The following is a 72,089-nucleotide window of genomic DNA, read 5'->3' on the forward strand; positions in this document are numbered from 1 at the left end:
AGCTCCAGAGTGACTGCATTGGTGGCATAATCCTGAGCATCTATCCAGTTTAATGAGGTCACTATGGGCTCCGTGTTCTTGTAGAGAGTGACGCCAGATCCCGCTGGTCTGCCGGTGCTGAAGGCAGTGAATATGAAGCAGTAGACTCCTTTCACCGGCACAGTGAAGATCCCTTTAGCACAGGGAAAAAACAAGCATGAACACAAACGCACACACACATGCACACACACACAATACAAACACAAGCACACATACACACACACGCACAAACACGCACATACACACACGCTCAAACACACAATACAAACACAAGTGCACATACACACACAAGCACACACACACACAAACACACAATACAAACACAGGCACACACACACACAATACAAACACAGGCAGACATACACATACACACGCACGTACACACAACACAAACACAAGCACATATACACAATACAAACAATCACACACGCACACACACACAATACAAACACAAGCACACACACATAGCACAAGCACACATACACATACATATACACACACATGCACACACACACAATACAAACACAAGCACACGTACACACACATGCACACACACACAATACAAATGCAAGCACACACACACACGCACACAATACAAACACAGGAAAACATACACATACACACACGCATGCACACACAGTACAAACACAAGCACACATACATACACATACACACAATACACACACACACGCACACACACAATTCAAACACAAGCACACATACACACACACAATACAAACACAAGCATACACACACGCACACACACAATACAAGCACAAGCACACATGCTCACACGCTCACACACATGCACGCACACACAATACAAACAAAAGCACACACGCACACATACACTCACACGGACACACGCACACACACACACAATACAAACACGAGCACACATACACATAAACACAAGCACACACACACACACACACAGAGCTGTCAGTCAACCTTGAAATCGTTCCAATGTGTTACCTGTGTCATCCGCAGAAGTATGCATTTTGATGCAGCATCTGCCTGTGTGATTGTGATTGTACACCTTTACCCGTACCTGTGGCTGGGCTGTAGTGATTGCCAATGTTGGTAAAGACCTTTTTGTAGATCAAGGTGATTCCTATGTTCAGTGGCCCTCGATCTCCTCCTTCGGATAATGCAGCTGAGAACGCCACCCTGCTGTTCTCTGTGAATGCAGCATATTCACATTTAAAAGGTTATGTATTGTTTTTTTCAGGCCCTTAAGGAAACAAATAAATCAGTAAATAAATACGTACACTTCCATCTCAGGTCAAAAATCCACCTCTACTAACTAAACACTGAACAATTCTAGCCAAACCTGTATTTGTTCATCTTGTCTTCGCTCATCCGTGATGTTGATGCAGGTTAGCAGAGACAGAGGTTCTCTTGCACAATGAGGTCTTGCAGGATGAGATATTTCATTCTCAGATCACTAATGAACTCTGGAACATTGATAAACCTGTCTGAAAGAGGAGGTGAGTGCATCTTGCACCCACGCCCTTTGTTCAATTAATAAATTGGGTTTATATCATGTCACTATTCCCTGTTAGTAGTCCACTAAACAATAGCTCATGAACATGAGATGACCATTGCAGTATAATCACAACATTAGCTGGGCGACGGTTGTAGATTTGATTCGCAGAGTTACTTGCTTAACCTGGATTGCTTCTGTAATTCAATATCCAGCTGTATAAATATATTTTATCTAAAATAATATAAATCTGTGTAAATCGCTATGGATATGAGCATCTACTAAATATTATGCATTTATTGGGGTTAATCGACACATGAACTAATGATATACACTGATTTAACATCATGTGCTAATGGTTAATGAATCGCAAGCTTAAAATGAAGGGTCATATCGTGACCGTATTTCCACCCTTCTGCTCAGCGATGTGAGATTCACAGAGCAGCAGTCTCGCCTCCACGGCCTGCAGCTCCGTCTTTGCGGTGGCCAGCCCCTCCTTCATCTCCTTCAGCTCCTTCAGCTGCTCCAACAGCAGCAAACGGACAGTATCGCTGCCATTCTTTTCTTTCTCCATCAGAACCTGTGCCCCGGCCAGGCAGCAGCCCAGTGACAGCAGCAAATGTAGAGTGTGTCTCACTCTTCAGCAGGACCCCCGACCTTTCAGTTCTGTTACATTCAGAGTGTCCCTCTTTATATGTCCCTGATAAACACTGCACGTTTCCCTGGAAAACATTTCAAGGTTAATAAATAACTGCCTTGCAGTGTCCTTGATTTTTTTCAGTGCTGCTCTCAGTGATCAAATTGTGTAATGTTTATATACACAAAGGCATGTTTGTGTAGTGCTTTTGGGATTTTTGATGATGAGTATTTTATTCGTTCTCAGCCGATGAATTCTGCAGCTTTTTGAAGTGTACAGCAACATCTGCTTTTGGCCTGCCTCCAGCGGAAAATTAGCCGTTCAGCTATATTTCTGTGTAGTGCATAAGATTTCAAGCTTGAATCAATGCTTTATTATATGTGGTCCCTGTTACATAAACTTTTAAAATAATAGAATAAATTGAATACATCTTTTGTGTTTCCAAAAAATCAGCAAAGGTATTTCGGCAACATAAACTGAATAGGACTCCAGTGCTGTCCTTATGCAGTCACAGAGCAAACAAATTAATAATCAAACTGTATTATTCCTGGACATGTAGATAATCTGCTTTCCAGGTGAGCAAACACATCAACTGAATTTTGATCCATGACCATGAAAAGTAGACACTAATGTTATCACTCGCTGAAGGACTGAACGCAGCAGCGTGTGTAAATGGCTCACGGCTCAGACTGCAGCGCTTTGTGATCTGCATCTGCGTGTCCATTCTCTTGTCGTGTCTTGTGTTCTCATGTTCTCGTGTTCTCGTGTTCTCGTGTTCTCTCATCTCATTCTTCCGATTCTGGCTCCGTCTTTCGTGTTTTCTCGTCCCAGCATGTGGACACGTGGTCCTTCGATGTGTTTGCCCTGAATGAGTCCAGTGGCGAACATGCCCTCAAGTTCATATTCTACGAGCTCCTCACCAGATACGACCTCATCAGCCGATTCAAGGTCAGCCAACTTTTTAGACAGGACGTAAGGTTTTAACAGACATCAGAGCACTTTTCATACTGTGTGCTCACAAGTGATTTCTAAAATAAAACAAGTGAAGAGAAGTAATAAAACGGACAGAATAAAAAGCCAATTGAGGGTACAGATGAAGAGATTCAACATATTATACTAATATACTTATAGCATAAGAGAGTGGAGCAAAGTAACAGTACAGGGCTAATGTAATGGAAGTGGTGTAAAGTAGGTACACAGGGCTAAATTAAAATGGTGTAAAGTAGGTACACAGGGCTAAATTAAAATGGTGTAAAGTAGGTACACAGGGCTAATATGAAATGGTGTAAAGTAAGTGCACGGGGAATATAAGTGAAGTAATGACTGGGTATATAAATGTAAGCGTGCACAGGGCTAATATAATATGGTGTAAAGTAGGTACACAGGGCTAATATAAAATGGTGTAAAGTAAGTGCATGGGGCTAATATAAAATGGTGTAAAGTAAGTGCACAGGGCTAAATTAAAATGGTGTAAAGTAGGTACACAGGGCTAATATAAAATGGTGTAAAGTAAGTGCACAGGGCTAAATTAAAATGGTGTAAAGTAGGTACACAGGGCTAATATAAAATGGTGTAAAGTAAGTGCACAGGGCTAATATAAAATGGTGTAAAGTGCACAGGGCTAATATAAAATGGTGTAAAGTAAGTGCAGAGGGCTAATATAAAATGGTCTAAAGTGCACAGGGCTAATATAATATGGTGTAAAGTAGGTACACAGGGCTAATATAAAATGGTGTAAAGTAAGTGCATGGGGCTAATATAATATGGTGTAAAGTAAGTGCACAGGGCTAATATAAAATGGTGTAAAGTAAGTGCAGAGGGCTAATATAAAATGGTGTAAAGTAAGTGCACAGGGCTAATATAAAATGGTGTAAAGTAAGTGCACAGGGCTAATATAAAATGGTGTAAAGTAAGTGCACAGGGCTAATATAAAATGGTGTAAAGTAAGTGCATGGGGCTAATATAAAATGGTGTAAAGTAAGTGCATGGGGCTAATATAATATGGGGTAACGTACGACTAGAGGGCTAAAATAATGTAAGCCAGGGATACTGAAATCTGGCTCTCGAGGCTGGGGCCCCATTTAATGAAGCATAGTTACTGAGTTACCTGGATGACTGCGCTGAGTAAAACCCTGTATCACAGAGCAGGATTACTGATTTAGCTGGATAACTGCACTGAGTAAACCCCTGTATCACAGAGCAGGATTACTGAGTTAGCTGGATAACTGCACTGAGTAAAACCCTGTATCACAGAGCAGGATTACTGAGTTAGCTGGATAACTGTGCTGAGTAAAAGTTATCCAGCTAACTCCGTAATCCTGCTCTGTGATACAGGGTTTTACTCAGTGCAGTTATCCAGCTAACTCAGTAAGCCTGCTCTGTGATACAGGGTTTTACTCAGTGCAGTTATCCAGCTAACTCAGAAATCCTGCTTCATGATACAGACCCCTTTAGTACTGCTGGTTTTCATTCTTCCTCTCTAATCCTGACTGATTTCTACCTGGGACACCAGGTGAGTTAAATCGCTGGTCAATCGATGAATTAACTATCAGGTAACAGAGAAAGCCTGCAGCAGTGCTGGCCTGAAGGGCAAGATTATGGCATCCCTGCTGTAAGCTGTGCTTAGTGTCAGAGTCCAGGGCTAGACTGTGATGTGCATGCTGTGCAGTGTGCTCTGCTGTGTTTCAGCACAGTGAGTGAAGGGTGCTCTGTGCTGCTCTCTCCAGATCCCCATCTCAGCTGTGGTGTCCTTCATCGAGGCACTGGAGGTGGGCTACAGCAAGTATAAGAACCCTTATCACAACCTGATGCACGCGGCGGATGTGACCCAGACCGTACACTACCTCCTGCTGAAAACGGGGATGGTGGTGAGCGCTTATGACCCTGAACACACTCCCAAACACAACGCACGCACCCGCAAACACAACGCACGCACCCGCAAACACTCACACCCGCAAACACAACGCACGCACCCGCAAACACAACGCACGCACCCGCAAACACAACGCACGCACCCCCAAACACAATGCATACACCCCCAAACACAACGCACGCACCCCCAAACACCACCACCACCCACCCCACACACACACGCACACCCCAAACACAAGCGCACCCCCCAACACACGCACGCACCCCCAAACACAAGCAAACCCCACCCCCCCAAGACCACAACGCATGCACCCCACAACACAATCTCCCGACAGCATCCCCCAGACACAATGACTCTTCTGAACTCTCTCTCCTCACCTCATCTCCTGACTTGCTTCCTGTGTCTCTCCTCTCTCTCTATTCACTCCCTCCTCTCCCCACCCTCTCTCCTCTTCCTTTCCTCTCTTTCTTTTCTGTGCTTCAGCACTGGTTAACAGAGCTGGAGATTTTTGCCATGCTTTTCGCTGCTGCTGTTCATGATTATGAGCACACCGGCACGACAAACAACTTCCACATCCAGACCAGGTAATACCGCTCATCTGTACAACACAACTCCCACATCCAGACCAGGTAATACTGCTCACCTGTACAACACAACTCCCACTTCCAGACCAGGTAATACTGCTCACCTGTACAACACACAACTCCCACATCCAGAGCAGGTAATACTGCTCACCTGTACAACACACAACTCCCACATCCAGAGCAGTTAATACTGCTCACCTGTACAACACACAACTCCCACACCCAGACCAGGTAATACTGCTCACCTGTACAACACACAACTCCCACATCCAGAGCAGGTAATACTGCTCACCTGTACAACACACAACTCCCACATCTAGACCAGGTAATACTGCTCACCTATACAACACAACTCCCACATCCAGACCAGGTAATACTGCTCACCTGTACAACACAACTCCCACATCCAGACCAGGTAATACTGCTCACCTGTACAACACAACTCCCACATCCAGACCAGGTAATACTGCTCACCTGTACAACACAACTTCCACATCCAGACCAGGTAATACTGCTCACCTGTACAACACACACCATGCACATCCAGACCAGGTAATACTGCTCACCTGTACAACACACACCATGCACATCCAGAGCAGGTAATACTGCTCACCTGTACAACACACACCATGCACATCCAGACCAGGTAATGTCCCCGAACAGTTTGGATAATGAACCATACCACAAAGGGCAGGACCCATGCATATCTATCCACTTAAACTCATACGGTCTGCAATGATTGTAATGTATTATTCTTAATCTTATTCCTATTATCATTTATGTACCTAGTAATATAACGTGTACCTTCTACAAGTCACTTTGGCTGAGAGTGTCTGCTAAGAGTCTAAACTGTGAGTTGTGAATTGTGTGGTTTGTGTTGCAGGTCGGATACGGCCATCTTGTACAACGACCGGGCGGTTCTGGAGAACCATCACGTGAGCGCGGCGTACCGCCTCATGCAGGACGACGAGGAGATGAACATCCTCTCCAACCTGTCCAAGGACGACTGGAGGTGCGCACCTGCCACACCTGCCACGCCCCGTCTGCCACACCTCATCTGACTTTCTGTCTGATGACCCTCTCCCCCTCTCTCTCTTCCTCTCCCCCCTCTCCCTTCTCTCCTCTCTCTCTTCCTCTCCCCCCCTCTCTCCCCTCTCTCCTCCCTCTCTTCCTCTCCCCCTCTCCCTCTCTCTCTCACCCCTCTCTCTCTCCCTCCCTCCCTTCCTCTCTCTCTCTCTCTGTCTCCCTCCCTCTCTCCATCTCTCCCTCCCCCCTCTCTCTCTCTTCCTCTCCCCCCCTCCCCTCTCTCCTCCCTCTCTTCCTGTCCCCCTCTCCATCTCTCTCTCACACCCTCTCTCTCTCTCCCTCTCTCTGTCTCAGGGAGTTGCGGACCCTGGTGGTGGAGATGGTCTTGGCCACTGATATGTCCTGTCACTTCCAGCAGCTCAAAGCCATGAAGAACTTCCTACAGCAGCCTGAGGGGTGAGCATTCCAACCTCATCCATTAAAAACCCATAACCCTAACCCTGCCCATAGCACATCTCCCAACCTCATCCATTAAAAACCCATAACCCTAACCCTACCCATAGCACATCTCCCAACCTCATCCATTAAAAACCCATAACCCTAACCCTACCCATAGCACATCTCCCAGCCCCATCCATTAAAAACCCATAACCCTAACCCTACCCATAACACATCTCCCAACCTCATCCATTAAAAACCCATAACCCTACCCATAGCACATCTCCCAACCTCATCCATTAAAAACCCATAACCCTAACCCTACCCATAGCACATCTCCCAACCTCATCCATTAAAAACCCATAACCCTAACCCTACCCATAGCACATCTCCCAGCCCCATCCATTAAAACCCATAACCCTAACCCTATCCATAGCACATCTCCCAACCTCATCCATTAAAAACCCATAACCCTAACCCTACACATAGCACATCTCCCAACCTCATCCATTAAAAACCCATAACCCTAACCCTACCCATAGCACATCTCCCAGCCCCATCCATTAAAAACCCATAACCCTAACCCTACCCATAGCACATCTCCCAGCCCCATCCATTAAAAACCCATAACCCTAACCCTACCCATAGCACATCTCCCAGCCCCATCCATTAATAACCCATAACCCTAACCCTACCCATAGCACATATCCCAACCTCATCCATTAAAAACCCATAACCCTAACCCTACCCATAGCACATCTCCCAGCCCCATCCATTAAAAACCCATAACCCTAACCCTACCCATAACACATCTCCCAACCTCATCCATTAAAAACCCATAACCCTACCCATAGCACATCTCCCAACCTCATCCATTAAAAACCCATAACCCTAACCCTACCCATAGCACATCTCCCAACCTCATCCATTAAAAACCCATAACCCTAACCCTACCCATAGCACATCTCCCAGCCCCATCCATTAAAAACCCATAACCCTAACCCTATCCATAGCACATCTCCCAACCTCATCCATTTAAAACCCATAACCCTAACCCTACACATAGCACATCTCCCAACCTCATCCATTAAAAACCCATAACCCTAACCCTACCCATAGCACATCTCCCAGCCCCATCCATTAAAAACCCATAACCCTAACCCTACCCATAGCACATCTCCCAACCTCATCCATTAAAAACCCATAACCCTAACCCTACCCATAGCACATCTCCCAACCTCATCCATTAAAAACCCATAACCCTAACCCTACCCATAGCACATCTCCCAACCTCATCCATTAAAAACCCATAACCCTAACCCTACCCATAGCACATCTCCCAACCTCATCCATTAAAAACCCATAACCCTAACCCTACCCATAGCACATCTCCCAACCTCATCCATTAAAAACCCATAACCCTAACCCTACCCATAACACATCTCCCAACCTCATCCATTAAAAACCCATAACCCTAACCCTACCCATAGCACATCTCCCAGCCCCGTCCATTAAAAACCCATAACCCTAACCCTACCCATAGCACATCTCCCAACCTCATCCATTAAAAACCCATAACCCTATCCCTACCCATAGCACATCTCCCAGCCCCATACATTTAAAACTCATAACCCTAACCCTACCCATAGCACATCTCCCAACCTCATCCATTAAAAACCCATAACCCTAACCCTACCCATAGCACATCTCCCAACCTCATCCATTAAAAACCCATAACCCTAACCCTACCCATAGCACATCTCCCAGCCTCATCCATTAAAAACCCATAACCCTAACCCTACCCATAGCACATCTCCCCGCCCCATCCATTTAAAACCCATAACCCTAACCCTACCCATAGCACATCTCCCAACCTCATCCATTAAAAGCTCATAACCCTAACCCTACCCATAGCACATCTCCCAGCCCCATCCATTAAAAACCCATAACCCTAACCCTACCCATAGCACATCTCCCAACCTCATCCATTAAAAACCCATAACCCTAACCCTACCCATAGCACATCTCCCAACCCCCTCCATTTAAAACCCATAACCCTAAACCTACCCATAGCACATCTCCCAGCCCCATCCATTAAAAACCCATAACCCATAACCCTACCCATAACACATCTCCCAGCCCCATCCATTAAAAACCCATAACCCATAACCCTACCCATAGCACATCTCCCAGCCCCATCCATTAAAAACCCATAACCCTAAATCTACCCATAGCACATCTCCCAGCCCCATCCATTAAAAACACCCAGTCCTACCCACACACACACACACATGCTCAGTGTCAGATAAAACCAATGCATACACACACATATGTGCACACAGAAACATAAGCGTACACACACACACACACACACACACACACACGCACGCACACACACACTCGTATGTATCATGATTATTATATCCTGGTGACTCTCCTTCCCTGCATATCCTGCTGTCTTTCCTTCCCTGTATATCCTGCTGTCTCTCCTTCCCTGCATATCCTGCTGTCTCTACTTCCCTGCATATCCTGGTGACTCTCCTTCCCTGCATATCCTGCTGTCTCTCCTTCCCTGCATATCCTGGTGACTCTCCTTTCCTGTATGTCCTGCTGTCTCTCCTTCCCTGCATATCCTGCTGTCTCTCCTTCCCTGCATATCCTGCTGTCTCTCCTTCCCTGTATATCCTGCTGTCTCTCCTTCCCTGTATATCCTGCTGTCTCTCCTTCCCTGCATATCCTGCTGTCTCTCCTTCCCTGCATATCCTGCTGTCTCTCCTTCCTTGTATATCCTGCTGTCTCTCCTTCCCTGTTTATCCTGCTGTCTCTCCTTCCCTGCATATCCTGATGTCTCTCCTTTCCTGTATGTCCTGCTGTCTCTCCTTCCCTGTGTATCCTGCTGTCTCTCCTTCCCTGTGTATCCTGCTGTCTCTCCTTCCCTGCGTAGGCTGGACAAGCCCAAGGCCTTATCTCTCTTACTGCACACCGCTGACATCAGCCACCCAGCTAAGAAGTGGGATCTACACCACCAGTGGACCACCTCCCTGCTGGAGGAGTTCTTTAGACAGGTGAGCTACACCTGTGCTTACACAGAGCTCACCTGTGCTCACACTGAGAGCTCACATTTGTGCGTGTGTGCGTGTGTGTGTGGAGGACAGCTTATATTTGGTCACACAGTTCACCAGACGATCATCTCTCTCTTTCTGTGCCTGCAGGGGGATAAAGAGGCAGAGCTGGGTCTGCCGTTCTCCCCACTTTGTGACCGCAACTCAACCATGGTAGCGCAGTCCCAGATAGGTCAGTCCGTCCGTCTATTTCCTCCCCCCGTGCAAATGGGACTAACACCTGAGGTTCCTCCTAACATTTCAGCAGTTTACCCCCTCAAAAAGAACCAGCAGTGTAGAGACATCTTTCATATGATAAGTTAACTAGCAGCCTTCTGATATTGCAGAAAAATAATAATAATAAAAGACATTTAATAATCTTAAATGTGGGAATATGAGGTTAATGTGGCATGAGATAAAATGCAATTCTATTGTTTTTCTTTACCAAATGATTGTATATTCTGTGAAAGTGTATTAACTGTGTCTTACATTTAGCAGAAAGGTGGACTCAGTGGTAGTGCCTTGTATAGCCTGTGGAATTGTACAGACTGGTTTGTATTTTCCTCTGTTGCTTCAGGGTTCATCGATTTCATCGTCATCCCCACGTTCACGGTTCTGACGGACATGACGGAGCACATCGTCACGCCTCTCATCGACGAGGCCTCCCAGGCTGGCCTCACAGGTGTGCGACGCTCCAGGTCAGTCTCCTCCCCTTCCTCTTCCTGCGACCTCCACTTCCTGTCCAGCAGGACAGCAGTTCCTCCCCCTCCCCCTCCCCCGGAACTTCCACTTCCTGTCTCACAGGACTCCATAGCATATTCATGATATTTTCTGCAAATTCACAAGCTGTGCCCCTGTCTGAACAGAATCACTTCCTGTCCCTCACAGTCTGACCAGCGTCACTTCCTGTCCCCCTGCCTCAGTCTGAACAGCATCACTTCCTGTCTCTCTGCCCAGTCTGAACAGCATCACTTCCTGTCCCTCTGCCCCAGTCTGAATAGCATCACTTCCTGTCCACCTGCCCCAGTCTGAACAGCATCACTTCCTGTCCACCTGCCCCAGTCTGAACAGCATCACTTCCTGTCTCTCTGCCCAAGTCTGAACAGCATCACTTCCTGTCTCTCTGCCCAAGTCTGAACAGCATCACTTCCTGTCCACCTGCCCCAGTCTGAACAGTATCACTTCCTGTCCCTTGCAGTCTGAACAGCATCACTTCCTGTCTCTCTGCCCAAGTCTGAACAGCATCATTTCCTGTCCACCTGCCCCAGTCTGAACAGTATCACTTCCTGTCCCTCGCAGTCTGAACAGCATCACTTCCTGTCCACCTCCCCCAGTCTGTATAGCATCACTTCCTGTCCACCTGCCCCAGGCTGAACAGCATCACTTCCTGTCCCTCTGCCGCAGTTGGAATAGCATGACTTCCTGTCCCTCCCAATCTGAACAGCATCACTTCCTGTGCCTCCCAGTCTCAACAGCATCACTTCCTGTCCCTAGCAGTCTGAACAGCATCACTTCCTGTCCCTCCCAGTCTGAACAGCATCACTTCCTGTCCCTCCCAGTCTGAACAGTCTCACCTCTGAGGAGGCGAAGCATGCGAGTGAGAAAAGCAGCGGGTCCGAGGGAAGCACGTCCGTAAACTGCTCCCTCCTCTCCGTCGACCTGAAGAACTTCAAGGCTGTGTGGAACGAGGAGGTGCAGCGCAACCGGGAGCGCTGGAAGGCCCAGGCGACCGCAGGTGGGTCAGGGGTTCACTAGGGTCAGGGGTTCACTTGGGTTAGGGGTTCACTTGGGTTAGGGGTTCACTAGGGGTCAGGGGCTCACTAGTCGGGTTCACTAGGGTCAGGGGTTCACTTGGGTTAGGGGTTCACTAGGGGTCAGGGGTTCACTTGGGTCAGGGGTTCACTTGGGTTAGGGGTTCACTAGGGGTCAGGGGTTCACTAGGGTTAGGGGCTCACTAGGGGTCAGGGGTTCACTTGGGTCAGGGGTTCACTAGGGGTCAGGGGTTCACTAGGGGTCAGGGGTTCACTTGGGTTAGGGGTTCACTAGGGGTCAGGGGCTCACTAGGGGTCAGGGTTTCACTAGGGGTCAGGGGTTCACTTGGGTCAGGGGTTCACTAGGGGTCAGGGGTTCACTTGGGTCAGGGGTTCACTAGGGGTCAGGGGTTCACTTGGGTTAGGGGTTCACTAGGGGTTAGGGGTTCACTAGGGGTACGGGGTTCACTAGGGGTACGGGGTTCACTTGGGTTAGGGGTTCACTTGGGTTGGGGGTTCACTTGGGGTCAGGGGTTCACTTGGGTTAGGGGTTCACTTGGGTTGGGGGTTCATTTGGGGTAAGCACTTAGGGTTGTTAGGAGCTGAAGGTTTGGGTGCTGCGGAGTGCGTTTGCTGTTTGTTCGAGGCTGAGTGCTGTGGGACGGGCTTGTAATACATATAGTGCAGAACCTCAAGGGGGTCTGTGTGTCTCTGTAGTCCCAGAAAATGACCCTCTGCTAACCGTTGTGTCTTTTGGCGGTAATATTCTCCCGGGCTGTGTTTCCGCGCATGCCAGACGAGAACGCCAAGCGAGAGGCAGAGCGGAAAGGGGCCGGGACTGACCAATCAGAGCAGGCCAAACGGGAGCCTGGCTCATCACAGCCAATGGACGGACAGAAGGAAGGGGCGGAGGCGGAGCCTGAGGGTGGGGGCGGGGCTCAGAGCGTAAGTGAGCTGAGCCACACCCAGCCCCAGGCTGACGGACAGTCAGAGGTCGGTCCGCAGGCACAGAACGGTAAGTGTCCACCGCTCTCTCTGCGTTTCATGGAATGGTACAGGACTCTGTCATGATATTTTTCCACCTAATTATTCTCTTACCAGCGTTTGAATGTCTTTACTCACACAACTTTTCTCTGTATGTCCCCAAGTTTCATGGCGTGACCTTCGTCCAGATACTTCCAGCCAATAATTTTGTCCTACAGTTTGAATGTGGGAGTCCGTTTTCTTTTGTCAAAAGCCTGCGGACCGTCAAACGTCCAGCTCATTTACTTTGTACGTCAACATCCCAAAACACACGGTTTATCCTAGTTTATGGTAACAGCGCTCAGTAGTAAAGACCCCTAAATATGCAGCCGTGGAACATGTAATAATGGCGTTGTTAAATACATAATCCAAATTAAAGTTACATTGGGTTAAGCGTTCTTAGAGAAAATGGTATTGAACAAGTCTTTTCACACAGGTCCACTTGTTTGCAGTCTCATCATTTTCCTGTGGCCAGGAAAAATGTGACAAGAGCTCCCTCTATCTGTCACTCTCTGAATTACTTGCTTCACAATGTTTTTAGGTGGATCATTTACATGGGGGAATGAACATCCCCAGTGTAGGTAGGGTTTTAAAGACCACCACCATGCCATGAAATACTACTCATGATCAGACGTTTGCCTCTTTTATATGTCAGTTATGTACATACATGTTATAGATTCATTTATAAATAATCTGTAACTAATTTGTAATGTTATAAATGAGCACAGGCAGCAACAGTAAAGTTTTACAGGGTTCTGCGTTTGTAAATAAATGTATTTTATGTATAATAATGCTGCGTAAGACACTGTCTAAGAGCATCTGCTAAGGCTGACCTTACTCTAGACGCTAAGGTGATTCCTCATTCTTACAAGTTGGAGTAAAATCGCGCTAGTCCTAGCTCAGGTGGTGGGCTCCCCGTCACGACACACAATTAGGGAGCAATGCAGTCTTTCTCTCTTCTTGACCGTTCCAACAAAATCAGCCATGTTTAATATTACCATAAGATTTTACCCCTGGCTCAGAAAGTTTTTGATAGTCAACGACTCAACATATAGTTCTACACTGTCAACAGCCAATAGGTGCGCTCGGTTAGCCTGACATCAACATGCCGGCAGTGACAGGATCCTGGCCTGTAATTACCAGTCCTGCCATTCATTGGTTGCAGTTATCTGTGAAGGGATGCTTTGCCACTGTCTCCTACTTTTACTGAATTCCAGGAGAAGTGCTTGAAAATTCGGACTCTCCTGGGAATGAAGAGGGTGAGAAACAGAATGCTGATGGTGAGCAGATAGAACACAAACCAACATACATGCACACTCTCTGTCCCTCTCCCTATCTCTCTCTCTTTCAATTGCTATCTCTCTCACACACATAAACACGCAGACACAAACACACACACAGCAAATTTGTATATTTGTATACATTGTCGTAAAGTGCTAATTATAAACAATGTGACATGTAATGTTTCCCCACAGAAAAAGAAGGGGATTAAGAAGATCCAGAAATGCACTGCAAGAACTAGCTGCCACTGACACCACCACATCCCATCACTCGCAACCCCCCCCCCCCCCAACTCCCCCGCCGCCCCCCGACACCTCCAGCAAAGACCAGCATAGCATAATGGGCTGGTGGGCACACTGTATATGACTTTCAATTTTGCTTTTCATTTTTTCTCCCCCCCCACCCCACCATATCCTGATGCACTATGCCAGCTGTCTGAAGGAGACTGTTGACCCTACACTGCCCCCTGTCAGCCAGGACTGGAAAGACAGGTGCAGAGTGTGTTGTTTGTGTGCCCTGCCTAGCTGACCTTTGACCCCATGATGCTGTGGAGAAACCTGGGGAACTTTCCCCGTTTTCTTTAAACACCAGCTTGCAGGCGACTGGAAGCAATGCATCCTCCCTCTGCTACCACCAGGGGGTGCCAGAGTAATCCGCTTATTCTCATAATGCCTGGGAAATGTACTCTATACATAAAAATGACCTTGAAGTTTTCATTTAACTAATAATTATTACAATTATTACTATGTTTTCTTGTTAATGTGTTTATTACTTTTTATTCACTAGCTAAAATATGTTGAATGAGACTTATTGTTGTGTGTCCGATGTGTATGAATGGTGTTTGAAAGCAGAATTAGTTTCTTCTACAAACCTTTTGGAACAGGGCCTGTTTTAGAGATAAAAACTGTGTAAAGAAACTAGCCGCTGCCCATAGTATGTTTCCTTTATATATCAGAAACTGGATGAGTATGTAAAGCAAGCAACCCCATATTTACATCTGGTTTTTGCTATTACTTGATCCCAGGGTCAGCCCTCACGAAAATTCAATATACTGAAAATATACTGAAAAACGTGTTTTATGAAGATATTGCAACACTTGGACAATACTATGGACAGATATAAAATTAACTTCCCTTTCAGGTATTGCAATACAGTATATTGTAGCTGCTTGCCATTACAACAAACAAAAAAAAAGATCTGAAAACATGTTGCACATATTATGGTAATGAAGCAAGTAGTGCTCTGTGATTTTCAGAACTCATAAATTGTATAATATAGCTGCACAGAAAAATATTTGTTAATTTTACTCTAACAGAGTGCGGAATGAGGACTGTATGAGTCCAACAGTGACCATATGCACTCTGTAAGAGTTGATTTAACACCGAACATTTTACTGTGTAGGTGAGGAGTGAGCAATAGTCTGGTGAAACCTCACCTAGGACTGCAGGCTAGCTTATAGCTGCCATTAGCCAGCAACTGCAGGCTAGCTTACAGCTGCCATTAGCCAGCAACTGCAGGCTAGCTTACAGCTGCCATTAGCCAGCAACTGCAGGCTAGCTTACAGCTGCCATTAGCCAGCGACTGCAGGCTAGCTTATAGCTGCCATTAGCCAGCCACTGCAGGCGAGTTAATAGCTCAATTAGCTAGCGATTGCAGGTTAGCTTACAGCTGCCATTAGCCAGTGACTGCAGGCTAGCTTACAGCTGCCATTAGCCAGCGACTGCAGGCTAGCTTACAGCTGCCATTAGCCAGCGACTGCAGACTAGCTTATAGCTGCCATTAGCCAGCGACTGCAGGCTAGCATATAGCTGCCATTAGCCAGCGACTGCAGGCTAGCTTATAGCTGCCATTAGCCAGCACTGCAGCATAATGCCATTAGCAGCGATGCAGTAGTTAAAGCTCAATTAGCTAGCGATTGCAGGTAGCTTAAGCTGCCTTAGCCACGACTGCAGCTAGCTTAAGCTGCCGTACCAGCGACTGCAGCTAGCTTATAGCTGCCATTAGCCAGCGACTGCAGGCTAGCTATAGCTGCCATTAGCCAGCGACTGCAGGCTAGTTAATAGCTCAATTAGCTAGCGATTGCAGTTAGCTTATAGCTGCGTTAGCCACGACTGCAAGCTAGCTTATAGCTGCCGTTACCCAGCGCTGCAGGCTAGCTTATAGCTGCCATTAGCCAGCGACTGCAGGCTAGCATATAGCTGCCATTAGCCAGCGACTGCAGGCTAGTTAATAGCTCAATTAGCTAGCGATTGCAGGTTAGCTTATAGCTGCCGTTAGCCAACGACTGCAAGCTAGCTTATAGCTGCCGTTACCCAGCGACTGCAGGCTAGCTTATAGCTGCCATTAGCCAGCGACTGCAGGCTAGCTTATAGCTGCCATTAGCCAGCGACTGCAGGCTAGTTAATAGCTCAATTAGCTAGCGATTGCAGGTTAGCTTATAGCTGGCGTTAGCCAGCGACTGCAAGCTAGCTTATAGCTGCCGTTACCCAGCGGCTGCAGGCTAGCTTAGAGCTGCCATTAGCCAGCGACTGCAGGCTAGCTTATAGCTGCCATTAGCCAGCGACTGCAGGCTAGCTTATAGCTGCCATTAGCCAGCGACTGGGGGGAGGGAGAAACAAAGACCTTGGGCCTGGTTTATAAAAATGTTCTTGGATTCAAATTTCAGCACAATCTTAAGATTGTTTACCGAGTTGTCCTTACACCTGGTTTATAAAAATAACTGAGGCCGAATAAACGAAAGCTGTTTGTTCTGGATTACAGTGTGGCGTCTGCGTCTCGTGCGCCCGCGGTGTATAAATCTCAAATGAACTTCGATCTGAACCCGCGGGAGCATGCTTCACAGCCGTCCCGTCTCGTGGATGTGTCCAGTAACCGCCGTTTTCCTCTGCATAAGGTTGCGTTTCCACGTTTCTTCCACTCCTCCCGTCTGACATTGACTGTTGACTTAATGTCATTCCTTAAGAGCGCAAACACAGCACATTTCAGGAACACACAGCCCTCGAGCGCGCCGTACCTCCACACACCCAGCAGATGCGTGACTTACGTCTGGTGTGCACGCTACTGTATGTAGAGATACCATCATATCCACGTCAGAGTGGGATTTTATGAATAAGTGCATAATTGTGGTTTTCTACGTAAGCCACTATTTATGATACAATTTGATGGTAAGGCCCTTTTACAAGCGAGGCTCCTTGTGCTTGGCAGTATTTGTGTTTCCAGTATCTTGGTGTGTTCTGTGTGTTCGTCACAAATGCAATATCTACGCAGTTTGATAGTCTGTCACATTCTCCCGTCCTGCGTCTGTTTTCTGTAGAGATCCATTCTTGTTCTTATTCTGGTCATCATGACCCAAACGGCCTTTTACTGCTTATGAGAATCTCCCATGAGGAGAGCTGACTCAAAGTGTTACGAGGACAAATATTTATAGTGAACAAAATTGTGGAAATGCCTGGGAAACTGAGCACTGACAAGTAAAATTAAAAGCATGGACTACAACACAGGTGTGGCTCGTCCATGATTTAGATAACATCCCATCATGCACAGGGGTATTGTAAAAAAAAAAAAACTGGACAGGTTAAATGACCAGCACATCAATACACAGCTAATGTGTCATGTGTAACAGTGTCCCAGGCACGGATGCCAAATCTGGCCCTGGAGGCCAGCAGTGCTGCTGGTTTTCATTCTTCCCCTCTAATCAGGACTGATTTACACCTGGGACACCAGGTGAGCTAAACCTCTGGCCAATCGATCAATTAACCATCAGGTAACAGAGAGAGCCTGCAGTACTTACTGCTGGTCTCAAGGGCAAGATTAGAGCATCCGTGATGTAAGCTGTGCTTATGAGTATGAGTCCAGGGCTAATGTGTAAACTGTAATGTGGGTCTTGTAGTTTTCTCTCTTGCGTGTTCCTGCTGAGTGAGTGCAGTGTGTAAGCAGTAGTACTGCTGCTCCAGAGCCAGATCTGCGTATGCCCTGATCTTTAGGTAACGTGAGCACGAGAACCTGAGAGAGAGAGAGCGAAAGGTAGCGGTGGGCCGAGGCGCATACTCCAGGACCGGGGCAGCCTGACTGGAACTTTAAAATGGGGGCCAAACGGGGGGAGGGACCGCAAAACAGTGACACGCACATTTCAGCACCTGTGGCCCGACGCCCTGTGCGGCGACTTTAGACTTTAGTGTTCACATTTTCCCATCACTTTCTGTAACTGCACTTCTGCTAGGCTACTCCTAGGACGATTTTCAGCACTGTGATATATCTCTTTTCTGTCAAAGGCTTTGGGCGCATTTCAAATAACCGCGCAGTACCTACAATACAGGGGCTAGCATTACACATTAACTACAATACAGGCGCTATCATTACACATTAACTACAATACAGGAGCTATCATTGCATAGTAACTACAATACAGGAGCTATCATTACACATTAACTACAATACAGGAGCTAGCATTACCCAGTAACTACAATACAGGGGCTATCATTACATAGTAACTACAGTACAGGGGCTACAATTACTCAGTAACTACAATGCAGGAGCTAGCATTACACAGTAACTACAATACAGAGGCTACCATTACTTTTTTTTGTTTCTTTAAAGCTTTTTACAGGTGAAAATGTTTGAAAAACAAACCTACAGCGAATGCACTGAGACAAACTCTTAACAATCATTGTATGACATTGTTACATAATCCAATCTAATTCTTAATACTTGGTTGAAAATGTGTGGAAAATGACTGCTCCATTTACAGACTGAATACAATAATAATCATATATTTGGAATCCAAGCCCAAAAAAGTGTAGGTAATAATAAATGTTTCCATGTTTTAAATAATTAGAATGAAAGAACGGGACAATGGCTGGGCGCTCCTGACCGGAGTGGAACGCACATCTGGATGGAGTTGTAGTTAGTCACAGCAAACACAAAATCAGCTACACTTCTACTGAAGGATAATATTTGCGACTATATATGCCCATTTTCACAGAAGGCATATATAGTTTTATGAAACGCCTTTGTGGTGTTTTGTCAAATTCCAAATTATAAAATCTGTACATGGCACTACACAAATAATAGTTCAAGCATTTGATATATTTGCATTGATGCAATATATGCAGTATATTTGGATATTTTATTGTAAGCCAGCATATATTACTTTTTGAAAAAGATAGTATGGTGTGATAAGATATTTTAGGTGTACTATACATGTTAATATTGTCTTAAACATCTGACTGTTTGCTTTTTTGTTTTTATATTATTTCTGTATTTCTTCATTAATATGTGAGATGATAACTGCTGCAAATATAGAACTGTTTGTAAATGTAAAATGTATGTTATTTTGATTTGTCTGAGACCGTTCATTGTGCACATTTCTGATAACCGATCTGTAGCACTTCCCACCAACCCGTAAAAGTTCTTACAACACTGAAAGGAATTAGCGCTAATGCTTCAGCTCACAGCCAGCTTCAAGGTGACCTGTAAAAAATGTTCATCTTAACTGTGGTACGACTCCTTATTATATTCTCTTATTTGCTTTCTTGTTTCAGGTGGAAACTGTTGATCACAAAAGCTGTGCTATGTTAAACATGCCGCATGACCACAGATATTATAAGCTGACCAGACACTCAACTTTGTAATCTTAGCATTGTAAATTGTGTCTCCCTGTTGTTGAAACCAAAACATTCCAATTATATTAATCTTCTGGAAAATAGTAACCTGAGAGTGGAGTATCTGGTGAGTCTGTTCCATCTGTGGCATTGCTGCGCAGTCACGACATTAAACCTGATGGTGAAGGGCTCAGAAAGCGCGTGTGTGTCCTTACTTGAGCGCAGTCAAAATGGTGGTCTAGGCACAAACCATACTACACGATGCACACAACCTGCATCTGGTGAACAGAGCCACAGCTAAGGCTTCTCAGGCCCGGCACAAAATATATTAGGACCCACCCCACCCCACCCCTGCCCCCGCCCCAAATATATTTAGTCACAAATGAAAAATGGTTATACCCCATATCATGGGTGTTTTTTTTATTTTGGACGAGCCAAAAAATTGTCTCTAGTAGCATGGGTGCCTATGATCATAAAAAAGATGTGGAATATATGCATATTTTTTCAGGGAAACTTTTTTTTTTTTTTTTTTAAATAACTCATCAATAAACATATTATTTTGCATTTGTATTATTTTATTCATGATTTAGATTTTTTTGTTTTTCATCAATTTTATATCAGTAATCAGATGTTTTCAAAAGGTTTCAATTAGGTTTTAGGGCTCAAATTAGGGTTCGAGTATGGGTTAGTGCTATGGTGAAGTTTAGGGTTAGGATGCAAGATTAAGGATGTTCTTAGCCACTCACTTCATTGAACAGGATTCAGGTCAGATCTCCATGACCTATTCTCTTGCTTTTTACAGTATTTTAAAATATTTTAATTTCTAGTTTTTTTACTTAGATCCATCTTCCAAACATGATATTTCAGATGATTATTTTCTCTTGCATGATATTTGTCACGATATACTGTGTTTGAGCATTTTTATCTTCTGTTTTTTTTTAATTTTTTTTATTTACCTTTATGTATAACAATTTACCACAGCCTACTCTGAATGATCACGATTTACCCCAATTCGCTCTTATTCACTACGATTATCACAATGAAATCTAACTTGATGTGAATCTAAAGATGTGACAAGACTGGACACGACAACAAATCTGAATTCAAAAAGGGTCTTTATGTTTTTCTTTAAAAGGAACACAAGACGTAGCTGGACGTCCAGTAACTGAGTCCGAAGCTGAAGGGGTTTCTAGCACTTTGCTTCTTTGTCTTTGTCTTCCAGATGAATCAGACGACAGTCGTCCTTCATCACTTTCATGCCTGTTGAAATCAAACACAGCAAAACCCAATCAGATTCACTCCTGGTGAAATCAAAAACTCAATGAGACCCAATCAGATTCACTCCCAAAGAAAGTAAACACAACGTGGCCCAATCACTTAATTCTTTTGAATTCAGACACATTGAGACACAATCAGTTTCCATCCAGGTGAAATCAAGTACCGTTTAGCCCACTCATTTTGCTGATTGGATCTTACTTAGTGAGTGAACCTGTTTGGGTCACACTGTTTTTGAGTTCATTGGGAGTAAAACTGATTGGTTCTTGCTGTACATGATTTCATTGGGAGTAAAACTGATTGGTTCTTGCTGTACATTATTTCATTGGGAGTAAAACTGATTGGTTCGTGCTGTACATGATTTCATTGGGAGTAAAACTGATTGGTTCTTGCTTGAATTGTTCACCTGGAATTGGAGGGGGGGCGGTGAGCACGGGAGTATCTTTCCTTCGCGGTTTTTTCTGTCCTTGCTCTTCCAGACTGTCACTCTCTGCAAGCTTCAAGCCCGCCTCCTTCTCCGCCTCCTCCATCCCCAGCCACGCCCACTATCAATACACCAGCCACGCCCTCGAAGTCCGGCCTAATTCACAAAGACACACACCGGGCTTAGATAATGCTCCTTTAAATAAAATGAAAAATGTACCATGCTCAAATAGGCAATAACACCACATTACTGGTAAAATATTTTGGCAAAAATAAATAAATAAAAACATCAAATGATGCAAAAAAAAAAAAAAAAAAAGTTGCTAAAAAAGGTTCCAAGGCATTCTGCACTTTACCATGGTGGTGTGTTGTGATGGAAAAAAAACCGTTATTCATTCTTTATTAAACTTAAAACGACACTTTGAAGAATAGGTTTCTTGGAATGTTTTTTCTAAATTCTAAGTCTGTGTTCTAGAACATTGATTACAATTACCAGTAGGGATTGCTGCACCAACATTAGAATGTTCAGTTAAGAACATTCTAATCACATATTTCTGATCTTACACTTTGAAGGGTTAATATCACAGAAAGGAAATGGGACGACTGTCCATTTGGAATGCCTTCTTACAGCCTTCTACAGGGCAATCACAAAATTCCTCCCTTTGATATTTTTTCTTTTCCAGTTCTCAAATATATTTCAAGGACCTTAACATTTTTAAACACCAGTAATATGATAACTGACCATTTTAAAAAGAAAACTCTATTTCATTAATCAGCAATAAGAAAATTATTTTCCTGTGCGATTTGACAATTGTTTGTTGATATTCTAGTTAGTGACACTTCTAAATATAAGTAATGTGGTAATGTTCTGCAAGTTCAGTGGTTCCCAACCCTGTTTTTGGAGATCTACCGTCCTGTAGGTTTTCATTTCAACACTAACAAAGCACACCTCATTCAGCAGCTAGAGCAGGGCTGCCCAACCCTGTTCCTGGAGATCTACCATCTTGTAGGTTTTCATTTCAACACTAAAGAAAGCACACCTCATTCAGCAGCAAGAGCAGGGCTGCCCAATGCTGTTCCTGGAGATCTATCATTCTGTAGGTTTTCATTTCAACCCTAATTTGGTACACACAATTTCTACAAATTACACAAAAATACAAATCTCAGGCTGTTGAATTTGTTAGGGTTGAAGTGAAAACCTTCTAGGACGGTAGACGAGCCTTGTACAAAGACCTTATGGCTGAACACATTTTATACATACATATATATGGGAGAATTATGCATAGGAAGGATGGTATACATTTAAAATATAGAATAGTTAAATAAATTGACCATGTGACCAGTGACAGTAAAGCTGGTCCCTTCGTGGGCTCTCCTGGCTGCTCAGAGGTCCCCAGGAGGAAGGTCTGAGTCGTTTAATGCAGAAAGAAGCTGAAATAGTTTAACGAGCCTTGTAAAACTGAGCCATTAATACACTGTATAATTTGATTACCACAATAAATATAGAAATATCACGGGACATACAGAATTATGAATTATACACACACAAACTCGCACACACACACAAACACACACACACACATGCAAAGACATGCACACACACACAGACACACACACTTGCACAGACACACACACACGCACGCACACACAAACACACAGACACACATGCAAAGACATGCACACACACACAGACACACACACTTGCACAGACACACACACACGCACGCACACACAAACACACAGACACACATCCAAAGACATGCACACACACACAGACACACACACTTGCACATGCGCACACACTTGCACATGCACACACACACGCACACACACACAGACACACACACACGCTCATCGGTCACTTTCATAAATCACAATCAGTGATGTCCATAAATATCTTAAGTACCAAAGCACCTCAAAAGCTCACAGACCGCTTCCCTTCAGCCCTGGAGTTTCAGGCTCTTTCCATGAACAGAAATGTGAATTTTGGCATTTTGTGAATGTTTAAAAGCGGGAGTTTCCAACTCCAGAGAACAGCAGGGTGTAACGGTTTTCACCATTAATTAGCGCTTAATTAATCAATTAAACAGTCAATTAATTCACCAAAGCAGGTTTTCTTGGATCTGAATTCATTGCTGACTATCAAATGAAAACAAACCCCAGCAGACCCTACAGCTCTCCGACCAGGCGACCAGCAGACCTGGCTCTCCAGGACCAGGCTGGGACCAGCAGACCTCATCTCTCCGGACCAGTGGAGCCAGCGCCTGCGCTCTCGGGACCAAGGGGGGCCCCAGCGGACCCTACAGCTCTCCAGGACCAGGGCTGGGGGCCCCAGCGGACCCTACAGCTCTCCAGGACCAGGGGTGGGGAGCCCAGCAGACCCTGCATCTCTCCAGGACCAGGGGTGGGGAGCCCAGCAGACCCTGCAGCTCTCCGGGACAAGGTTAGCAGAATGCCTGTTTAAAGGGAAAGACACACTTACCTTGAGCGGAGATGGAGAGAGTGATACAGGGGGGCAGACGGATGAATACGTGGCTTTTGTATCTCCCAAGAGGAGGCGGGGCTGGGTCACCTCAAGTCCCTGTTGTCATGACAATGCTCTTACATACCCTTCAGAGGGTGTTAGGGACCTGAGGGGAGTCGGGTGGGGGGGGGGGGGTTATTTCAATATTTCAGCAAATTTATTTTAATAAGCACCTATTGCTGTTCCGTGCATGGAGAGACATGTCTTTTGTCCTCTGAGTGAGTGAGTCTGTGTGTGTGTGTGTGTGTGTGTGTGTGAGAGAGAGTGTGAGAGAGAGAGTGTGTGTGAGTGTGTGTGTGACAGTGTGAGAGTGTGTGTGAGAGAGTGTGAGTGTGTGTGTGTGTGAGAGAGAGAGAGTGTGTGTGTGTGTGTGTGAGTCCATGGTTCTGTGACCATATGTGTGTGTGTGTGTGTGCACACGTGTCTGTGACCATATGTGTGTGAGTGTGAGTCCATGTGTGAGCTTGTGTGTGTGTGTGTGTGTGAGCGCATGTGTGATTGTGTGTGGGTGTGTGTGAGTGCGTGTTTGTGTGTGTGAGCATGTGTGTGTGAGCGAGCGCGTGTGTGTGGGTGTTTTTTGAGTGAGTGAGTAAGCAAGTGAGTGTATTCTTATTCATGTGTTCAGAGGTGAATATTGATCGAGAGAGAGAGACAGCCAGAGAGAGAAAAAAGATGAGAAAGAGAGAGGGAGGAAGAGAAGGATATAAAATGAAAGAGTCCCACCACTGCAAACACAAGCTCTGTCTCTGACAACTTCTTAAAGAGCCTAAACCCCCTGGTAGCTGCATTTCCATTTGAATATTACAGCTCATTCATTCCTGGAGGGACATAAACCTCTTTTACCAGCACAACAGCCATTTCAGCCACTGCTGCAGCAGAACTGAACCTGTGTACAAAGAGCTTTAACTACCAGCTGCATGCTGAGCCACAGCTGTGTTCACTGTGAGGAGAAACAGCCTCAGCTGTGTTCACTGTGAGGAGAAACAGCCTCAGCTGTGCTCACTGTGAGGAGAGACAGCCTCAGCTGTGCTCACTGTGAGGAGAAACGGCCTCAGCTCTGTTCACTGTGAGGAGAAACAGCCTCAGCTGTGTTCACTGTGAGGAGAAACAGCCTCAGCTCTGTTCACTGTGAGGAGATACAGCCTCAGCTGTGCTCACTCTTAGGAGAAACAGCCTCAGCTGTGTTAGGAGACAAAGCCTCATCCCTGTTAGGAGAGACAGCCTCAGCTGTGTTAGGAGACGGAGACAAAGCCTCATCCCTGTTAGGAGAGACAGCCTCAGCTGTGTTAGGAGACAAAGCCTCATCCCTGTTAGGAGAGACAGCCTCAGCTGTGTTAGGAGACGGAGACAAAGCCTCATCCCTGTTAGGAGATACAGCCTCAGCTGTGTTAGGAGACAAAGCCTCAGCTGTGTTAGGAGACAAAGCCTCATCCCTGTTAGGAGATACAGCCTCAGCTGTGTTAGGAGACAATGCCTCATCCCTGTTAGGAGATACAGCCTCAGCTGTGTTAGGAGACAAAGCCTCATCCCTGTTAGGAGATACGGCCTCAGCTGTGTTCACTGTGAGGAGAAACAGCCTCAGCTGTTTTGAAGAAATGTCAGTGAATATATTTATATTTACACAACTGTATTGTGCTATACCCCCCCCCCCCCCCCCCCCCCCCCCCCCCCCCCCCCCCCCCCCCCCCCCCCCCCCCCCCCCCCCCCCCCTTCATTAGCAATTATGAATAAGTGGTTAAAGAAAAGATATGATGAAAGAATACAGCCTATTTTGAATAATTATAAAAGAAAATGACTATTATTATTTTTTTATTCCTTCATTTACTCATTTAAATGCTGCTACTGTTTTTGTTGGGTATCCATAGCCAGATCTACCTTTACAGAAATTGAATGTATTTCAAATAATATTTAAATGATAGACAATGCTCAAGATATGCTCAAAACTTCACAATATATTGGCAAATTTATAAATTATGGCTGCTTTAAGCTTACTATACATTGCCCTGCTGCTTAATATATTTTCCAAAAAGGTCCACATATTGCGATATATTTCATACACACACAACGGCACACACACAAACACATACACAGGCACAAACACACACACACACACACTCCCAAATACACACACACTGTACACACTAAGCCAAGAAAGGATGTTTTGTCATTGATTTTTGTGTGTTCATGTGCTGTGTGCTAATCATACAAAGGTGATAAACCAACAGTGAATCTGTTAAAATGAGACTCACACCAGATAATGTTGTTGTGTCAAAATACCAAAGCTTATAACATGTTTGTGCTCCATTGCAGAGAGCAAAGACCTCTTTAGAGACTGAGAGAAGGTGGGAGGGAGGGAGAGAAAGGGAGATGGATGGAGAAAAGAGAGGCACTCTCCTCATCCATGTCATAGTTGCAAATGAAGTATTCAAATGCTAATGTACTTTGAAGAGAATGAGACCTACAGCACCTTTTGCTGATATAAAAATCATATCATAACCTGGGAGCCATAACTGCAAAACTAAAGCACACCGGGGAGAGGCTAGGAACTGGAGACACAAAATATTACAAATGTCACATTCATATCATATCACCTTCAAACACTGTTTACTCTGAGCAACCTGGCATAAACGCAGCTTTTTGTTTAACTTTTTTTATTCACAGTGTGGGTGCCTCTGCAGCAGAGGGGATGTGGGCTAGAAAACCAGTCTTTTAAAAAAAATAGTATTTATTTTCCCATTTAATTAAGATCTGGAAAATGCCACAAATTACTATTTTTATCGTACGAACAGCATTCATTTTAGAATAAACATTTAAACACTTCCTGATTGAACACTCAGTGTAACGAACTTTGCTGTGTGATCCATGACACACAAATAGGCTTACAAACAAATAAAACGAAGTAAAAACTAGAAACTGTAACCGAAGATTAGGGACGCACCATCACTGCCAGCCTTAGGTGAATGGAGAGCAAGGTTTTTTAAAGAGACTCAAATTTACCATCAATCCTGGCCTTTTGATTGATCTACCTTCACCTATAGTTGCTCCTCGAGCACTTAGTTATGGGTTTAATAGAACAGTTCAATTCAGTAAAACATCATCTTACTCTTTTAAATTGCATTAAGATTTCACACTGAATTTATTTATTACATATGCATAATAGGGTGATCTAGTCTATGTTGATAAGATCAGCTATTTTGCACTACTAAAATGAAGCTGGGATAGTGACTATGTTATCTCATTATCATTAAAATCGCTCAAAGTCTATGTCTACCTAGACAGATTTTATTACCTTATCAACATTAATGTTTTAAAAATATCTCCATGACTCCACATTGACAAGATATGCTCTAAATTCACATAATTGGCATTTTAAATTATGTCTACCTTTGTAATATCGACATATCCCGTTTGGTATCAACCAAATGATGCGCTACTATTTCGTCGATTAAATCTTCAAAATAAACCACTTCTCCATATGACGAGCTTTAGTTTTAATAGGACCCAAACAATTTGCCACCAAGCAACCACACACACTCCAATACACTAACACTGTGATCGACTTTACACGAACATCAGGTTTTTATGAGCTGTTTGTTAATATATATTTTGTCCCAGTGTGGCCTGCTCTATTAGAAGTTATGAACAACTCAGTGATCTGTATCACGATGAGCATGCGTACATCCGATTATGAGCTGTTTGTTGTCAAACTAGCCCTTATAGTGCTTTGTTTGTGTCCATTACAAGAGCAAGACCTTTAGAGACTGGAAAAAATAGACATACATGTGACATAGTTAAAATTATAACGGAATTGGATGGAGAAAGGTTGGAATCGCAGTCTCCCAAAAAGAAAAAAAAACGCTCGAAAAGACTTCTATCGGTCTGAATGACTTGTAATGAAATAACCTCGCACATGATTGTAAACACCGACCCTAATTAATAGCAACAGTGTCGCGCCTCAAAACTAGCACCCGGCCCGGCAGGAACTGGAGAAAACGTTATTAATAACAGTTTAGCATGTCCACAGGAAACAATTATATGATTACGTAGAATGAAGGAAAATTCCCAATCTTAGCACCAACACATATAATTAAAGCCGCGTTCCTGAGCTCAGTTAACAACCTCGGAAGCCATTTAACGTTACTTTATATTTAACTCCTTCTCTCTCCACAATAGTTTGAGATCGAACGAAACGTTTTTGAATTTATTTCAAGGAGGGAAACATGTGGGAGAAAACCAGTCTTTTATAGATCTCAGTAGTATTTATTTTCCCATTTAATTAAGATCTGGAAAATGCCACAAAAAAAAAAAAAAAAAAACTTACGTGTAGTGCCCATCACTGCAACCTCAATTTGGGAGAATAGAGACATTTCAGAAACAAACCTCCAGAACCCTTACACTGCCTTAACAGATACCAGACTATGCGGCCCATCCACACACTGAAATAGAGCCTTAACAGATACCAGACTATGGGGCCCATCCACACACTGGAACACAGCCTTAACAGATAACAGACTATGGGACCCATCCACACACTGGAACACAGCCTCATAAGGATGAGCCACCCAGCCCCCTAGTTTTAGTCTTTCCAATATTTCCATTCAATCCTGGTCCTGAAGAACACGGAAGAATGTGTATGTTTGCATTCCTACTGAAAAAGCGAACAGGTTTGGGGTCAATTCTATTCAGTTCAATTCAAGAAAAAAAAACTCAATTTTGAGCCATTTTTAAATTCCATGATTTAAATTTCAATTAATTTCCTGAATTTATGTTAATATACATATGCATAGTCCATATGGGTGTCTTTTAGTTTCTTGTTTTTATAGATGCTACGAAGTACACCCTCACTACAAAACTGAGCTGGGGAGTAAGGGGACTGAGGACCATAGAGGCGGAGTTACAATAAAGCATAAAACAGACACAAAAGACAAATCTACCTGAAGAATGTCGTTATTTTTAAAAATCTTTATCCTATATCAGCATTATGTTTATAGAGAAAAATCCTCCATCTCCATCACTTGAAACATATGTATATTTTCATTATGTGTTGATTGACATTGTTTTCTATTATGTTATCTCACCTTTGCGTAAATACGCACGAAATATACACCGTTTGGTGATGGTCACCACAAACTTAAATGACTCGACTATAACTCTTTCCGTCATTAGACGTCTTCAAAAAAAATTAAACCAGTTCGTTCTCTCGACTTGACGAGTTGCTTTTATGTTTTGAATGAGGACCGGCTTATAATTAATTTGCCACCAGATGTCAGCCTACGACCAGTTACGTTAAGTAAGCACTGTTGGATGTCGCACTTTTATCACGAACATTCAGGTTTTTAGAAAAGCGAAGGCTGTTTGTTAATAGCATATATTTCTGTCCCAGGTTGGCTACTGCTCTCGTTGTAGGTATATTTTGCGAACTAAGCTTCAGTTGTTCTATATCACGATGAGCCACTTGTCTGTACATCGATTCATGGAACGACTCTTTGTTTCGAACTAGGCGTCCTATTATATGTGCTGTTGTTCTCTGAGGTTGTAATACACAATGAGCAGTGAGTACCTTGGAGCATCTGCGAAATAAATAAACATACATGTGACATAAGCTTTTAATAATTATTAACAGTACATTGAATGTATCGGTAATGCTCGGTGTTGGAATACGCTAGTTCGCATTCCCTAAAAAAAAAAAGAAAAAAAAAACACGCTCTGCATAAACTCGTTTTGTCGGGTTTGATGGAATTCGTTAATGATTCAACCCATACTCTCGCGATGCGGCATGAATTTGTAAGCAGCCACCGACCGCTAATTTAATTATGCAACAGCTGTTACTCCGCGCCTCAAACGTGTTTCCTCCCCCCTCGCCCCCAGGAATCTTGAATAACGTTAGTCGTAATAAACCAGGTTTAGCATGGTTCTATGCACAGGAAACAAATGTATGGAATGACTTAACGGGGTAATGAATGAGAGGGGTAAAAAATTTCCCCAAATCTTCAGGGCGACCAGACCAATCATATCAACTAAAGCCCGTCGTTCCCATGAGCTACAGTTAACCAACCTCGGGAAAGTCCATTGTTCGCCGTTGTTACCTCTATCAATATTAATCCAGTGGCCTCCTCGCGCACGAATAGTTATGATGACATTCGAACGAAAACGTTATTTGAATTTTTACTTTCAAGGACGCAACACTATTGTGAGGAACCGGCTACATTTATTATTGACTGTCTGCAGGGAGGTTTGCAATACGTTTCTCAACTTTCGAAATCAAGAAACATTTTAAACACCCTCCACCCCGAAAGTATAAAAGAAGATATATTCTTTCAGGGGAGATAGATTTGTGTTATATTCTATAATTAATCTTGTGGAAAACCAAAGGATATTTCCCAGCACAGAGGAACGGAATATAACAGCTTTAAAAATATTAAATATTCAATCCAGTTAATCAGGTATGAAGACCATCTGTTTTTTCTCTGTGATTCCCCCCCCCCCCAACACACACCTTCAATTCCCACATTGCCCTCTTTCTGCTTCTCACTTCAGCGCCAACCTTAACCTCTTCGAAAATTATTTTTCTTTTTCCATTTTTTTTTGGTTTACATTCCTAGACATTTTATATGATTTCCCTGCAGAAGGCCAATGATAATAATTAATTCTTGTTTCAAACTGAGTTGCTGTTTGGTTGATAAATAAATAAATAGTTGTAGTAAAGTACATCCTGCTTCCTCTCAGGGTCAGGATTTGTGGAGTGTCCCTTCACCTTCAAAACAGGGGGGATTGTGGTCTCATTTATGATTGGTTGTCCAGAAGTGTGCAGCTGTACAATCTCAGTGACGATTGGCTGTCCAGAAACATGCGGTTGCGTGGCCACACCGGTGATTGGTTGTGCAGGAGCGCAGAGCTGACCAGTCCTGCTGATGATTGGTGGCCCAGGAGCATGCAGACGTGCAGGCTTACTGATGATTGATCCTGACGGCATAGCTCATATTAGAAATCATGGCATGGGTAAAACTAGGCCTGAGGTCTAACAAGGCCAATCTGTGGATTTAGTGTTTATGAATAGATGTGTATTAAGGTAGAGTGAAAGATTGGAAACTTTTCAGCAAATTATCTTTTTATTTTTTGTATATTCAAGCCTAGAAAACTGCTAGAATGCTACTAAAGTTATTCAATATGTATTTTGAATCCACAATTGGGCAGACATCTGGCAAATTAAATTTCAAATAGCAAAAGTAAAGTTCTAACAGGTGGCCAATAATTATAATGGCAGGAAAAAAACGAAAGTTGATTTTAAGGCAGGATTCTTCGATTGAAAAATAAATAACTCTTCACTGGAAAAAGACTTGTATTATTTCCTCCAGTCTAGCTAGATCAAGACATGTAGGAAATGGTGCTTTCTGGTGACAGTGTGGTGCTCTCTGCAATGTTGAATAAAGGTCAGAGGAGCGGGATTGCAACTCTGGGTTTTTAGTTTCATATCCCATGCAAGGCCATTGCAAGTATCAAACTATAAAAATAAAAGAGTAAAATACAAGCTGTGTAAATTGGATAGATAACTTACGAATACAACTCTTAATACGATAATAATACAACTCTTAACTCATAATGGAAGTTCTGTATTTTAGTCTTTCACCTGTCCAGGGGCCTGTATCACAGAACAAGATTACTGAGTTAGCTGGGTAACTGCATTGAATAAAACCCTGTATCACAGAGCAGGATTACTGAGTTATCTGGATAACTGCATTGAGTAAAACCCTGTATCGCAGAGCAGGTTTACTGAGTTGGCTGGATAACTGCATTGAGTAAAACCCTGTATCACAAAGCAGGATTACTGAGTTAGCTGGATAACTGCATTGAGTAAAACCCTCTATCACAGAGCAGGGTTACTGAGTTAGCTCGGTAACTGCGCTGAGTAAAACCCTGTATCACAGAGCAGGGTTACTGAGTTAGCTGGATAACTGCATTGAGTAAAACCCTCTATCACAGAGCAGGGTTACTGAGTTAGCTCAGTAACTGCGCTGAGTAAAACCCTGTATCACAGAGCAGGGTTACTGAGTTAGCTGGATAACTGCACTGAGTAAATCCCTGTATCACAGAGCAGAATTACCGAGTTAGCTGGATAACTACATTAACTGAATAATTTTTCACATGAACATTATTTTAATTTGAAACCTTTTAATGATGGAATCTTTGCAGCAATATCATTTCAATCTGTTTGCATTCTGTATGTTGTTTATTTGTTTGATACATTATTTTTACGAAAGTTATTAATCCTTTCCTTGTGTTATGTGGTTGGAACGAGTATTCAGACTCTTTCCTGATCAGAAGGGGTTTGGGGATAAAGGTACTGAGGAAATTCAGGTAATTCGCTCCAGAGGCTGTGACATCATCGGGTCACAGGGGTAAAGTGAAAATGATGTCATTTTGATGACAGAAAATCACTGAGCTCTCCCAGAGGATCTTACGCCAAACTACCCCTGGCCCTCCCCACACTGGTACAGTGTCATAATAATAATGCTCACAACTTTATTTATATAGAACCATTTGTTCAAAAAACCGTTTGTGCATCCAAAAGTGCTTCAATGACATGATAAATGTGTCCATGAAAGGCACTGAGTCTCCAAAAAATCTATTTGAACAGGTTGGGCTTCCCTTGTGGACCTAAAGAAAAACCTGGAGTATGTGTCTGCCGTGCTGGAGTCCGTGTACATTGAGGAGACACGGTATGTCCACTTAACCACAACCACTACGATAGCGATCCATCATCAATCTAGCGAATGTGCACACTGTACCTACAACTGGCTAGAGACGTGTGTGTGCTCTCACCTCTCTCTCCCTCACTCTATTCTCACCTCTCTCCCTCTCTCTCTGCCTTTAAGCCCCTGAACCCCCCTTCCCAGAAAAAGCCACATTTACATGTAAGTACCTAAAGGGGGCACTAGTGTGTGTATGTGTGTGTGTGAGAGAGCGTGTGAGTGAGTGAGTGAGTGCGTGCGTGGCATGTTTTGATGCTTGACCCCTGAGGACTGAGGACTTTTTCACCGTGACTCCAGGTAAAGCATCCTCTCTTCCTCATCCTCTTCATCTCTGCAACTCTGTTTCCCTCTTTCACATCCATCCTTTGTTCCTCATGAAGTGTTCTTCCTTCTTTCTTTTTCTCTCATTCTCTCTCTCGCTCTCTTGCTCATGAATAGTCAAAGCACATTTCGCCTCCATTCCAGTGATGAGATTTTTTTTGTTGTAGGATAGACCCCCCCCCCTCCTACCCACCCACCCATGTGGATAGATGGAGCAGTGCCAGTTCATTTGGGAGGGGGCCCACCTGGTGATGGGGCAAGCTTTGCCTAATCTGCGCTGGGAACATGGGGCGGGGGGGGGGGGGTGAGGGGTGTCTTTTTGGCAGGGCAGCTGCGTCCCTGTAGGGGTGGCGTGCCTGCCATATCCTCCCCCCCCCCCCCCCAAACTCCTTAATGGCCAACTGATAGAGACAGGACCTGGAGCACTGCCGTTAGCCCGCCGCTAACGCTCACCGCTGTCTCTGTAACGCTCATCGCTGTATCCATAGTGCTCATCGCTGTCTCTGTAACGCTCATCGCCGTCGCTGTAACGCTCATCGCCGTCGCTGTAAAGCTCATCGCCGTCTCTGTAAAGCTCATCTCTGTCTCTGTAAAGCTCACCGCTGTCTCTGTAAAGCTCATCGCTGTCTCTGTAACGCTCATCGCCGTCGCTGTAAAGCTCATCGCTGTATCCATAGTGCTCATCGCTGTCTCTGTAACGCTCATCGCCGTCGCTGTAACGCTCATCGCCGTCGCTGTAAAGCTCATCGCCGTCTCTGTAAAGCTCATCGCTGTCTCTGTAAAGCTCACCGCTGTCTCTGTAACGCTCACCGCTGTCTCTGTAACGCTCACCGCTGTCTCTGTAACGCTCATCGCTGTCTCTGTAACGCTCACCGCTGTCTCTGTAACGCTCACCGCTGTCTCTGTAACGCTCATCGCTGTCTCTGTAACGCTCACGCTGTCTCTGTAACGCTCACTCGCTGTCTCTGTAACGCTCATCGCTGTCTCTGTAACGCTCACTCGCTGTCTCTGTAACGCTCACGCTGTCTCGTAGCTCACCGCTGTCTCTGTAACGCTCACCGCTGTTCTGTAACCTCTCGCTGTCTCTGTAACGCTCACGCTGTCTCTGTAACGCTCATCATCGCTGTCTCTGTAACGCTCATCTCTGTCTCTGTAACGCTCATCGCTGTCTCTGTAACGCTCACCGCTGTCTCTGTAACGCTCACCGCTGTCTCTGTAACGCTCATCTCTGTCTCTGTAACGCTCATCTCTGTCTCTGTAACACTCATCGCTGTCTCTGTAACGCTCACCGCTGTCTCTGTAACGCTCATCTCTGTCTCTGTAACGCTCACCGCTGTCTCTGTAACGCTCACCGCTGTCTCTGTAACACTCACCGCTGTCTCTGTAATGTTCATCGCTGTCTCCGTAACGCTCATCGCTGAGGTCAACATGCTCAACACTGCATCAAAACTCCTCATCGGTGAGTTAAACATCATCGCTGCTAACCCTGTGGTGCTCGTTTGTGCCTCCGTTATACTCATCACAGAGGAAAACTAATTACTGAATTCATAGACCTGGTCTACGAGTCAAACTTCTTCATTACTGGGTTCAAAATGCTCATCGGTGAATCAATTCATAATTCCCCAAGGCTCATTACAGAGTCTGTTTCTCGTCAGTGTGATGCTCACTGGTGAGCCTGCATGGCTTATTGGTGAATCTCTGTGATTCATTTGTGTGCCTGTGATTCTCATTGGTGAGAATACTCAAGATGAGGATTCTCATTGGTGAGGGTTCTTATTGGAGAGGATACTCAAGGTGAGGATTCTTATTGGTGAGTCCATGATGCTTATTCATGAGCCCCTAGGCTAATCAGGTGTGCAAACTTCGCTCTGGCCGTTGGCCAATCCACATTATCATTCCTGGAAGTAGAGAAATAAACAGCAATGTGTGTGTGTGTGTGTGTGTGTGTGTGCAATGTGTGTGCATGTGTGTGTGATTGGGGAAGAGGGGGGGTCAGTGCGGTAGAGTCAAACCTCTCCATTTCCCTTTACAAGATCAAACTTTGTATTTTACTGAAGAGCTATTTATTATCCTATTAGCATAATTGGCAAGTGGTCTCATTGCAGTTGAGTTGCCAAAGAAGTCTGGGTTCTCTTAATGCTCAGAATAACAAAAACTCAATACATGGCAGAGTTCCTAAATGCTCCCAATCCCCCTTGTTACTGTGCCACAGTGCCCCCTGCAGGCTGGGAGGCTGGTTGCAGTTGTGTGTTTTCCAAACATTTCCCTCTACAGATTGATTGACAAGCCAAATTTCAATGTAAAAGAAATGTTACTTCCAGCCCCACAAGCATCATTCGAACTGATGCTTTTGTTCTATGATGCCTGTATATGCTGCATTGAGTGCATTTGAGTGTGCGTGTGTGTGTGTGTGCGTGTGTGTGTGTGAGAGAGAGTGTGTGTGTGTGCCTGTGTATGTGTGTGTGTGCGTGTGCGTGTGTGTGTGTGAGAGAGAGTGTGTGTGTGTGCCTGTGTATGTGCGTGCGTGCGTGCGTGTGCGTGTGTGTGTGTGCTTTGGTGTGTGAAGATGCAGGTCCCGCCTTGAGAAGCATCTTGGAGGTGTGACGTGTTAATGGGATGCGTCACTTGGGAGCCCATGCATCGCCAGTTTTTAACAAAAGAAAAAGTCGTGTAACCATATGACATTGTGTTAGGTTTTTAGCCTATTTTAGTCAGCCACCTGCAGGCCTTGTTATTACATCTACGGCTTGCCTGACTAGCTTCATCACTGTGAAAATAAAATCTACCCCATGAACTTAGATGTTTTTGTTTATGATATCAGCGTGTGATGACTAAACACGCATTTTTGTAACAGCTTGACAAAATCTTCCCCACGATCACTCTAAGCAAAATCCCAGAATTCACTGTTCTCTCCCCAGTGAATCCAAACACCAACAAATTTACATCATACATTTTTAAAAACATCTAAATAATTCATGATTCCATATTTAAAGATTATTAGCGTGACCTCAGCTTCCCCACTGGTTACAGGAATGCTTTTGTTAGCATGTGGCAGAATTGTGATTGTCATCAGGTTCACTGTGAAGAGTTTTTTATGAATTGTGTCAAGCCCCTGACAGATACAAACATTCCGTAGCTTGCTTTTCTCCTGTTTCCTGTTCGCTGTTCCCTGGCATTCCAGCGATAGACTCTGACATTCCAAACAGTCCCAGATCCAATAGCAGATGTTTTGCCTCTAGAAACTGCTGCGACAGGGGCAGGAGGAGGGGCGGGGGGGGGGGGTGTAGAGAGGGAGTAGAACTGTGTGTTCTACTGTTTTAATCCAATCCTGATTGAATCACTTTTTGGGGGGAGTCAAAGGGGTGCTGACCCCCCTGTTTTAATCAAAGAGGGAGAGACGGGGATGGAGAAGGTAAAGAATCATTGCAAATCCATCTGATTAACCTACAAACCCTTAATTACCCACACGCCTTTACAAACCCGTAAATGAGTGAGGAGTATGTCCGTACGGAGGGTTAGCTGAACTTAGTGGTTAAATATCTAAAAATCACACGGTGTCCTCTAACTCACCTCCAGACCTCAAGACGTGACGTCCTCCTATGCTCTGGCTGCTCAGGGAGGTCCCACACATGGCACAGCCGTGTTCTTCGGACACTGACTGCACACGATGATGCTCAGAGGGGGCGTGGCCACACTGCAGACGGGGGTGTGGCCACAGTGCAGCACAGATGGGGGCGTGGTCACAGCACAGATGGGGGCATGGCCACAGTGCAGCACAGATGGGGGCGTGGTCACAGCACAGATGGGGGCATGGCCACAGTGCAGCACAGATGGGGGCGTGGTCACAGCACAGATGGGGGCGTGGTCACAGTGCAGATGGAGGCGTGGCCACAGTGTATATAGTGGGCATGGCCACAGTGCAGACAGGGCGTGGCCACAGCACAGCACAGATGGGGGGCGTGGCCACAGCACAGCACAGATGGGGGGCGTGGCCACAGCACAGCACAGATGGGGGGCGTGGCCACAGTGCAGCACAGATGAGGGCGTGGTCACAGTGCAGATGGAGGCGTGGCCACAGTGTATATAGTGGGCATGGCCACAGTGCAGACAGGGCGTGGCCACAGCACAGCACAGATGGGGGCGTGGCCACAGCGCAGCACAGATGGGGGTAAGAGCTGTGTAGAGGCTGTTTGAAGGTTCCCTCGCCCTGGAAAGGCTGCATATGGCCGCTGTAATTGGGTAGAAAAGCACAGCTGCAGGGTTCAGCCCTCATTCTGCTGCAGGTCTAATCACTGCACAAACAACAGGCTCTGCTACACACAACCCTGCTCCTCCAGAAACTGGGAGGGCCGCAAGAATCACCATGCAGCACTGGTGGAGTAACAGTGTAGTACTGGTGGAGTAACAGTGCCATACTGGTGGAGTAACAGTGTAGTACTGCTGGAGTAACGGGGTAGTACTGATGGGGTAACAGTGTTGTACTGGTGGAGTAATGGTGTAGTACTGGGAGAGTAACAGTGTAGCACTGGTGGAGTAACAATGTAGTACTGATGGGGTAATGGTGTAGTATTGGGGGAGTAACAGTGTAGCACTGGTGAGAAACAGTGCCGTAATGGTGTAGTACAGGTTGAGTAACAGGGTAGTACTGACGGAGTAACAGTGTTGTACTGGTGGAGTAACAATGTAGTACTGGTGGAGTAATGGTGTAGTATTGGTGACGTAACAGTGTAGTACTGGTGGAGTAATGGTGTAGTACTGGTGGAGTAACAGTGTAGTACTGGTGGAGTAAGAGTGTTGAACTGGTGGAGTAACAGTGCCGCACTGGTGGAGTAATAGTGTAGTACTGGTGGAGTAATGGTGTTGTATTGGTGGAGTAACAGTGTAGTACTGGTGGAGTGATGGTGTAATACTAGTGGAGTAACAGGGTAGCACTGGTGGAGTAACAGTGAAGTACTAGTGGAGTAATAGTGTAGCACTGGTGGAGTAACGGTGTAGTACCAGTAAGCAGTGAAACCCTGAAAACAGTGACAGATCAAAGTAAAAATTACAACAAAAAAGTACCTCAAGTAGTAATAGTAACTCAAACTCTCATGAAGATCAACAACCTTCACACAGCATCCAAAGGAAGATCTAATTATGCTGTAAATCTATGTGTGCAACATAGTCACTCCTGAAGTTTCATTCCCCATTGATTACATTACAGGCATTTAGCAGGCACGCCTAGCCAGAGCAACGTTTACAGAGCATTTACATTGAAGAAATTCAGAATAAGTACTTTTTCCTGATGAAGAACTGAACCTACAACCTTTTTGTGACAAACTTAGATTTTTGTATAGACCAGTTAAACACTGGCTGTTACCTAGGACACCCCGTACACAGCATCCTGGTGCCAGTGGGTGTGGCTCCTATGATGAATAACCAATCATCTCTCGAATGTGCTCAGGCTGTGTATAGATCATAATGTCCATAATCAGTTTGACTGCAGCAGGATGTGAGCTGGCAGTTCATTCGAGATCCTCCTTCATTTTGACAGTTTTTGATATATATATATATATATATATATATATATATATATATATATATATATATATATGCATGTATATATCTAAAGGTTGTGGATGTCATAACATTTATATGAACTCAACCTCTGACCTTTGCAATTAAGGATAGCAAACAGTGTCACTCACAGTGTGCGATTTGCGTTATTACTACCGGTTATAGTTATCTGTGTGACTGAAAGCAGCCCTTTACTGCTCATTATCTGTGCATCGCTGCCACCGCCATGTGCTAACCCCCCCCCACTCACCCCCCACCAGACTAGCGGCGGTACCAATGAGCGCATTTTCAGCTTGACGCGCGAGCGCCGACACCTCAGATCACAGCCCCCCCCCCCGCCCCCCCCGGCCCCCACCGCCCGCCTTCTTTAAGAGCTGATAATGCGATAATTAAAATCACTAGTAGACAAGCTCAAAGAAGCAGGGGATGCTGAGCCAGCTGTCCCTGTATTAGTCTTCTTTCTTTCTTTCTTTCTTTCTTCTCTACTTCTATTTCTTCGTTGTGGGAGTGGGGGAGGGGTGAGGGTGAGGGTGTGGGGGAGTTGCTGGTTCGATGTTAGCTCCTGGAATGGGTGTATGAATGCTTTTAAGAATCGACTAGAAGTTATTTCTGAGTCTGCGCATTAAATTTTTATGCAGAGTGAAATGGGACAGGTTCTCTCTCTCTCTCTCTCTCTCTCTCTCTCTCTCCTTTCTCCCTGCACAATGATTTATTACCCAAAAAGACCAGAGAACTAATTAGTGGAGTAATTAATTAATATAAATTTGCATATTTGCATTTGCAATTAGTGCAGTCAACTGATTAGAGTCTGAAATGGGACGTTTGACTCATCAGATGTTGCTTGGTGTGTGTGTGTGTGTGTGTGTGTGTGTGTGTGTGTGTGTGTGTGTGTGTGTGTGTGTACGTGTGTGTGTGTGTGTGTGTGTCTGCATGCTTGCATGCATGCATGTGCATGTGTGTGTGTCCGCATGCGTGTATGTGTGCGTGTGCTTGTGCATGTGTGTGTATGTGTGTGTGTTTGTGTGTACACGTGTGTCTTCCACATCCCTTTGTCTAGTTTCTCTGCCACCCTATTAAAAATATTTAAAAGTTAATCCTTTAATATGTCAGTGGAAATATAAGTATATGTGCTAGGAAAACACCTGTGTGTTTTTACAGCAGAAGGTCAAAGTATGTATGCATATAGTAATTAATAATGTGCAATGCACAATGCCTAAATCACTGTGGATCAGACCATCTTCGAAATATGCTGTAAATGCCTAAATGCAAAAGAGCTGCCTCTAGTGCCCACTTGCCTAAAATGTACAGTCACTGTGCTGTGTAATGGTACAGTCACTGTGCTGTGTAATGGTACTGTCACTGTGCTGTGTAATGGTACAGTCACTGTGCTGTGTAATGGTACTGTCACTGTGCTGTGTAATGGTACAGTCACTGTGCTGTGTAATGGTACTGTCCCTGTGCTGTGTAATGGTACTGTCCCTGTGCTGTGTAATGGTACAGTCACTGTGCTGTGTAATGGTACAGTCACTGTGCTGTGTAATGGTACTGTCACTATGCTGTGTAATGGTACAGTCACTGTGCTGTGTAATGGCACTCTGTGCTGTGTAATGGTACAGTCACTGTGCTGTGTAATGGTACTGTCACTGTGCTGTGTAATGATACACTCACTGCTGTGTAATGGTTAAAGGGATATGAATGCATCTCAGAATTCAAATGCTTAGATCAGACATTTTACTTTCACTCAACATACTCTACATCTAAAGTTTACAGGCCCTAAGGCTGAACCTCCGAGCAGGAGCATTCTGTCTCTGGAGCAGGGGTGTCCAATCAGAAAAGAGTGTGTGGATGCAGGTTTCTGTTTTAGTGCAACACTATGACACCTGATTATTCACTGCAGACCTTGATGAGTAGAATTGTCTTAGTGCTAGGATAAAACAAAAAATTGCACCCTCATTAAAATTCATTAGTGATAGCTATAGCTATAAAACTAGCCTTTTAAAAAAGGGAAATACGTTACATTTAAGCATTCAGAAAATTGGAATAAAACAATTTCAGGTACTGAATTGATTAAGATACTACTGTATCTTCTCCACTGATGAAATCTACAGGTACATGAGTGTCAGCAGAATATTGTGCTGGTCATGCTTATATTCTGTTAAAGAGAATATAGCTTTCTTTAATACGTCATAAAAACTAATCAAAGTAAATTACTGTACATGTTACATGAAAAATTTGAAAAAGCTTCATAAATTAAAGTGATTTGTTAGCAAGCACTGATGTGGCCTTTGTGAAGATAAGAATTTCGTTTAATTTGGGGCCTATATTGTAAGAAGCATTTCCGGAAATATTAATTTTGCGTCGTAAACTTTTCGAAGATCAGTCTGGTAATGTAAAACACGAGTTTTTTTTTCAGTCAGTCTTTTTGACGATAAATGAATTCTGCTTGGTGCCCACTTACGGGCAGCGCCAGATGATCGCTGTGGAATGGATGTCCCTCGAGACTAGACCACGTGACCATCACTGCCACGCGACGTCAGTGGCAGATGGCATGGATACCAGCTCTCGCAGTTGGCATCGGTGTCATTTCTCAAACGAGGGAAAGAAGTGAAGAGGGGGAGAAAGAGAACGGGAGAGAAAACAGAAAGGGTGGGAAAGGAGAGGACTGGAAAACCCGGCAGACATTTCCGCTGTAAAAAAGGTGCTATCGCCGAAACGGAGCTGGAACATGAAAACTGCATGTTAACACAGAATCCAGGTAGGCAAATCAGTTTGATGATTGTATAGGAAGCTATAAATGATGTGAACGGATTCATCTACAACATCCGAAGGCATGCTATAATTTCACGACTATTATGTTCGTGGTCATGTGGTGTGAAGGAGTCAATTGTTTGAAAAGGTTATAATGGCGCGTGAATATTGTGTTGCTATATGGCTACATTATATATCTTTAATCGCATTTAGAATGCTTAGCATTCCTTTACAGAAAACCATGTAGGCTTTTTTCAATTCATGGCAATGCCCGTACGCGCGCTTGGACTAGCCTACTTCCTCCAGAAAGCCAATTTACATTTTATCATGAAGCTCGTGACAGTGTTTGATATCAAAATGCAAAACAATTCTCAATCAACGCACAAGGTTTTGCACTGCTAGTCTAATCAAACAAAAACAATAAAAACAATAAAAATAAATAAAAACATGAAACATAGAGAGAGTTCAAATTAACTTCTCCGAACTTAAATATAACTCTAATAGAGTTCCGTTTACTTTGCTGTAGCAGGTGGATAACCATCACATAGGGGCTGTAGCTATTGACATAAACTTTACTGCTGTCTGCAGGAGAATGTTAACCTTACCCTTCGAAGAACCCGCTACGATGCCCGAGCCGCGGTTTGCTGCCAACTTTCCTCCAGAATGCGTCGCTGAAAACAAAAGCAGAAGGCGCGAGTCGAGTCACAGAAAACTCGACGCAAGCCCGATCTCAAAGGCTAAGGAGGCGCACGAGGAAACCTCGGAGAAGGAAGAGGACGACAGAGAGGACGACCCGGACGAGAACGGGCTGCCAAGACGAAAGGGTTCTCGGAAAAAGAAGGCGGGCACGGGACGGCAGGAAAGGGTCAAAGTGCGGCGCCAGGAAGCCAACGCTCGGGAGCGCTCGCGCATGCACGGACTCAACGACGCGCTGGAGAGTCTCAGGAAAGTGGTACCCTGTTACTCCAAAACGCAGAAACTGTCGAAAATCGAGACGCTGCGGCTGGCGAAGAACTACATCTGGGCTCTGTCTGAAACCCTGAGCGTCGGCAAAAGGCCCGATCTGCTCGCCTTCGTGCAGACATTGTGCAAAGGGCTCTCGCAGCCCACCACCAATTTAGTGGCGGGATGCCTGCAGCTCAACGCCAGAAATTTCCTCACAGATCACAACGGGGAGGCCTCGTTCACTGGCAGGCCCGCGTACGACGCCGTTTACGCTCCTTATTCCGGCTCCGAGACGGGCACACCCACAGGTCACGGCGGCGGCGGGACCATGGACAGCGCCAAGCCGTTCAGACCGTACAGCTACTGCAGTTCCTACGAGTCCTTTTACGAGAACCCGTCCCCCGAGTGCACGAGCCCTCCGTTCGAGGGGGGTCCTCTCAGCCCCCCAATTAACTTTAATGGGATATTTTCCCTTAAGCACGAGGACCCCGCTGACTATGGTAAGAGCTGCCACTACGGCATGCGTTACTGCACGGTGCCAGCCAGGGGCTCGCTCGGCCAGAACTCCATGTTTACCGTGTCCGCCGACAGCCATTTCCCGTATGACTTGCACGTGCGCGGCCAATCTTATGCGGTGCAGGACGAGTTAAACGCAGCTTTTCATAATTAACGAGAGAAAGTGAAAAGGTTGTCTCCCCTCTGCCAGCTAATTACTGAAAACAGATTTCTCCGCTTGACACGGACGTGAATTATTTAGAATGTGTGGCGTATTTTGTATTTTTTTTTTTATGTAGGAGTTTCGTCGCACTTGAAATGGTGTTCGATTTGTTCGTTCGTTTATGATAGCTACATTTTAAAGGGGATACTGGTCTCTTGGCTACATCTCTCGGTGAACCCATAGAAAGGGAAATTCACAATGCAGGCCTTTATTGTTCGGTAATCATTGAGAATATTTGTATAAATACGAATATTGCTTGTATTTGTGAAATGAATAGCTATGGACGTGTACATTTAATCAGTTTAATATTTGTGCTTTATTAAATATTAGAAAGGCAAACTATTTCAAGGTCTAAACGTCCTTATTGTTACACAAAACATTTTACAGTCGATTCAGAACGCTTAAATCACAAAGCAATAAAAGGCCAAGACTAACTATGCAATAAACAACGACCTTGCCCATCTTACCATTTCCCATCAGATCAGACTTAATGGAATACGACCAGTGAAAATAATGATTGATCCTCCCAATTGCACTACCAATTCTTGCCCTGTGGCACGCGCCCGTAGGTTAGCCATATAAATCGTTTAACCCGGCAGGCGAACAATTCGTTGTTTTATGTATAATTGGTGTGTGTGTGGGAGGGGGGGGGGCATGTCGTGACACAAAGAACATTTTAACAACATTGGACAATTATGTTTTCTGAACACGGCAAACATAATCGGGTTGCTGGATTACTGTTGTACCTGTATGAATTTTATGTGTAGTAGGCTGTTTGAAGAGTAAACGCGTGCAGGTTATGTCGTTCTTCAGTCAGAATGACTGAACTGCTATCACATAGGCCTGAAAGTAAACAATAAAACAACGAATGTGTAACGACGAAAACGCTGCATTTGTGTTCATAATTATGTCATAAACTTGTGAAAATTAAAGAGATGAGAAGGGGGAGGTCGAGTTATTGTCACCCCTGACTCCTCAGGAAGCGAAATGCACGAGCACGGGTGCACGAGCCCACATATTCCACGAGGCTATCGATCGTGAGTCTTTGCACATTTAGTGACGTCAGAAGGCTGCGTTGGTATCTTTTTAAAATTTTATTCTTCATTCATTTTATCGTACAGATTTGTTTTGTTTTTTTTCTCTCCCTCACAGAGGGCTATAGTTTACATGTACACAGGAATAAATGTATCGCAGTTGTAAGCTTTGTAGCAATATGCAACTTAATTGTATCCCCCCATTTTTAATTTATGAATGTTCAAATCTCACCACATATTTCCTATGTAGTCTATCTTTTATGTGTAAAATTACGTTTACAGTGTTACATGTGAATCCGAGCAATGAAAACTGCAGAAAAAATCGCAATGCAACTTTAGTCAGAATTTTAGCGCGTCTCATAATTTTATCACTGTTAAAAGTGCTCGCATTAATAATTAGACTTTACCATTTGGCGCGTATCGGTTATGTAATGGCATGAATGTTTTTTTTTTTTTCATTGTGGCTTCAGGCTTTGTACATTTATGCAATTCTTTTCATTGATCTTTGATGAAGAAAAAGTTGTAGATGAGAAGAAATTCCCGGATGCACTAAGCTAAACTTTTCCTCCGCGCATTTGTATTGAACAGTTACTTTGTTTTGTATTGCCAAACGAATAATAAAACGCTTATTAAAGACACGTCTCACGGTCCTCTGGCGTATTATTATTTTTTGCTTGCTTGTAAATTTATTTGCATTTTCACTTTACAAAATATTCGCAGAAATAATAAACAGAAATCTGTGGAAAATAAATTGAACACATGAAACACATATTTGCCGTGAATACATGAATTGGAATGAACAGACACAAAAGAAAGGAAGATACGATGTTTAGGCTTATTTTGAACCATTTTCTGTTTTTTCGTGCTATTAAAATATAGCAGATTAAATTATTTTTATTATTCATAAAATTTTATCAACAAAGCCATGGTACTGACGACAGTTTGTTACAACTTTGTGGGATGTAGTCCTGTGTGGAAAATGAAACGTCTGGCTTTTACCTAGAGGAATAGAAACTATTAATATTAAAATATACATTTAGGGGTCGTTTCGTGTTACGACCTTATGTTTGGTTAAATATTTAGGATAAATGCCCCAAGGGTATTGATCAAAGTTTAAATAAATAATGGCACATAATCGTTTATTGTCACGCTCTGTCGTAGTAGAATATCCCGGTGCTGTTGTTGTTGTTATTATTATTATTATTATTATTATTATTATTTATTTATTATTATTATTATTTGAATATTTCTATAGTCATAATAACTGGACGCCAGAATGCTCTAGGCCTACATTGAGTGGAAAAGCACGAGTTGCAATAACCATTAATTTGACAAATAGACAAATAATATTTAAGTGAGCCCCGTAAATTACAATAAATTCTAAAACAATAAATTAGGCGATCTTTTTTATTGTAATAATTTATAGTTAAACTGCGAACTAGTATAAATTACGTTCATCGCACTTCCTGCGGAAGTGTATCAGAATGTGAGTTTATTGGTAAATTGCAGTGATATTAGACGCAATAGTTTCTGTGTCCGTAAAAAACAAAAAATAAAAAATAAACAAAACTATAAATAACAAAAATAAATAAAAAACACAATTGAATCAAGATTCATTTATATGAATAGAACTGCGTTTGAACGTAATCGTGAGAAAACATTGTTCTGTAAGTATTTTAGGTTTTTAACACATTTAATTATTTCCTTATAAATTAATAGTTTCACTATTGATCGTTCTTGTTCCCGTCGTCGTTGTAGCAATAGAATAGGATCGCATTTAAGATTTTTACCATTTTTAGAATTTAGGCCTGTCTGTGATTTCGTTACTGGAATTCCAACCACATAACATGGTAGTCGTAGGCTACAGCCTTTTTGGTCACGCTACTGAGATTTCAAGTTTCACCATGTTCCGATTTTGGTTTGCCTTACCAAACCAAAAGTGATTAAATTGCCCATGTCTGTTGGGCGAGGATAAACAAGGCACACACTTTAAAGTTCTAATGACCGCATCAAGGACTTCGGAGGAAATTCCGGTCATTAAACTAGAGGAGAAATCTGACGAACGCTGGTGCGCTGTGCTCGCAGGGTGACTGAATTATAAAGCTGGCACGAGCCAGTCAAGTGTGGCGCGAGACCTGGACGCCGGCCAGGCAGCGACAGACTGCGGACCAGGGTCCCCCAGCCAAAAAACGGGAAGCTTATCCGGCGAGAGCATGCGTTGTCATCCCGTGGAATTAGCGCGAAATCGTGCTAAGCAGGCCGACCAAGAAAAAATGGATTGTCCTGGCAAAGGTCGAAGATGAACCTCGTGAATGCGTTTACTGCCCGGCAGAATTTCTGACATCGTGAGATGCTCCGCACCTGCAGAGCGAAAGGTCACCCCTGCCGCAATGTTTTAACATTACCGTTAAACGCGATTAATGACCTGTTTGGGGCAGGCCAACTGAGGCTGCGATTCGTGTATTTAACAGCCCCGAGCATCGCGACGGGTTTTGAGTTAACGCCTGGTCAGCGTTGGCCGTTTGCGCTCCGGTTACTCAGGACTTGATAACTGCGCATGCGCGGATGGTAGGTGCGTGTCGAGCATCCCCTCCGACAATGACGCGTAAAAAAACTTCGACAGACGAAGTCACGTTCAGTCCTCCTCACCAGAGACAACCTCATTACCTGAGATCTTCAAAGATCCCCCGGTGTCCTGCTAGAACTCCCCATTTGGGCTGTCTTTACCACACTCTCTCCACTTAAAGCCCCTTCTAGGGGTAAAAATACAGAGTACAGTGAAATGACACAGGCTAAGATGGCCAGGTTAGTATATTACTGACTTGTGGATTATGTGCAATGTCATTCACATACTTTTTGGCAGTAATGTGGGACATCACAGCTAATACAGGTCAGTTAGCTACCCCCATAAACGTGTCTCTTCCAGGACGCAACCTAATCACCCCAAAAATGGCACTATTTGCAGCTTGTACAAAACATAAAATTACTTCCTCATTAAGTCATTTTGACGATTTGCTGAAAAAAATATTTTTGTTTGCATTACAAGGAATTAGCACATACAGACTGGTGACAAATTAAAGGAAAAAGCTGAATAAATGAGTGGAGAAGCATAACAAATGCAGATGCTTCCATACAGGTGTGCTGCATGATACAATTAAGCAATTAATCCTATCATGCTTGCGGAATGTGTAAAATTTCTGAGCAGGCCCAGTTGACCTCGAATTTGGATCAAGACGGCAAGAGGAAAAGATCTAAGTGACTTTGAAAGAGGGTTCATTACTGGGGCATAGATGGCAGGAACTTAAGTCACAAAGACTGCTCAACTGGCTTGTGTTTCAATAGGACCAGTGACTAAAGTGACATCTGCATTTAGATCTATGGGATAGACATAAGTAAATAGGGTTGGAAATTGTAGTCGAAAGCGCACATTCGATGACCGTGATGCTTGTGCATTAGTGCGATGTGTAAGGAAAAACAGAGGTGCAACTCTTCCTCAGGTAACTGAGAATGTCATTGCAGGACATGATCTGACTGTGTCAGCAAAAACATTCCTTCAACAACTACATAGAAAGGGATATTATAGTAAGGTTGCAGTGCATAAACCGCTCATTACAAAAACGAATGCACATTTGAGAGTTCAGTGATGCTAAAACGACAGGCACTGGTCTACATACGTGGAAAAAAGTGATATGGTCAGATGAGTCATCCTTCACCATATTCTCAATAAGTGGGTGAGAGCATGTGTGGTGTACACCAAGAGAACGGTGCAGGTGTGAATGCTGATGGCTCTGGTATGCTGTGTGGGGGAATTTTCCTGGTGTGGTTTGGGTCCAATTTTCCCCTTAGAGGGAAGGGTCACTGCAAATCAATACACAATTTATTCCGAGTCATGACCTTTATCCTATGATGAAACATTTCTATCCTGATGAGAGTGCCCTCTTCCAGGATGATAATGCCCCCATCCACGGGGCACGAGGGGTCGCTGAATGGTTTGATGTCTATGCAAAAGATTTGAATCATATGCTGTAGCCTTCACCGTCACCAGATCTCAACCTAATTGAACACCTACGGGAGATTTTGGACCAGCATGTTAGACAGTGCTCTCCACCACCATCACATAACAACAAATGAGGAAATATCTTTTTGAAGAATGGTGTTCATACCTCCAGTAGAGTTCCAGAGACTTGTAGAATCTATGCCAACGCACATTGAAGCTGTTCTGGTGGCTCGTGGAGGCCCAACGCCTTCCTAAAAGACTTTATGCTGGTTTTCCTTTAATTCGTCGCCCGTCTGTTTATGTATTTGTAAGTGAAAGTTAAAAAATGTAGGCTGAGAGAAAATACGAAATATGGTGGTTATAAAATGTTTAAAAAAGTGTTTGCGGGCCTGCATGAGACAATGGATAGACTATTCAAACATGGCCTGCGTGTGGGCCGTCTGGGTAGTGTAGCGGTATAAGCACTCGCAGAGACCGGGGTTCAGTCCCCGGCAGCGGTACTTCCTGCTTGGTCAGACGTTCCTACGAACACAGTGTTGGCGGGTGGGAATCCGGTGAGGGTATGAGTCAGGTGAAAAGAAGCGGCTGGCAACTCCACGTGTATCGGAGGAGGCATGTGGTAGTCTGCATCCTACCCAGACCAACAGAGGATAGCGCATCGACCAGGACCGTGATTCACACAGGGAATTGGTATAACGACTAAATTGGGGAGAAAATTGCAACAACAAAAAAAAAAAACATGGGCTGCGTGAGTGTGGACCAGACATTGTCATGTCATGGATTTTAAAAACCTCAGTCCCTCATAAACCTCAGTCAGTCCCTCATAACCTCAGTCCCTCATAACTCAAATCACCCATTTATCATCCTTCTGATCTTTGATCATGGGGATAACTGGGTCAAAAAGGGGAGATAAGTGGTCTCTGTGTTTAAATTCTGTAAAGTGATGCAGCCACACCTAGAACAGACAAACACACACACACACGTAAACACATATATATAAACAGACACATATATATACACACACACACACACGTAAACACATATATATAAACAGACACATATAAATATACACACACACACACACGTAAACACATATACACAAACAGATACATATAAATATACACACGCACACACACACACGTTATCGGTGACACACACATCTGGGAGAGGTACACGCACACACGCACACACACTCGCACGCACACGCGCACGCACTCACACACACACGCACACGCACTCGCACACACACACGCACTCGCATGCGCACTCGCACATGCACACGCACTCGCACACACACTCGCACACACACTCACACGCACACACACACACTCACACGCGCACTCGCACACGCACACGCACACGCACACACACACACACACACACACGTGCACTCGCACACGCACACGCGCACACACACAGTGTTAATTACCTCACATTACCCTGTTAGCCCTCCCGCTCACAGCGACTCCCATAGCTTGCGTTTCACACTTACACGTACACAGGGAGATATATGTGGGGTTTTGTTTTGTTTTTTTGCCTTCATTAATTTTAATTGACTGCTTTGAGGTCCTGTGTGCGGAGGTTTGAGTGTGTTGTTTATCTGACAACAAATTAAGTTTATTTGTGGTGAGAATGAAGCGCCTCTAAGTTCCGAGTCCTGTTTTCCGCTCGCCATTGAGCGTCGGATTCCTTCCCCGGAAAATAAGAGGGGCGCAGGAGCTGGGACTGAGAGCGTCGCGTCTCTGAGCGCGAGGTGGGGTGTGAAAGAGCATATGGTGGGGTTTGGGTTGAGTGGGAGGTGGGAATACGGCAGGAGTGACCGTGTGTGGGCAGGAAGGAGAGGAAACGCTGGAATCTCAGCGCGTCCCCATCCTCCCACCTGCACCGCGTAAATATCACATTTTATTTTCTGTTTGTTTTCTGGTGTTTTTTTTTTCTCTCGCATGGGTGAGGGAAATTTTTTTTTAAATTGTATTTGTTGTTTTAGAGCCATGTACCGAAGCCTGGCAGCTGTGGGGGTGATGGGGTGGACCGAGCTACCCCCCCCCCCCACCTACCCCCTCCCCCGGCCTTCCCAAAATGAAAAGCCTGTTAATAATAACGTCCGCGTGATTAATAGTGAAAAATGTTATGCTCCTATAATGGTGATTTAGCACCTCATGCTTCTGTTGGCTGCGAGAAAATGGGAAAAACGCCGGACCCCCCCCCCTCCTTCCACCCCACCCCGTAAAAAAAAAATTCTCAGTGAGTCTGGGGGTCTCAGCTGGACCCCGGATGGTAAATTTTGCCCATTAAATTCCTAATAATCATTTCTCTGGGATGGGGGTGGGGGGGGAGGGGGGGCTGGGCCAGGGGGACGGCTCATTTTAATTAGGAGGTGTTAAGGAGCTAAGCCCGTTTGAAAGGGCGTCCGGGGAGAGAAGGGTGCAGGTGAGCCGTGCTGGAGAGACCGCGCCACGTCCCGAGCCAGCAGCACATTTGCATATTAGATTGGCGCAGGTCTGGCACGGGTCCCGGCTGGGAAGCTATCCCCCCCCCCCCCCACCCCCCTCCCCCGCCTGCCCCCCATTCACGGCTTGGCAGTGGGCACCGTCGCTCTCAGTATGGGGCAAATTTCTTAAACGGGTGAGACGAGGGGGTTCGCATATTACAGGAGCTGTGTCGAAACCGGGACTGTACTTCTGTACCGCATAATGATGTGTGTACATTCAGCAAATCAGTAAATATGAGCATAGACAGCAGGATATGATGTGTGTGTGTGTGTGTGTGTGCGTGTGTGTGTACGTGTATGTGCGTGTGAGCATGTCTGTGCATGCATGTGTGTTTGTGTGTGTGTGTGTGTGCATGAGTGTGTGCATGGTCTGTATGTGTGTCTACACGTGTGTACGTGTGTGAGTTCATACTTGCCTGTGCATGTGTGTGTGTATAAAATACTAAACATTATCATTTTAATGTGTAAATTTTCTGTGCTTTTTTTCTTTTTTTCCTGTTGCTTAGCTTAGTAAGAATACCTGTGAGGAAGCACCAGAAGAACAAACATATACTGGTTATAAAACTGCAAACATCCTTTTATTAATTTATTTTGTAATGAGCGCTCCAGGGCGTAAAATGAATTGGCTTTTGTGTGTGTGTGTGTGTGTGTGTGTGTGTGTGTGTGTGTGTGTGTGAGTGTGTGTGGTGTGAGTGTGTGTGTGTGTGTGTGTGTGTGTGCGTGCGTGGTGTGTGTGGAGGGGTGTGTGTGTGTGTGTGTGTGTGTGGAGGGGGGGGGTCTAGTTCAATGAATTGTACCCCCATGATGTCGCCAATAACACAGATCATTCTAAGTGTGGTCTCAGCTGTCTGTAGACTGCAGTGTTGCAGTGTGGTCTCAGCTGTCTGTAGACTGCAGGTTTGCAGTGCAGTGTGGTCTCAGCTGTCTGTAGACTGTATCGTTTGCAGTACAGTCTCAGCTCTCTGTAGACTGCAGTGTTGCATTGTGGTCTCAGCTGTCTGTAGACTGCAGTGTTGCAGTGTGGTCTCAGCTGTCTGTAGACTGCAGTGTTGCAGTGTGGTCTCAGCTGTCTGTAGCCTGCAGTGTTTGCAGTGTGGTCTCAGCTGTCTGTAGACTGTATCGTTTGCAGTGCGGTCTCAGCTCTCTGTAGACTGCAGTGTTGCAGTGAGGTCTCAGCTGTCTGTAGACTGCAGTGTTGCAGTGTGGTCTCAGCTGTCCGTAGACTTCAGTGTTGCGGTGTGGTCTCAGCTGTCTGTAGACTGCAGGTTTGCAGTGCAGTGTGGTCTCAGCTGTCTGTAGACTGCAGTGTTGCAGTGTGGTCTCAGCTGTCTGTAGACTGTATCGTTTGCAGTGCGGTCTCAGCTCTCTGTAGACTGCAGTGTTGCAGTGTGGTCTCAGCTGTCTGTAGACTGCGGTGCTGCAGTGTGGTCTCAGCTGTCTGTAGACTGCAGGGTTGCAGTGTGGTCTCAGCTGTCTGTAGACTGCAGGATTTGCAGTGCAGTGTGGTCTCAGCTGTCTGTAGACTGTATCATTTGCAGTACGGTCTCAGCTCTCTGTAGACTGCAGTGTTGCAGTGTGGTCTCAGCTGTCTGTAGACTGCAGTGTTTGCAGTGTGGTCTCAGCTGTCTGTAGCCTGCAGTGTTTGCAGTGTGGTCTCAGCTGTCTGTAGACTGCAGTGTTGCAGTGTGGTCTCAGTTGCCTGATTCAGTCAGACTGTTTAAGAGCTCAACAGAGTGCTGTGACAAGATAGCCTGAGCTGGGCCCTGTTTCAGGAAGCAGAATTACTGAGTTCGCTGGATGACTGTGCTGAGTAAAACCCAGAACACCCCCCCAAATCTGGAACATGGACTGAAGTTAAAAGAGCTGTTGCATGGTTACCCCGCTAACTCAGCACGCCTGCTTCGTGATACAGGCCCAGATCCTCAAATAACATTATGGCCTTTTTTTTTTTTTTTTGAGATCATGAACTGAATTTCACTGAAATTTCACCGAACTGAATTTTGTTTCTTTAACTGCAGTTGATCCTTACAACAGTGCCATATTAGTCAGGGATTTCAGATATAAAAGGGCGGGAAGTGTTACAGATTGGAGATCCCATTAAACTCCGGGGGAATGGATTTGGCGGGACAGATTACTTCAGTCCCAAATTGCATGGTGGAAACAGTATCATTTTAAACAAGGTGTTAAAAATGTTACTCACATTGGTGTTTCCATGCAGAGGCTGAGGAAGGGAAAAGAGCAAAGGTGGTGAGAAGCTGTTAAAACATAATCCATTAAAGTTCGAGTGGGTTCTGAATTATTTCTGAAAAGCTGCTGTGTGATCCCATAATGCACCGGGCTGAAGGTGTGAGCGGCTCTGGGTTTGAGCAGAACGGGGAAGTGCGGTGAGAAGGTGTGATACCTGATACCTCCCGGCCCTCAGAGGACTGCTGCCAGGCTGGCTGGAATCCCACAGTGGAGCACCTGACTCGCCCAGGTATGCCTGCCATCTCTTCACCTCTGACAACGAGATGAGAGCCGGGGTCTGAACGACTCGCGGATAAAACGGCTTCGGCAGAAGTCCCCGGGCGAAAGCGCTCGCGAACCGCGAGGCTTGTTTGACAAGTCAGGAAGCGGCACGCATCGCCTCCAGCAGGATTTGACGGAAACCGTGTGCCCAGAGGACACAAAAGAAGCAGCGTGCTTTTTAAGTCCAGTGTGGAGCGCGTGCCGCATCGACCGGTCTATGCTGCGGCCAGCCACGTTTTTAAAAAAAAATATATACTCCTAAAAGAAAAGTTGGGAGAAAGTAGCCGACTGCAAGCCGAGTGGAAACGCTGACCCCATCCATCTCGCACATCATTAACGTGAATAAGAAATAGCCCGAAATTAAAAATGTATGAACTATTCCCGTTTAGACAAATTGCATGAAGTTTGTCTGTAGCGCATGAAGGCTAATCAGACACATTTAACCACCATTAGCAGGAAGCGTTTGGAAAGGAAGACATTTGTAATTTCACTGTGACAATAGAAAAATGTCAATGACGAAAGTTTCTAGAACTCCCGCACGTCGTATAAAAATTCTACTGTATCGAGCTGCATTGTCGTATCATACAAGCCAGTAATGTATTTAAATGTACCGTTACAGTTAAAAAAAATAGTGCATTTAACAATGCTATTTTTAAATAATAATCGATTGTATTAAAAATGAGCCACTTCGTCGCTTTTAATCTCCAATAGCCGACACACCAACACGGTTTTTCATGGCTTGTTATGGATTTTATCCATATGTTTTCAGGATTTGTATAATTGTTCTATGTTGGCATTCATTAGCATTAGTGCTTTAGATATAATGCATACTTGCTGGTATGGGAATGGTATTAGCCAGGTGAGGCACTGTTAATAAAATTCAATGTACGTCAGCAACGCAATGTAGTGTGCATACTACACACCTCTTTCTGTGTGTGTATGTGTTTGTGTGTGTACGTGTGCTGTTGGTGTGTGTGTGTGTGTGTCTGTGCTTGTGCGTGTGTGCGCTTGTGTGTGTGTGTATGTGCGTGTGTGAGTGTACATGTGCTGTTTGTGTGTGTGTGTGTATGTGTACATGTGATATGTATGTGTGTGTGTGTGTGCACTTTATGAGATTTTACTGGGGTAAATTTTACTCTAAAGGAGATTATTTAACACTGAAATTAAATTTAATGGCCCTCACATTATTAGGGGAAAGAAGTTTATAGGTAAAAATAAAGCACTTTCTTTCTTTAAATATAACAATATCCCTGTGGTAGATTCTACTATCCGAATATCCGTTTTTAAAATGATAGAAGAATCACAACCAGATGATCCAATGACATTGGCACCATATTTTAAATAGCATGTTTTCTCAGAAATCTGTCAGCAATCAAATCACATGTATTACATATGCATGATTTTAATAAGCACTCATATTGAACTGTTTTAACACTTGTAATTATAACACCTCCCACACATACACACTCTCGCACACCTGCACATACAGGCAGACAACACACACACACACAAACACACACACACACACGCAAACACACACACACACACACACACACACACACACACACACACACACACACACTCATACACAAGCATACACATACGCACACGCACACACACACTCACACACACACACACAAGCACACACATACGCACACACTCACACACTCACACACACACACAAGCATACACATACGCACACACGCACACACACACTCACACACACAAGCATACACATACGCACACACATACACACACACACGCACGCACTCACACACACTCACACTCACTCACACACACTCACACTCACACACACACAAGCATACACATACGCACACACACACGCACACGCACACACACACACACACACAGACTCACACACACACACACACAAGCATACACATACGCACACACATACACACATACACACACACGCACGCACGCACACACACACACACACACACACACAGACTCACACACACACACGCACACACTCATACTCACACACACACACACACACACACACACACAGAGACTCACACACACACACACACATGCATACTACTCCATCTGCAGCACAGTGACACTTCAGTCAGAGCTGTCTGCAAAGGTGTCTCAAAAGCAGCCAATGAAAAGCCTGAAAAGCAGAGAGGGGTTTTGATGATGCTGTTACCAGCATATGTTTACCTGAGACTTCGAATGTGTGTGTTTGTGTGTATGTGTGTGTGTGAGAGAGAGAGAGAGAGAGCGAGAGAGAGAGAGAGAGAGAGAAAGAAAGAAAAATAAATAAAGGGATAAGAGTGAAGGATTCAGGGAGAAATTAAGTGAGAGAGTGAATGAATAGGATAGAGATAGAGATGAAAAGATAGAGATGAAAGAGGCAGAGTGAAGGAATGCAATAGACAAAGGTAAAAGAAAAACTGGAAAAGAATTGGAGAGAAAGAGAGATTGCGTAATGCCAACGGGGGCTTTGGCAAGCCGACCTGAAGTCATTGCCACAGTGTCTGAGCGTAAGAGAAGTTTCACAAAAATGACACAGAAACATGTCTGAACAATGCTATCTGATAACTGTCTTCCATATAGAAATAAAATTCAACGGAATCACATGAAAAAGCATTTTGTTCTCACTGACTTAAAAACAAAGAAAAAAGACAGAAAGAAGTCATTTAAATTTGTCAGCATCTATCCCTGGGTCATAAACTATTTTTTATTTTATTTAATTTAAAAAAATAGTAATAATAGTAATTTAGTCTATTATATAATCGGTCCAGTTAATAATAGAGTTCTTTCCTCGCCCTCATTAGTTCTCACTGCTAGAGCTAAACGGTGAGATACGGCGGCTCAGCGGATGACGGAAGCACGTCCATTTTATCGTTTAACCCGCAAGTCCGTTTCTCACAATCCGCTGTTCTGCGAATGTTTCGTTATTTTACAGTGAATTGTGGGAAGGCTCTTGGAGGACCCATAGGAGCCAGAAGTAACACATGCCAGCAGCTCCTTTTTCTAGACAAAAAGACACAGCAAGTCCACATTCACAGACACACACAGCAAGTCCACATTCACAGACACACACAGCAAGTCCACATTCACAGACAGACAGACACACAGCAATTCCACATTCACAGACACACACAGCAAGTCCACATTCACAGACAGACAGACACACAGCAAGTCCACATTCACAGACACACACAGCAAGTCCACATTCACAGACATACACACAGCAAGTCCACATTCACAGACAGAAACACAGCAAGTCCACATTCACAGACACACACAACAGGTCAACATTCACAGACAGACATACACTAAGTCCACATTCACATACAGACACACAGCAATTCCACATTCACAGACACACACAGCAAGTCCACATTCACAGACAGACAGACACACAGCAAGTCCACATTCACAGACACACACAGCAAGTCCACATTCACAGACATACACACAGCAAGTCCACATTCACAGACAGAAACACAGCAAGTCCACATTCACAGACACACACAACAGGTCAACATTCACGGACAGACATACACTAAGTCCACATTCACATACAGACACACAGCAGGTCCACATTCACAGACAGACACACATCAAGTCCACATTCACACACAGACACACAGCAGGTCCACATTCACAGACAGACATACACCAAGTCTACATTCACACACAGACCCACAGCAGGTCCACATTCACAGACAGACATACACCAATTCCACATTCACACACAGACACACAGCAGGTCCACATACACAGGCAGACACACATCAAGTCCACATTCACACACAGACACACAGCAGGTCCACATTCACAGACAGACATACACCAAGTCTACATTCACACACAGACCCACAACAGGTCCACATTCACAGACAGACATACAATAAGTCCACATTCACACACAGACACACAGCAGGTCCACATTCACAGACAGAGAAACAGCAATCATGCTTTCATTCTGCTTTCCTCAGCTGTGTAAAAATGTCCTAAATTTTGTGAGCACATATGCTGCATATCTGTGCTCTGTGTGATCTGGCAGTGGAGGGGTGGGGGGTGGGGGGGGCATGGGGGGGTGTTCAGAGAAAAATGGCTGTATCGCAGGTTTAGCGCTGAATTTTAATTTTTGACAAATAACAAATGCAGGCCTCTGAGAAAGGGAAGAAACGAAATCATTGATCATTTAACATGAATTTAATCTGACATTATTATTATTATTATTATTATTATTATTATTAGTGTTAATATTATTATTATTATTATTATTATTATTATTGTTGTTGTTGTTGTTGTTGTTGTTGTTGCACACGCACATGCACACACTCACACACGCACACACTGACTGACTCACACACTCACACACTCACACACTGACTGACGCACACACTCACAATCACACCCTCCCTGACCTGACAGCAGATGCTTTCGGATAGGAGAGTGCAGGATGGGAGAGGTAAAAGAGGGGGGGGATGAGAGGAGAGAGGGATGAAGCAGAGGGACAGAGAGAGGAGGACGGGAGATGGGAAAGGATGAGAAGGACAGGGGAGGGGAGCGGAGCAAGCTGTCTATGAGAAGGTGGGGGGGGGGATCTTGGTTCCGATCCAAAAATGTGTCAGCCCAGGACACGCATCACCTGCTGGAGGCAGAAATATGGGTCCTAATGGGCCTGCAGCCGGGGGGGGGGTACCTGGGGATTCGGGGGGGGGGGGTCCTCCATGAGCGCTGTCATAAACAGCCCCCATTCGTCCTGCACAGCCCCTTCCATCTCCCACAATGCCGCAGTGTGACCAGGCTGGACTCCTGGGTGTGGGGAGAGAGAGAGAGAAAGAGAGAGAGAGAGAGAGAGAGAGAGCAAGCTGCCACACAGTGCCGTCGTCATGACGTCCACACACTGGACAGTGCAAGGAGAGGGTCACCTGACAGCCACAAATCCATCTCTTCTTCTGCACGCTCTCCTCCCTCCTAACGCCGATCTCCTCTGTTTTTCTTCCTTTCATCCCTTTCTCATCCTTCCTCATCTCTCCCTCTCACTGGTTTTCATCCTCCTTCTGTGACATCATCTCTCAGATTTACCAGTGTCATCGATTCCTCCGTGTTTCTGCATACAGAATGTTTATATGTGTATGTGCACACACAGGCATGCATATGTGCATATATGTGCATATATGTGTGCATGTATGTGTACATTCATATTCATGTGCATACGCATACTGTGTGTGCTGCTTCACATTGGCCCTTTTTTGTCCAAAACATAAATGGTGCAGCATTTTGCACACGGTACACAGTCTCAGAACAGTACTTTGTGTTAATCAGAGAGGTAGCCTTGCTTCTGGTCTATGGGACAGAAAAAAATAGGACATTAATCTGTTCATATTTTATAAAGCAGGAACATTTCTCTGTTCTGTTGTGGGTGTTTTACGGAAGACGACGTGCGAGATGCAGTGAGAGAGGGCAGGTGCTGCGAATGGAGCTGAAAAAGGAGACAGATGGTACGTCATGTGATCAGTCGCCGTGCGTGTGTGTTGTGGTTAGAGGTAGTCACGGTCCCCTGTGAATATGGGACTTACTTCAGAACTCCTCCTCCCCCATCAACAACAGCATCAAAAAGGATGTTACTTGAATAAATACAAAAATAAAGTAGTCCAATCGGGTCAGGTCACATCTGATAGCTACCATGCTTTTTTGAACCTGAGGGAGAGTATTGAAAATTATTTGTTGACAATTTGTTGATTAAAAATCCTCATTGTCATGATTTTCTTCAGGGAGATGCAGTGAGGTTTCTCTTTTCACAGCATTTTTGTAGGTGAATTACAAACACCGGCTTCAAACAAACTTTTTAGAACTGTTTTCTCTCTTCATTGCTATCATTTCAGTTTTTAATTTTATTAATTTTATTTTTATAAATTTATTAATATATATTTTTAGCTTTTAAACCACTTGAGTTTTTCATCTAAAGGTTTGCTGGCAGAGCTACGAGGGAAAGTGTCCATTCATGTCACGGAAACGTGAATGAGGGGAAGCAGAGCCTCACGGGTCAGCATGGGGGGCACTGGAGGGTACGCAGGAGGTGCATGGAAACGGCGTCGATGGAACGGGCGACATGGAAGCGTCGCGATGGAACACGGCATGGAAGGGTACGCCGCATGGGAACGGCTTACGCATGAGGTGCACGCCGCATAGGACGGCCGTACGCGCATGGAAACGGCCGTACGACTCGCATGGAAACGGCCGTACGCCGCATGGAAACGGCCATACCCATGGAAACGGCGGTACACCGCATGGGAACGGCCGTACGCCGCATGGAAACGGCCTTACGCCGCATGGAAACGGCCGTACGCCGCATGGAAACGGCCGTACGCATGGAAACGGTACTCCGCATGGAAAGGATCGCCATGGAAACGGCGGAGTACACGCATGGAAACGGCCTACGCCGCATGGAAACGGCGTACCGCATGGAAACGGTCCGTACATGGAAACGGCGTACGCATGGAAACGGTCTACCGATGGAAACGGTCGTCACCATGGAAACGGTCGTACGCATGGAAAGGTCGCCACATGGAAACAGCCGTACGCCACATGGAAAGGCCGTACGCATGGAAACAGCCGTACGCATGGAAATGGCCATACGCCGCATGGATACGGCCGTACGCCGCATGGAAACGGCCATACTCCGCATGGAAACGGCCGTACACCGCATGGAAATGGCCGTACGCATGGAAACGGCCGTACGCCGCATGGAAACGGGCGTACGCATGGAAACGGCCGCACGCCGCATGGAAAGGCGTACGCATGGAAACGGCCGCACGCCGCATGGAAACGGCCGCACGCCGCATGGAAACGGCCGCACGCCGCATGGGAACGGCCGTACGCATGGAAACAGCCGTACTCCGCATGGAAACGGCCATACGCCGCATGGAAACGGCCGTACGCATGGAAACGGTCGTACGCTGCATGGAAATGGGCGTACGCATGGAAACGGCCGCACGCCGCATGGAAACGGCTGTACGCCGCATGGAAATGGCTCAAGGGTACAACGGCAGTGTCCTTACCCGGGAATCGAACCTGCGACCTTTCGGTTACAAGCCCAGTTCCTTACCCACTGTGCTACACTCTGTCCTGTCATAAAGCATAAAGCATAAAGTTTGGAAACCCACGCCCCCCAATTTATGTGTGGGACCTTAGATTCTAAAACAAATAATCAAATGTGCAATCTGGTCAGGTGGCCGTACTATATCGCAATAAAATGTGTGATAAGATCAGGCAAATCTTTGGGGATATTAGCCACCCGCTACATGCAGCTATGCTATTACTGTGTACATGTGGAATACACACGAGAAGACATGGGATCCCACTCAGTCCTACAGCCATAAGGTTTTACTGTGCTAATTAATTAATGTTGTTCTGTTGATGTGGTATCATTTTATTTTGTATTATGTATTGTGCTTGGTTATTTAAGGCATGAAAACAGTGATGAAATTAATTTCTCTATATGGGATAATACAGTATCACTTGATTCTGATTTTACTGAATAGCTAGCCCGTTTTAACCCATTGCGTGCCGTCACAGTCCGTTGGTAGTGTTCTGTAGTCAAACGCAAAGCAGGTTATTGATAGGACTTTGGTGGGTGGAGGTTAAAGGTCAACGCTTGCTCGCGCTGTCGGTACGCTGCTATACCACGACTTCCTATATGAAACACACACCACATTACTGTCAAACGCATGTAGGAGCAGAGATGTACCAGCACAGATCGTAAAGTGCTTAGCCAAGCCAAGCGTCGCTCCCTTACCTTTGTTAATGTGTGTATTTGTGATATATACGCCATGCATTTTCAAACTTAACTGCACAATTACAACTGAACATATGGTGCACCTTTGCTAAGGAGCTTATTTTCTATAACATTATGGTGCTACACTGGGAAAAAAAATAGAGAGTAATAGCTGCAGTAGCAGCTGGCTTATGTTAGTATCTACACCCCCACACCCCGACCACCCGTAAACCCCCCCCCCCCCCCCCCCACCCCAACGCCCCTCCCCCTCATCACCAGAGGATTTCAACAGTGAACTCACAAACCTTACAGCCCAGAATAATAGTTAAAACCCTTTCAGATCTGGAAATGAACATTCTAATGCTGATGATGTCACAATCACTGCTGGTGAGTGAAAGCAGTGGAGTCCAAAACGCTAGGACTTATAATTTTGAAAAATAAAAAATACATTCCAACAAACCTACTCTTCAAAGGGTTAACGGGTAGGTGAACAAGGTCATTCCCATCACTGTGGGAAATTTTTTATGTTACCAGAAAGACGACTCAATTCAGTTCACACAGCCACGCAAACCAAATAAATAAACCGGAGACCCCTTCAGACCGTGACGTGCTCCCCATCTTATCCCCACTCCATAACACTCACATGTTTTGGACGAGTGCAGGTTATGCTACCTATTATCCATTCAGGATTTCTGTCTCAGGGCTTGTTATGGATATGATCTGTATGTATTCCTAAATTCATAATAAGGAGTGCTGAAGGACAGCTGTCTTGGCCGGGGCAAACTTTTCTCCCAAATTCAGCAAATAACCTGCATTTTAGTAAACAACCTCATTTTCAGCAAATAACTTGGTTTTCAGCGTAGTTGCTTTTATTAGCATAGCAGATGTCCTTACCCAAAGAAACTGACATGGCCTGCAGTGTTCTATACTGTACATTTATACAGTTGGATATTTTACTGAAGCAATCCAGGCTAACCTCTTTAATTAAGAACTGTGGCACCCACTTGTAATTGTAACCTTCTACATACTTTTTTTCCCCTAAGAAATAGATCAGCAGAATTTACTATTTAATACTGTATGCAAATAAGCATACGTGAATTCAGTCAGTAAGCTTATGTCAGTAATCAATGTTGCAGAAACTATTTGCCAGTATAGCAGGATGTTATTTTAAACTGTTTGTAATTTCCCCTGTAAAAGTACATGTAAAAGATAAAGTGATGTTTTAAAGCAACTTAACATTACATGCGATCAAGAGCAGTCCAGTTTCAATATATATATATCAATATATACTATTTTATTGGGCATGTTTTTGTGTAATAACATATGCAACAACAATGTAGGTTCCACTCTCTGTGCGGAAAATTCTTTCACAAATACACATGGGGAGCTGCAGAATGTTGTAATACATTGGTGATTACTATGCAAGTACGCTTATGTAATTACATTGTGTACAAATGTTTATTACTTAGTAATAACAAAATTATTACATAATCACAATGCTGCTGAGGCGAAGCCTGACCAAAATAAGAAGAATGAGATATAACTCTTCTCCTCATTCTTCTCTATCCTAATGTCCAATCTCACACCCCCTGCATCACCCCATCACCCCCTCACCCTCCCCCGCACCACCACCCCACCCCACCCCCCCAACCTCCAATTCAGTCAAACTTTTAAAAAGTGGACAAAAGTGATTTTTAAATAGCATGGTGCATGACTAATGACTGGAGCATGTTAAAATCATTGCAAAAATGTCCTTGGAAGACAAATGAATTTTCAGCAGAATAATTAACTTAATTAACAAATTTGCATGCATATTCATCAGGCCATTGAAGTCTTTCCAGCTCAGCTTGATGAACACTGCTGTAATAACCATCTCATTTACATTCTGCCATCCACTGCCATTTGCACATTTCAGAAAAAGAAGAAAAATTCACGTGCACACACACACGCACACGCACGTACGCGCACACACGTACGTACACACACATATTTACACACATACGCACAGACACATACATACACAAACACACATACTTAAACACGCGCGCACACACACACACATATGCACACGCATGCACGTACACACAGGCACACACACATACGCACACGCACACACACACACACATACACACTGTTACGTCCCCTGTCTCTAAGTATGTGTGTCTGTATACGTATGTGTCTGTGCATATCTAAGTACGCATGTACATACACACATACACGCACACGTACGCACATACACATACATACACGCACGCGTACACACATCCTTACACACACACATACTCACACCCACGTACGTACACACGTACACGCACATACACACACACGCACGCATACACACATACTCACACTCACGTACGTACACACGCACGCACGCATACACACACGCGCGCATACACACATACTCACACTCATACATACACACACGCACACACACATACTCACACTCACGTACGTACACACACATACGCACACGCGCATACACACATACTCACACTCACGTACGTACACACACACACACGCACACGCGCATACACACATACTCACACTCATGTACCCCTCTGAGCCCTCCCACACCCACCCACCATGCCCCCCGCCCCCCCCCCTCCCTGTGGGTGTTTCTTGGCACTGATTCTAACTCATAATTCTCCTGGGTCGCCAGACTGCATCGTGTAAAAATTCCCCCCCCCTACGCCTCTGCAGGGCAATCTTTAAAGGCAGCAAGGTGTGACGGCACAGGCTGGCACAGGCTGGCACAGGCTGGCAGCCCCAGGCCAAGGATACCAGCCCTCTCAGCCATTAACCATGTGCATGTGTGTGTGTGTGTGTGCATGTGTGTGTGTGTGTGTGTGTGTGTGTGTGTTAGTTTTGGTTCATTTGTGTGTTTGTGTGTGCGTGCGTGCGTGCATGCATGGGTGCTTGTGTGTGTGTGTGTGTGTGTTCGTTTGGGTTCATTTGTGTGTTTGTGTGTGTGTGTGCTTGCGTGCGTGCATGGGTGCTTGTGTGTGTGTGTGCATGTATGTCTGTATTTCCAGCCAGTCCATGAATATTACCCTCATATTTTTGTGTCCCTTTCTGATGTGTTTGTGCAAATATGTAAAATCACACAACGAAGTGTAAATATGGCACAGAAAAATGCATAAATATGTAACATACACGACAATTAATTACTCTGGGCTCATATCTGGTTAATGCAATAATGACATCAGCAGCTATAAAAAACATTGGCCTGATGGTGTAATGGTAGAGGACATGCACAGACAGTATCACAGAGGGAGAAAGAGGCCACGTTAAGCCAGGGCTTAAGCCAGAGTTTATAAATCCCCTCCCAGTATGAGCACTGATCTAGGATCAGTTTGCCTTTTAGCATATAAAGGAGAATAGTCGAACATGGACACGGGAAACCAGGCCCAAAATCAGCTGTCCTGTCCTCAAACACTATGAATTTGGGCCAATTTTTTTTTTCCAACTGATAATTTGCTTTTACACTCAGACACTAGTGCAGCGTCTCTTATTAATTTGGATAAATGTGTGCATGTTAATAAGAACCCAGAAGAGCTCTGCTTCTTTATCCATCCAAATTAATTAATTAATTAATTAAGTAATGGCAAGAATCCACTGACAAATGAAATATTCGGAAAGCAAACCGGATGGAACCAATCTGCCTAAGTACTGCCCGGAGCATTTAAAAGCACTACGCAGCGTCACAGGGAAAAAAGTCCGGAAATGACGTTGTGAGCAAGCGCCGCGCTAACAAAACACCGCGGCTGCATCCGAATAGTCAAAAAAATGACGTTCTATGTCTTTTCCTAACCACTTTTCCCTGACCTCGATTGGAAACGTCATGAGGTTAAGAAAAGATGTGAAGGAGAATTCAAAAAGACTTAGGAAAAGACAACCGCGGTGCTAAGAGAATCCGACTGCACTTACACTAGGCTACGTAATTTATGCGACGGTGAATATTATTGACGTGCGTCTGCCGTGGTGAAACTACAATGTTCCGAAGATGGACTACTAAAAGCTCATCTTTGATACTTCGCCACGTGCGTTCTTACCGTGTTGTTTCATGCAGGCTATATAAGCGTGGACAACCCGGTGAAAAATATTACTTCATTACCAAGGGTGGAATTGAAATAAAAAAGGAATATAGGCTACCAGTTACAAAAGTGAAACGAAATGGTTGTCACATTGAGAATGGTTGCTCACGCTCACCCTCATGTCCACTCATATTTATCGACATGAATCCCAATCAGTATGATTGCATTAAAATAATTCATTAAATTTAATGCAAGATAGGCAAGTTAGGCCTACAAATTTACTACTGTACATATCATAATTCATAAGTTTCAAACATTTTGAATTAAAAACATAATCTGACTAAAAACGTCTCATATCCCTTTTTCTTGAAAGATAGACTTCTGTGTTATGGCTAATATGCCTATGCATATAATAGCTTAGGAACCACCACACAACTCAGTCATGTTGATCGTTTGTTTTCGTAAACGGCCGAATGGTGCTTCACAATGTTTCTGCCGTAAGGAATTGTGGGACGGCATTATCTCCTTTCCTTTCGTAAAGGACGGTACAGTGTGCCCTATGCTAAAGGAGATAAGATAGGAAGCACTGAAGCACATTTCCTTAGCATTTTGAGAATTCGAACAGCTCTTATCATGGCTGCCACTTAGATACTTCCGGGTCAGTTCACTCAGTTAGGAACCTTCCTAAGCAAAAAAAGACTATTCGGACGCAGCCCGCGTTAAGAGGAGATTCTGTCAAGAGTTTCTTAACAGTATTGTGAACTGCGATAAAACTGTGCAGGACCGATACATCTATAAAGTCCGGAGAGGCAGCCGGTAAGACACTGAACTTTAAAATATTTTGAGAGACTGTCTCCCTGGCGAAGATCACTGCTGCTACCAGTTTGGGCTTGCGCTAGCTTTATGCTATGTTTATTTACGTGTGGCTCGATAATTTAACTTTTTAGTGTTCATGCGTGCAAGATGGTTTGTCTATGTTCTATAATCTATTGTCTGTTGGTTCTAAGAAACGTGGTGAAATAATGAATGATAAAACTAAATGGTAGTTTAGTTTTAGCTACAGCGTTATGGGCTTATGGCTTAGGAAAAAAAAAAGGTTGGTTAAAAGGACTGCATAATTTAATATTACTTGAATAAATATGATTATAGGAGGGTTTATGTTAAAATGCATACATTACCTGATGTTAAGGCAAGAGTTATGACAGCAGTGGGATTTAATGTGAGAAAATGTATAAATTAAGTGAAATAAAGCACTGATGCTTAATGGGTTTTTTTGTTGTTGCAATATTTACAAATGCGTATATTTTTCTGTATTTATTTGCAACAGCATGTATATATTTTTCTTTTTTTTTTCTTTTTCATTTTCTATTCTGAGGTTTTCCACCTAATGACTAATGAACTGAACTATCAAACTAAACTGCTGAACCTGCCAAAATAAAAGGAGGAAAAAGGCAAAGCTGTTTGATCATTGAGTGGAATCCAGTTAAAAACCTTCGGGTAGACGCATCTATCTCTTTCAAGTGGGGGAGCTGCACATATTCTTAAGACATAATTTGACAGCTACTCTTCCTCATGCGAACCCAACACTACTCTTCCTCATGCGAACTCATCTACAAACAAAAAATGTAAACAAACAACCTCAATTTTGTCTTTGTCTTTCGCTTAGCAAGAAGAACAAAACAACACACACACACACACAACTTTTACAGGACCGTTTACAGCTACAGTAAAAAGCAGACAAATCTTTTATTGTAAATAACTACGCAATGCGTCTTGTGTGTACTACCTTTCAAAAAGTCGCGCAAAGCTTTGTGGTAAAGATAACACTACACTTTCTGTTGCCATGGACACAGCCGGCCAGCTTGCTGCGAGTTTGTCGCACCATGGGAGATTTAGGATTGAGATTCTGGATCTCAGCAGCATTGGTTGTCTTGGGACCTGAAACCCAGGAGGCAGAATCAATGCCCTCAGGAGACAACAAGACAACAAGACTCATCTTCAGAAAGGAAGCACATCTGCCTGTCACCCTGTGCTCACATCATACATACACATTTCCCACCCGTGTTTGCATATAATCCTGCAACCTCAGACTCCTGCTTCTCAAAAGTGTGTTTTTCTTTATATATATATATATATATATATATATATATATATATATAAATTTGGCACCCAACGTAAGCCTGGGCATCTCCAATTCCCAACCCAATTTGAAACGGTCAATCGTCTGCCACTGCAGCCATGTTCATGCAGCGGACCCCTCTACCGATTAGGGAGTCTATGGTTCTCCCCTGAAACACGCGGTGTTGCCAGCTGCTTCTTTTCTCACCGCGGACCACAGCTCAGCTCACACCGAGCGGAGTCAGAGGAGGACCTTTCATATGCGGCTTTAACATGCAGCCCACGGGCACCCGACTGACCAGCAGGGGTCGCTAGAGAGCGGTGAATGTGGATCCCTAACTGATTGAGCCATCTCAAACCCTGGGAAACATGCTGGCCAATTGTGAATTGTTCTATGGAGCTACCAGCCACAGTCCAGATTGGCATGGTCCCGATTGGCATGGTCCAGTTTGGTATGGTCCGGATTGGCATGGTCCCGATTGGTATGGTCTGGATTGGCACGGTCCAGTTTGGTATGGTCCGGATTAGCATAGTCCCGATTGGTATGGTCTGGATTGGTATGGTCCAGTTTGGTATGGTCCGTATTGGCATGGTTCGGCTTGGCATGATCCGGATTGGCATGGTTTGGCTTGGCACGGTCCGGATTGGCATGGTCTGGATTGGCATGGTCCAGATTGGTATGGTCCGGATTGGCATGGTTCAGATTGGCATGGTTCGGATTGGCATGGTTCGGATTGGCATGGTCCGGATTGGCATGGTCCGGATTGGCATGGTCCGGATTGGCATGGTCCGGATTGGCATGGTCCGGATTGGCATGGTCTGGATTGGCATGGTCCGGATTGGCATGGTCCGGATTGGCATGGTCCGGATTGGCATGGTCCGGATTGGTATGGTTCGGATTGGCATGGTCAGGATTGGCATGGTCAGGATTGGCATGGTCTGGATTGGCATGGTTCGGATTGGCATGGTCTGGATTGGCATGGTCAGGATTGGCATGGTCTGGATTGGCATGGTCAGGATTGGCATGGTCCGGATTGGCATGGTCTGGATTGGCATGGTTCGGATTGGCATGGTCTGGATTGGCATGGTCAGGATTGGCATGGTTTGGATTGGCATGGTCAGGATTGGATCCAAGGTCATGGCGTGATGCCTTAACCACTTTGTTTTTTGTTAGTTTTTTGTTTTTTTTAGCGATGCCACTTTTAGTAGTCAAAATCTGAATCTAAACAATGTTAACTTTGAACTAAACCAGAGGAATATACAGTTTCAGATTTACATGTAATCCATTTATACCGCTGGGTACATATTCAGGTTAAGCGTCTTGCTCAAGAGTGCAAGGGCAGTGCCCCACCTGGTAATAATTGATGTTGAAATGCTTGCCTTTGACTTTATTTTTTAATTTCACTTTTTCACTTGAGTACTATCTGCACATGAGATACATAAACAGCTTTGCTAGATCTCATTGTCCTATATATATTTTTTTTATTAATTAAAAAATAATTTAAATATACATAACTACACACTTAAGGAAGACAAATCGCAATACTCCTATTGATTATTACATAAATTGTGATGTTAAACAAGAGTGCATAACTAAATGCAAACAATCGACCACAAAAACAAATAAATTATTATTATTAGTATTATTATTATTATATATAATATAATAGTATTAATACTAATAATAATAATAATTGCCCATTATTTCTTGCAGTGTGCAGAAATTGCCTTTCTTCTTTTTTATTGTGCCCTTTACTTTATGCCATTATGAAATGTGGACCAAAATAAATATTTTTCACACAACAGTAAGGCTACAAGGCCTTTTCTGGGCTCACTGTTGTGTGCAAACCATTTATTCTGGATTACTATAATCATTGATTTCACGCACCGCTCTTAGTGATTGGTTGGGCACGATGGTATCAGTTTGTGACCTAAACTACGAGTACCACAAAACACACCAGCACCTGACACCCCGTGCATCCCTGAATTACATAATATAGAAATTAATATTTATAAAGCACTTAACTTTTAAAAAAAATAGTACATGTAAGAAACGAGATAAATAAATGGAAGTTAAATCATAAATAACACAAAGAACGTCAATACACAATGAGAGAACTGTAAGATGTATATAAATAAAATAAAAAATGTATATAAAGATAAAACATGGCAAAAACATCTTATGATGCCTTATACATCTGAATGCTGTCACCTGCAGCTCTTCAGCCAATATGCCACAAAGTAAATTATTTTCCTCCATTATTACTGATCAGATTATTGTTAAATATGGAAAGTGAGCCATCTTTTACTAAACCAAGCATTCACTATATATGAAAACATGCCAGGTTAAAGACCATGCATATTACTTTACAAAATCACAGCAGAATACTACCCCCTTTCTCCACCATGATTTCCGTTCCCAGATTGACATCTTACAATTGTCAAACATATATTCCCATTTCCTAAAAAATAAAAATACTAATTTCTCTACATTCCCTCCCGTGTTCATTTAGGTATCGCTGGGGTGTTATGGCACAGCCGCGGCGCTTCTCATTAATCGGAATGTTGGTGAATCTCGGCCTTTTCTTCGTTTGCACCCATTGTAAGTCACTCTGAGTAAGAGCGCAAGCTAAGTGCCCAGAATTTAAAATGTGAGACATAAAAGAGTAAGAATCGGTACACCGTTTATGTTCAGGGAAAACAGTAATCTAAAGGAGCAAATTTCAATACTGTAAAAAATAGTATTTTTAATTTTTTTATTTTTATTGGTACTGTAAAATTACAGAGCATGATTAATACAAAATAAGACAAAAATACTGTATCTACTCAGCAGCTTGGCCACCATCAGCAAATCTATTATGTATATAATGAATTCTGTGTAGCTGCATGTTTTGACATAGTGCCCATTTTAATGTGTGCTTAAATTTTCTATTAACTGGTCAACGACGACATCTTAAAAGTCGGATTTGTCAGACACTTCCAATCAGTTTTCCATTCTCTTCATTTACAAACCTATGCGTTTGTCGTGTTTTGGACACCCCCTCCCCGTACGTGGTCTATCTATCGGCTCGCACGCACCTGCCAGACGGCCGCGAGGTTCAGATGGCTGCAGTCCGTGGTAAGTGACAGCGTCGCGTGATGTACGCAGTGACCGCGCACCTGTCCCCGCGGCCCAGCGGGTGGCCGTACCCCACGCGCGCTTGGGGATTTTACTTTCGATACCCGGAGACAAGAGGAAACCGCGCGCACACTATTGAATCTGTGTTGCCAAGTTCTCTTCTTCTTAATATTATTCGCAGTAGTAACAACAACAGTATTTTTAACTATGGTCATTAATAATAATAATAATAATAATAATAATTATTATTATTATTATTATTATTATAATTATAATAATAATAATAATAATAATAACTATTGTTGTCGTTGTTGTTGTTGTTGTTATTATTATTATTGTCATTATTTTTATTATTGTGTTGTTACTGTTATCGTAAACCGCAGGCCTCAGCTGATGGCTCATAATTTACTGCTTCAGTTTGGTTTTAGCCTACGATGCATAAATATGTATATATATATTTTCCAGTTTTACGACCATAAAGAGGCATAGGAGGAATATTACACTGTAAAATATCCAGTGTTAATTATTTGTAACAGAGGATATGAGTCCTAATGTAGACAAACAATGTTTAACATTGACCAGTTTACTGTGTATATTTCCACACACAACAAAGCCAGGCGCATTTCAATCCGACGTCCCTGGACGGAGATTACCGGTATATTCAATCTCTTGCTGCGGCGTGGTTTGATTAACAGAATTAGTTGTGAAATCTCTAATGGCTGTGATTTGAACGTTTGAACCGATAGGCTGCTTCTGTGTGCGTCTGGCCGAAATTGTCAACTACGGCAGGCTCACGGTGTCCAGATGGGGGCAGCAATGTTCTGGTTTAAATCTTTTTTACATGCGCTTCTCACGGCGGTCCCCGGGACAGGCGGTGTAGGAGATTTTGTTTTCGGTTTTGAGTATCGATTTCTGTGCCCTCTTTCTGAGATAACACATCGGATACCTTACACTCTGATACCTTAGTGTCAACGGTACTGGAATCTTTTCAAAATGAGGGGTCCAGACATTGTACTCCTGAAAATGTTTTGTGACATTTAATAATTAAACTACAAACATATCTGGTTTTTAGGTTAAAATGTATCCTAACTCTTGTTTTTGTAAATAAGAAATTATTTGTTTTTACCCAAGCCTAGATCGAATCAACATTTGTCAAACATTTTCACAAAAATGTATAATAAACCCTCATCGCTGTCTGCAGGGTCCAAAATGACCCTATCCCAAGATTAACAGCAGTCAAAACCCCCAATATTAAATATTTTCAGCATGAAATTTAATGACTTTTTCTGCAGTCACCCTACTATTAGAAAATAGTTAAACATTTCGCATTTTTATAAAAGTGTTATACCATCAGGGTACAAAGATTGTCTTCTGCATCTTGTTAACCCTGCAGTTATTAAATCAGAAGTCATAATCAAAGTGCCACACACCTCGTACAGCCAAATTAATTACAATGTGTGTTTTGTAGTAAAAACAAGTGCTGTAGACTGAAGAAAACACTGGGTCTCTGGGCTGTGAAGTTAAGTTGGAAAACAGTTATTCACTGATTTATGATGAGTGACGACATGAAACATATTTATTTAGGGTTTGAAATTCCATGAAGAGGCTTTAACACAGGGGAGGGGGGGGTATTTTTGACCCTGTGGACACTGGGTACATACACGGTATGAAGACAGCATCAGGGTTAAAAGATGCACAGATAGAGTGAATAAGCACTCTCCAGTGGAGCCCTGCATCTCACACAAAGTAACGGCCTTTTCCCCTGAAATAGCTGAGATAAAATCAGAGACTGGCGGCCCATGGGATGAGCATCCCGCCTCATCTGGACAGACAGGCCTTTCCTGCTCACACCCAGCACTCTGCAGCTTTGTTTGTAGCATTAGCAACAGGCTAATGCTCATAGTTCAAGTGATGGCCCTTCTC

General features: G+C 44.1%; 3 protein-coding genes and 1 long non-coding RNA gene across 5 annotated transcripts in view; 2 read left to right on the forward strand and 2 right to left on the reverse strand.

The window, feature by feature from the left end:
• LOC135260464 (complement C1q-like protein 2) overlaps positions 1-2,215 on the reverse strand; it is a 2,817-nt gene extending 602 nt beyond the window's left edge. Inside the window, exons 1-3 of the mRNA XM_064345687.1 lie at positions 1,926-2,215; positions 1,091-1,217; positions 1-172 (exon numbers count right to left, since the gene is read on the reverse strand). The exon at positions 1-172 is cut by the window's left edge and continues 602 nt beyond it. Coding sequence (XP_064201757.1) covers positions 1-172; positions 1,091-1,217; positions 1,926-2,099 — 473 coding nt within the window. The 5' untranslated portion in view covers positions 2,100-2,215. The remainder of the gene's footprint in view (positions 173-1,090; positions 1,218-1,925) is intronic.
• The window catches only part of pde1cb (phosphodiesterase 1C, calmodulin-dependent b), a 71,534-nt gene extending 56,379 nt beyond the window's left edge, over positions 1-15,155 (forward strand). For both annotated transcript variants that reach the window (XM_064345685.1, XM_064345686.1), the window contains exons 6-17: positions 2,994-3,110; positions 4,889-5,029; positions 5,518-5,618; positions 6,502-6,630; positions 6,999-7,100; positions 10,027-10,147; positions 10,295-10,376; positions 10,761-10,881; positions 11,743-11,918; positions 12,731-12,949; positions 14,175-14,237; positions 14,433-15,155. In XM_064345685.1, coding sequence (XP_064201755.1) covers positions 2,994-3,110; positions 4,889-5,029; positions 5,518-5,618; positions 6,502-6,630; positions 6,999-7,100; positions 10,027-10,147; positions 10,295-10,376; positions 10,761-10,881; positions 11,743-11,918; positions 12,731-12,949; positions 14,175-14,237; positions 14,433-14,449 — 1,389 coding nt within the window. In that variant the 3' untranslated portion in view covers positions 14,450-15,155. The remainder of the gene's footprint in view (positions 1-2,993; positions 3,111-4,888; positions 5,030-5,517; positions 5,619-6,501; positions 6,631-6,998; positions 7,101-10,026; positions 10,148-10,294; positions 10,377-10,760; positions 10,882-11,742; positions 11,919-12,730; positions 12,950-14,174; positions 14,238-14,432) is intronic.
• Positions 15,156-24,020: 8,865 nt separating this feature from the next.
• LOC135260466 (uncharacterized) lies at positions 24,021-42,171 on the reverse strand. Its single transcript, XR_010331579.1, has 3 exons — positions 42,041-42,171; positions 36,702-37,360; positions 24,021-24,166 (listed from the first exon to the last, which is right to left on the reverse strand). It is a non-coding gene; the product is annotated as an uncharacterized LOC135260466 (long non-coding RNA).
• LOC135260465 (neurogenic differentiation factor 6-B-like) lies at positions 40,814-44,770 on the forward strand. Its single transcript, XM_064345688.1, has 2 exons — positions 40,814-41,442; positions 42,024-44,770. Exon 2 carries the CDS (start codon positions 42,028-42,030, stop codon positions 43,048-43,050), a length of 1,023 nt encoding a protein of 340 aa, XP_064201758.1. The 5' UTR covers positions 40,814-41,442; positions 42,024-42,027; the 3' UTR covers positions 43,051-44,770.
• Positions 44,771-72,089: the final 27,319 nt, after the last annotated feature.

Source organism: Anguilla rostrata, chromosome 8 (assembly GCF_018555375.3).
Source record: "Anguilla rostrata isolate EN2019 chromosome 8, ASM1855537v3, whole genome shotgun sequence".
Taxonomy (NCBI): Eukaryota; Metazoa; Chordata; class Actinopteri; order Anguilliformes; family Anguillidae; genus Anguilla; species Anguilla rostrata.

Excerpts from the sequence above, each read along its gene's own strand:
- LOC135260465 (XM_064345688.1), top strand. The coding sequence starts at position 42,028 with ATGTTAACCTTACCCTTCGAAGAACCCGCTACGATGCCCGAGCCGCGG.